We start from the raw sequence: 72,089 nt of genomic DNA on the forward strand, positions 1-72,089 counted from the left end.
AAGCTGTCATCAAGGCAAAGGGTTGCAATTTGAAGAATCTAAAATCTAAAATATATTTTGATTTGTTTAACACTTTTTTGGTTACTACATGATTCCATTGGTGTTATTTCATAGTTTTGATGTCTTCACTAGTATTCTACAATGTAGAAAATAGTAAAAATAAAGAAAAACCCTTGAATGAGTAGGTGTGTCCAAACTTTTGACTGGTACTGTATATCCAGCCATACCATAACCTCATCATAATTCACGCTATAGTCCCTATTATAGTAGAACTCAATAGTAATCTTGAAACAGCCTATTTCAAACATTAATATCTCTAGATTCTATGACGATTGCAGTCTACCACAGAGATTTGCATGTTTTGCACTGGAGAGGCTGATAGTGGTGAACCAATCCCCTCTTGCATTGTTCCTTTGGTAGCTAAACAGAATGTGTCTGGGTTTAGCTACCAAGAACACACTGGGTTCAGTTTTTTATCGGTGAAGGCCAATCTACTGTACGTGTCCGATGAATACACAGCTTGGTATTGTTTCGCGAGTCCTGCTCTGCCTGTCTGTATGCGTCTGTAGTCAGGTCTCTTACTCAGCCCACTGTTGTTGAAACACAGGTCACTGTAGTCTAGTTAGACCTCTGCTCTGATGGAAACGGCTAGTGACTCATGCCCTTTGTGTCCAGTCAGATAAACTGCGGCCGCAACTCAACCACGCAGCCAGATGTGCCTCGTGTTCATTTCAGTTCTCATTTACCTTTTCAGAGTCAGTCAGGCCTGCAAAACACCACATGTTAAGCCTAACTCTCTCTCTCTCTCGTCCTTTTTCTCTGTCATACATTTACATGCATTTCTATTGTACTTTCTCATTGCATCCGTCTCTATTCTTCATTTGCACTTTCTAAAATCATTCTCCTATCTCTCTTTAGGCCCGTGCCTTTTCCCTTTCTCTCTGTAATACGGTTTACATTTCCAATATACTTTTTTAAAGGCTCAGTTTATTTTCTTCTTTGACAATCCTTCTAAACTCCCATTCACTTGCACTCCTTTGTGCTAATTCCATTTTCCCCAACTCCTTTGGTAGTCTGTATTTATCTCCTGCTTGTGCATGCCCCAACCTCCTACAACAGCCCTGTGGTTTTGGGTCCTGTCCAGAATGAGTGTTTGTGGTCAGGCTCTCCTCAGTCAGCCATAGAACAGCAGGAGTCCAGTTTCCTCAACCCTGCAGTAGCAGCTAGTTAATCCTGTCATCACGTTTACACCGACACACATAAGCTGCATGTGGTTAGCAGACCTTAGTCATGGGAAAAGATGAATCATTTGATTGCTGAATAATAAACAGCGTGTTAGAATTGTTAGAATCATTATCACTACTCTCTGGTATCAACTCAAGCTCCCTCCATAAGCTCCAAATGGTTCAAAGCTCTGCAGCCTGACTCACCCACACTAAGTCCTGGCAGCACATCACCCCTATCCTCCGTGAACTCCATTGGCTCCCTGTCTCCCAACGCATTGATTACAATATCTTCCTTCTGACCTACTTGCCTCCCTTACCTCTCAGACCTTCTTCTCCCCTACCAACCCACACACGCACTCCATTCCACCACAGCAGGCCACCTTGTCATCCCCAGGTCGAAGCTCCAGAGCTTATGCGACAGGGCCTTCTCCAGGGTTGCTCCAAGTCTCTGTAACTCCCTTTTTCCAGCCATCCCTCCAGCCATCAGTCCATCACCATCTTTCAGTCACTCCTAAAGCCCGACCTCTTTGACAAGGCCTACCCTTAAGCCCCCACCCCCACAAACACATACAAGCAAAGCAATACACTCTTAGAAAAAAAGTGCTCACTAGAACCAAAAAGGGTTCTTAGGCTGTCACCATAGGAGAACCCTTTGAAGAACCCCTTTTGGTTCCAGGTAAAACCCCTTTGGTTCCAGGTAGAACAGAGGGTTCTACATGGAACCTAAAAGCTTTACCTGGAACCAAAAGGGGTTCTTCAAAGGGTTCTCCTATGGGGACAGCCGCAGAACCCTTTTGGAATGCTTTCTTTGAACACTACAAAGACACTCCTCTCCACCATACTGAGCACCACCTAACCCAAACTCTTACCCTACCCCTTACCCTAAACCGGGTTCATATCCAAACCCCAACCCTACCCTCCCCATACACTGATACATCATTTACATTTTAGCCATTTAGCAGACGCTCTTATCCAGAGCGACTTACAGTCACACTCTTTCCCTTCCTTGAGCCCACCTCCATCTTTGTTCATGTTTTTGTTTAGTCTGATGTTGTTTTGTTTTGATTCCTGTTTTATGTTTCATTTCTACAATTGTAAAGTGACTTTGGATCCTTGAAAAGCGCTATATAAGTCCCATGTATTATTATTATTATTACGTTACATGTTACACATTTTTAATACCGGTATATCGTTTTACCAAACACATTTCACAGAACATGATTTTGTGGTTACATTGTTTCAAAATAAACATTCTGGTTTTGGTAGGCTGGACACGAGAGCAACGAGAATGGCCTTAACCTAGTCTCTTCAAGTCAGACAATTGTTTCTGAAAAACGACCTATACCTACAACTATGTGAAAGACTGGAAATCAAGGCTAGTCATAACCCAGAATGGTGTATATTCTCTCACTGAGAGAGAAGGGTTGGGTTGGGCAGAAGCTCTGCTGCAGAGCCTGCAGGGTCCTGGGATGGTCTAATGTAATATTCAAATGTTGCCTTGGTCTGATGCTGCAGTGCCCTGCTGGCTGTCGTAAACCTGTCCGCTCTCATATCCGTCCATATTGACTCACACATTCTCAGCTCTGCTCGGGGCGTTGTGGAAAAAACGATGAATATGCACGCACATGTGTGTTTGTGTGTGTGTGTACGTTCTGACACATATGTACACAGACACATGAACATATGGATATATACATATACACTGAGTGTACAAAACATTAGGAACACCTGCTCTTTCCATGACAGACTGACCAGGTGAAAGCTATGATCCCTTATTGATGTCACCTGTTAAAGCCACTTCAATCAGTGTAGATGAAGGGGAGGACACAGGTTAAATAATTATGTTTAAGCCTTGAGACAATTGAGACATGGATTGTGTGTGTGCCATTCAGACAGTGAATTGGCAAGACACATTTTTAAGTGCCTTTGAACGGGGTATGGTAGTAGGTGCCAGGCGCACCAGTTTGAGTTTGTCAAGAACTGCAGCCCTCTGGGTTTTTCACACTCAACAGTATCCTGTGTGTATCAAGAATGATCCACCACCAAAAGGACATCCAGCCAACTTGACACAACTGTGGGAAGCATTGGAGTCAACATGGGCCAGCATCCCTGTGGAACGCTTTCAACACCTTGTAGAGTCCATGCCCTGACGAATTGAGGCTGTTCTGAAGGCAAAAGGGGGTGCAACTCAATATTAGGAAGGTGTTCCTAATGTTTTGTACACTCAGTGAATGCGTGTCTGTGTGTGTTCTTGAGATTGTGATAGAGAGAGAGACTTTCTAATTGATGATATCAGAAGCTCATGTTTTCTGAAAAAAATATCCAGAGGAGTGGTAATATACAGCTCATATCAAAACTGACCTTGGAGCAGGCGCGACTGATGTAAGCTGTCTCCCCCTCATACTTGGCCATGAGGATGAAGTCATAACTCCAGCAGATGTTCCTAAGCGAGCCCATCATGACAACAAGGGGGTCAACGAGGCCCTCTAGTGGATATTAGTAAGATTCAACGTCTCAACATCAAGTTGGCTGGAAAACTTTGCGCATAGAGATCGCTGAAAAAAATTATCACTATTTTAATCTCCAAATCTTTGGGGGCAGAAAAAATACACACCCATATATCCCAAGATTTAGAGTGAGAGTCCAATACTTTCAAGTGCCAAATTACATGGAATAGAATGTGATGTGATGTATACAGGGCTACAATAGCGCTCAGCACTTCTTAGCCTACCTCCCGCTTTAAACTTCAAAGTCTAAGCTCCCTCCCTCATCTCTGTAGGTATACCAGATGTGGCCTTATAGCAGAATAGCTGAGTGAGCACACCTCTCACGGTACTGAGGAAAGAGTTATGGGTCGCCCCTGCCACCTTGTCATCCCCAGATAGAAGCTCCAGAGCTTATGCGACAGGGCCTTCTCCAGGGTTGCTCCAACTCTCTGTAACTCCCTCTTCCAGCCATCCCTCCAGCCATCAGTTCATCACCATCGCCCCTGCAGCTAGAGGTCTGCCTGGAGCACTAACTGAACAGAGGAACACCTTGGAAATCAAAAAATTACGGTATCCATATTAGGAACTTCCTCAATTGTCAGACCAAACTCCATCAGTTCTCAGACCAAACTCTCTTAGTACTCAGACCAAATCTCCTTCCTAATATGGATGCTGTACAGGTCTGACTGACAAAACATAGCCATGCTTCAGCAATCACAATGGAATTTATTAAAACGTGAGAAAAGTGCCACAAAAAGGCCTTGCAATATTTCATTTTCAGTCAGGCCTCAAACATCTGAAACTTGTTTGCACAGTTTTGATATACAGCACAATATATGGTCTTCCTCAGCAAATTGAGTCCCCCACTGTTAGGTCCTAGGTTTGAGTTTTTGAGAATGAGCTGTAAATGTATACTTCATTTGATCTCTTGCAAGGTACAGATCTGATGATCATTTAATATTACTACACACTCTATAGCTCATAATATAACTTAACTAGAAAGCTTCAGTCTTTGTTATTCTTTGAGTTCATGCAGAGATGTGAAGAGATGTAAACAGTAGTATAAAGACACTTCTGAAGTCACAGCTGAGAAATGTAGCCTGCTTGTGCAGGTAGTGCCATCTTCAGGTAGAAATATGCAAGTGCACCTATTCACATTGACATTTATTGGATTTAGGAAGGCAGTATTAATAAACCAGTAACAACGATTGGCATTTGAACTGTATTGGATTAGAGAATGCCCTTTTTGGGCCATATTTGAGAAACCACACCACAGTACTTCTCTTAATTTAAATCGCTTAACTTCTTAATCGTGTGCATGATGTGTGGTTGTGAATAAATGTTTGTGTATATGTGTGTCAGAGAGAGAGAGAGAGAGAGAGAGAGAGAGATAGAGAGAGAGCGAGAGAGAGAGAGAGAGAGAGAGAGAGAGAGAGAAGAATAGATGTGTATGAGATTAGAAATGGGGGTGTTGAATAGAGTCTCTAATAGCTGTATAACATGCTGCAGTGAAGGGCAGAGCCAATGGGCGTGAGACACACCTCTCATTCTGCAAACAAATTAATGCCAGAAAGCATTGTCTTGTATAACCTGCATTTCCAGTTACCCAGTCAGTACAGTGCAGTATTTAGATAGCTCTTGCTATAAAGCACAAGGAAACGATAATTTACATTCTTGGTTTCAGTAAAACGAAAAAGGAGGGCTAAACAACATACAGACATTTCCCCAAGCTGTCCCAATTTGTGCTCTGCTGACAGACAATGATCACTCCTCATACACCTTAGCACTAATGCTAACCTAGGCTACCATATTATCATGCAACTCTTTGTTATAATACAGTAGTTTAGCTGCTGGCCCCGAGCCAACATATAATCAGCCACACTGTATATGTATACTGAACAAAAATATAAACGCAACATGCAACAATTTCAACTATTTTACTGAGTTACAGTTCATGTAAGGAAATCAGTCAATTGAAATAAATTCATTAGGCCCTAATCTGGATTTCACAATCCCGAAGGTGAAGAAGCCGGATGTGGATGTCCTTGGCTGGCGTGGTTACACGTGCTTTGCGGTTGTGAGGCTGGTTGGACGTACTGCCAAATTCTCTAAAGCGACATTGGAGGCGGCTTATGGTAGAGAAATGAACATTAAATTCTCTGGCAACAACTCTGGTGGACATTCATGCAGTCAGCATGCCAATTGCACGCTCCCTTGAGACATCTGTGGCATTGTGTTGTGTGGCAAAACTGCACATTTTAGTGGCCTTTTATTGTCCCCAGCACAAGGTTCATCTGTGAAGTAATGATGATCATACTGTTTAATCAGCTTCTTGATATGCCACACATGTCAGGTGGATGGATTATCTTGGAAAAGGAGAAATGCTCAAAATTTGAGATAAATAAGCTTTTTGTACGTATTAACAATTTCTAGGATATTTGATTTCAGCTCATGAAACATGGGACCAACACTTTACATGTTGTGTTTATATTTTTGTTCAGTATACATTAGATAGGCTCTGTGGTCATGGGAAAAATACCAGGCCTCTATTACTCTCTAAGAACAATCTCTGAGAACCTTAATGTGATTTGACCTTTGCAGTTTGGGAAATGATATTCACTGATATGCTAATGTTTATATAACTGAATATAATATAACAGATATAATAGGTTAATGAGGAAATGTATTCTACATTGGAAGAATAACTCTGACTCTTAAGAGCCAATTCTAACTTCCTAAATTAATGTCAATGGGAGACTAAGTGAAAATTCTAAAGTGGAAATTAGGATACATTCCTCTGAAATGCACTGAAGTGTAGACTGTTGTTTGAGCATCTCTACAAATCAAAATTGTTATCGCCACAGTCTATGTTCGTTTCATGCTGTCACAATATTATGGTGACTGACATTCTACTAGACATGTTGTCAGGGCTTGTCAGTGAGCACAGTGCTTACATTAGGAGACAGTGACAATGTGGCATGACATGACAGCATTTGTTTTTCGAATTGAACACAGTCTAAGGGTTCATGATTACTAGGCTGCATGTTGTGGATAGGATGAGACAGTACCAGTCTGCTAGCCTGGTTAAACCAGTTTGAATGCTACGCTCACCATTGTTTAACTTGAGCACAGCGTTCAGTTTGGTTTAACCAGGCTAGCGGTTTGCCAGGGATCTTGTGGTTTGCCACTAATGAAAAGGTCTGTTGACGTAGCCCGGTCAAAATCACACTAGTGCTTAGACGGTAGATGGTATCTAAGCATGATCTCATCAGGCCATGTGGAGGAAATAAAGCAGGCAACACAATGAATACAGTATTGTTGTTATTATTTCATCAGGCTTTACAAAACAGCACACTGTCTACTCAAGGTTACGATTATTATGATTTTTTAGTTGCTGACCTGTTTTCAATGATGTAGGCGTAGGGCACAGGCTATTTGTATGAGTACAGTGTGCATTTATTTGTTTGTGTCGAAGTGTGTGAGTTGTTTGTTTTTTAATGAGTGTGTGAGCATGGTCCTACAGTGCTGTTTAGAATGAATGTTTTCCATATCGAGGCCACATACACCATGGGGGTATACAAACAGTGGCTTTGGTAGCTACAGAAATATGGTCTGAACATAGAGATAGAGGACACTAGAGCCCAAAAGCCTGTTTTAGCATGGGCAGCGCTGCAGGTTGATATAAAGTGTCGTCAACTTTGTTCCAAGGGCAGAAAGAATCTGATTGGTTTAGGGCAAAACAAATCCGATTGGTTTCTAAAAGGTCAATGGGCAGAGTTTAACAGATGCAACTTTTAAAAACATGGCCCGAGGTTTGAACTGAGAATCTTATAAATAAAACTTTGAGTTAAAAGTTGTAACGTTTTGAAATCATTATTGTGTTACAGTAGTCAGACAAATTTGACAATATCTCTAAGATACAACTGGTCTCCTGACTTGAAGCAAAGAGGGAAATGTAGCAAGCTAGCAGCAACATGCTAAGCTAAACAGAGCAAGCTAGCTAAACATTTAGCAACCTCTTAGCTACTTATGTTGAATTATTAGAGCTACCTAGCTAGATAGCTAGCTAGCAAGGTGTCAAATATATAAGTAAGTCAGCTAACATTTGCTTTATTGAAATGTTACGTTTAATAACCCAGGGGGGCAGCAACGTAAAATGCTAAGCTAAACAGGGCTAGTTGCCTAGCAGATAGCTATACTAACGTTGAGTCATAAAATAGAGCTTGAGGACATTCACCATTTTGAAGAAGTCAACTGGGTGGGACTTCCTATGGGTTAATGAAGGATCACATAATTCCATCTAGGTCACCAGGAGGGATCAGCCAATTAATTATACTCGTAAGCAAACATTCCTTAACTGCGGGTGGCAGTAAATCGCCAACCTTGGCTTTATACCTGTTCAAACAACACACTCCAGGTGGCAGTATGCACCCTTTCAGTTTGTTTGCTAACTCATAGAAGTAGTAGTAGTAGAAGAAGAAAATGGACTACTTCAAAATGGAGATGGCCTCAATGGCGCTGCCATCCTCTCACAGACGCCATAATGGGACAGGTACAATGATGCGATGTCTATCTAAGTCTATGGGTCTGAATCATATGGTCTGTCCCACCTGTTTTTCTTCTATTGAAACATGCTGGAAATTACACCCAGTCCCCATCTGCAGGTTGAAGTGCTGCCTGGGTGTAATTGGCTTGTTTTGTTCCACATTATGTGGTTGGAGGAGAAGACATGGTGACCTGTTTACTCCATGAAGAGAGGGGCAAAAAATAGACACTTCAAAGCTATCATGTGACCCCAAAAATGGTTGCACACTAAACTGGCTAAAGTGACAACCCTTAAAAACGATGACTCATTTATAAATGTATATACTCTAATATAAATTGGGTTCAAGTATGATGGCACCTCTTTACTACAAAGCCATGAGTTCTTTGGTTTTGGTAACCTGAAAAGGGAAGGGAATGCTTTCTTTTAGTGAAGTTTGTTTTGCAATTCGTGTGATGTTTGTGACAACATTTTGTTTAGTGGGTTAGGGTTGTAAAACAAGGTTCAAAGGAACAACATTTCATCCGAACAGACATCAAACAATCATATTTTTCTTGGGGTTGGCTTGGTTCCAATGCACATTAGATTTCAGAATTGAGCCCTGAGGCCTTTGGGTTCATGTGCCCTTTCAAACACATGATGTACATATCTGCACTAACCAAGCTGAAAAAAGATAAACCAAACATGTGTTTAACTTAAGCGTCCTGGGTAATTTGGTTCATATCCACGGACCACAACGACATGTCTCTTTTTATTTTCTCAAAGTGTTTGATGTAGTTTGGAGTCATGTTGTAGCAATTTCAGTCCTTGAAGCAAACATTGGCACCATGACCTTAGCCACAATAGAGAGGAGAGAGTAAATGTACACATTTATGTGTACAAATATAGTCCAGACTTGCCAAAATTTTGGCTTCGCTCTCCATGATTGAAATGAGGGCAAACTTAATGGACTTTCCAAACTATGCAAATGAGAGCATCATGCCATGACTGAAGCCACAGCGCGTTGCATAAGGGTCATTCCATTTCATTTCAATCACTTTTTGACCACACCGCTTTTGATTTGAACTAAACTTTCCATATGTATTTGCCCATGGTGAAGTGGTCAGAAAGTGACATTTTGGACCTGAATGCTAAAACATTTAGGGGATGGAGGTGCTCAAAGTTGACCCATTTTGCATACCCCACCCTACCATGAGACATCCATGTCTTCATCACTGGAAAAGATAAACGGTTGAGTTTAATATCAAGCTTACAAACAGTATTGTCAAACTATTTAATAATTTCTTTTTTTTACATTTATGGTAAATTATCTAAAAACGCATCAACTCGATTTTTTAAATGTTCGCATATGTTGTATTTTAGACCCTATTTTACATAATCTGAGGTGTTTGAGTTGTGCCCGCCATCGGTTGAGACACAGCATACTCTTGAATACAGGGTGGGTGTCATTTCAATCATAGAAATATAATTCATAGAATGGACATATCCCTTCAAACCAATGCAATTTAGCTGGTACACCATTGACATTTAAATAACAATTTTAACTCCCAATTACTACCACAAAGATGGTCTCCGGTCCACCCACCATCGTATTTGAACTTAATAAATGAAAATGCATTTTCTGTAATCAATATTTCTATGATTTGAATAGATTCCCAATGGAAGATTGACAGTATAATTTAAAACAACTAATATTCACATTCAAGTCAACAACTCTCTCTGATGTGTGGACCTCCAACCATCTTTGTGCTACCATCTGAAAGTTGAATTTTTAAATGTATTCCTATTGTGATACATTTCTAAGCCAAAACATGACACTCACCCTGAATTTAAGAGCATGCTGTGTCTAAACCTATGGCTGGCACAACACAAACATTTCAGATTATGTAAAATAGGTTTACACATTTTTTGATAATTTACATCTAAGGATAAAAGTTTTATTCAAGAAATTATAAAATAGTTGGACAACCCTGTTTGTAAGCTTTGAAATATCATATCAAACTCAATCGTTTATAATTTCCAGAGATGAAGACATGAATGTCTCATGGGTCAACTTTGACCACCTCTATCTCCTAAATGTTTTGGCATTCGGGTCCAAAAAGTTACTTTCTGAACACTTCTAAAATATGTATAAAACGTTTTCTTCAAATCAAAAGGGGTGCAGTCAAAAAGTGATTGAAATCGAATGGAACGACCCATAAAAGTAAGTTGGGCCATTTATATAACTGTTCATATCCAGACAAATAGATTTCAGATGGGGGAAATCAATTTCAATTAACTTTCTCCTGGCCTTAAAATGTGTATATTGCCTGACTTGTATCGTACGCTTTATCTCAAGCAAATGAGAAAAATCTATTGTGCAATATCGCTTGAAGAAGTCATTTATAAAATAGGCACAGCAAACCTCTGTGTGTGTGTGTATATCTCACTATAATGCTGCACAGAGTGCAAGGGTACATGCACTTGGTTTCCCATGCCAACGTGTGTGCCCAAACCCCAAGGGCATGAAGTGCAGCAACACAGGCATTTGATTGGTATTAATCATTTACATTTTAGTCATTTAGCAGACGCTCTTAGCCAGAGCGACTTACATGAATGCATACATGTATTTTTTGTTTTATTTTGTTTTATTTTTTTCATACTGGCCCCCCGTGGGATACGAACCCACATCCCTTCCGGCCAAATCCTCCCCTACCTTGGACGACGCTGGACCAATTGTGCACGCCCATGGGTCTCCCGGTCGCGGCCGGCTGCGACAGAGCCTGGACTCGAACCAGGATCTCTAGTGGCACAGCTAGCACTGCGATGCAGTGCCTTAGACCACTGGAGTACATCATAACTTATTCATGCAGATATTATCTCTGTGGTAGGCTGCATACAGGTGCTGGCAGGTCAAAATGTTTTGGCTGTACTCGTAAAAAAAAACACAGCCATTTCCATATAACACATATTTGATATTGAAGGGATGGTGAAACGTTTTTGGTTGGACACACACAAAAACACACCTATTTCCATAACACAATTTTGATATTGAATTGAAAATCATTTTAAAGAGAAGACTCCAGTTGGGTATCTTTCAAATCAATGCATTTACAACAATATATTCTCACCCTAGAGGTACATTTTGAATTAGCCCACATTGAAGACTTAAATAACATGGAGTTTATGGCGCAATCAATTCCAACAGATGACAGAAACTAGGCTAGCCATAGCTTTGTTCTGCCCTGCAATGCAGGTAGATCAGCAATAGCAGTGCACGCCCTCAAGTCACCTGAGACAGAATGTGAAGCGCGCGACACAACTGCCCACTAGGCCTACACAGACTATTGAACAGGACTCTTAGCAAAAAGGAACAAATACATTTAGCCATATATGCGAATTTAAAGATACATTTTCCCAAGTCCTCTCACGCACCTCCTCTCCAACAGATGTCACTGTGGTCGAAAATAAAAAGGGCTCCCTCCCAATTCTCCTCCCTCAAACCTGCGCGAAAGGGTCTGCGTTTTGAAGGTTGTATTTATCTCGCTAACATCACACTACAGGAGTACATTTGCGGAGTGATAACATTAGAAGTCACTGTTGGAGAGATGTTGGAGCTAAAAAAGGATTGATGGAGCCACAAACACATCCTCATACTGACTGAGTTCAAAGAAGGTCTTGTCCTGTCGGGACAGGGTACGCCGCATACACGGATGCAAATACATGGAATGGAGTTGAAATATCTCGGATCTCCCACAAATGCAACGTGACAGTTCTAAACGTTTCATTCAAGGTCAATATTGGACTTCGATCAGCTGTAACCGCTGTCATTATCGAGGATATTTCTCTTCTTGTGGAACAGGAATTGTATGAGCAGCATATTTTTACCCGTCGGCCGTGAGCAATGACATCTTTCGCGGAAGAGATTAACCTACGCTGTCAGTATCTGAAACAAGATATCGGACCAAGTTGTCAATTCAAATATGTGGGATTTATTTAGGAGAGGACATGTAACTAGCTAACTAACATAGCACTGTAGCCGTGTCTTGAGCTCTCGATGTCCGGTAGGATAGCTAGCTCGTGCACCTTCGACGTTTCCTACTTTCAATAATGTTGTTAGCCAGCTTGCTACCTGGAACTGCGGCACCCATCTCAAATAGCTAACTAAAGTTGGCTAGCTAGCCAGCCAATTGTCAAAAATTGATATTTTGTATGTCCTTTGGAAAACCAGTTGCTAGTGAGGAAAGTGTGTTTGTTACACGCAAACTTTACACGATTTCAAGCTCACTTTAAGTTATAAAAACGAATTTCAACATGTCTGTTCGGGTAGCTTTACAGTCACCCACTGGCTCCAGAAGTTTTCTGGAGCGGGGACTCCTACTTCTGGTGATATTGATATTTCTGGAGGGCACCGTACTGACGCTTGGAGCTGCCAGTTCACCGGACATCAGCGCTCGGGATAACGCTGGAGGACTCCATGACCACCAAGGGATAGAAGGCAGCTACGACCGTACTAACTACACCTACACAAAAAAGGCCTTCCCTGTCCTGTCTCTAGATTACCATCACATACAGGTGCCTTTCGAGATCTCGTTATGGGTGCTGCTGGCCTCTTTAATGAAATTAGGTGAGTAATACTGTCATATGTTATTTGAGCTAAATTTGGTTTGAGGTTCACTTTGTTTTATTTTCATAGCCTTACCAGTTGATTGAGGTGAGCAAACCATTGATTTCTATTTCAATTCAGTGTTATCAAGAGGATGTCTTGCCTGATACTCAGAGTTCATACCCTTTGAACCCCAATCAAATGTTAAAGTTCTAAGAAAATAGGGTTTGTTCCCTAGCAGGGATTATGAGATGGGAAAATACTACAACATTGACTGGGCAGAGTAATGTCAATAGGTGATTATGGAGTGGTAGTCCATAATGTGACACTCCCTTGTACTCTGCATAAAGATGTTACAGGATTAAGTGACTCAGGTATTGGTTGGACTTGTTTTCCTGTATTCTGTATAGTAAGTGATCTTCCTGGGAATGATGGCCGTACACTTAGGTCATGTTTTGAAGTGGAAGGTGCAATCAGTGCTCCTTGACACTTACCATAATGATGTGATGCATGACTAAGCAAGTTTTATGCTGCACTTTTGAGCATAGGCTAGACTGAAATCATTGCAATTTCTCATCAAGTGGACATCTTTGACCACACTGTTCCTGTTGAAAGCTGTTTTGTTGACACAGGATGTTTGGCAATGGAAACACGAGACACGCACCCACACTTTTCCTCAGCTCACTGGTTGTGGTCCCCTCGCTGCTCTCTGTCTTTCTCCTTGCTGCAATCATTTCATCTTGCACTGCATCTTCAGTTTCCTCAGCTCCTTTACTTGGTTATTGCTCTTCTTACAGTGCTCCTTCCATCTCCACTCCCTCATTCTTATCATGACACTCCTCTTTCCTTCTCGCTCTCCTCTCTCTCACCCTCTCATCTCCCACTCCCTTCCCTCTCTCTGCTTCTCCTTTTCGTGTATGCAGTGTGCTCTCCTCATGCCCCTGCACTGTCCCCTGCTGCCGTTTGCTAAGAGCCAGCAGCCTGCCAGCCTGTGGCCAGGCCAGAGAGGGACTGTCCCACTTACCCACTGTCCTAGCGGAAGATGGGGAGAGCGCCCAGCTGGGTGCAGTGGTTTGGAGGAGAGGGGAGTGAGGATGAGGCAAGGTGAAGGTCAAGAGGGAGAAAGAAGATGGGGTGGAAAATAGGAAATTGTAGATGTGATGGAAGTGCGAGAAAGAGACAGAGGGGAAATAGGTAGAAGGGAGAATGCAGGAGCGCAAAGAAAGGAGGAGGGAGGCAGATGTGAAAGATGAAGTGAGAGAGAGAGAGAGAGAGAGAGAGAGAAACATGAACAGCAGTGGTGACCTTCAGCTTCTGATTATGCTGAAACTCCTGTGTTTATAATCTGCTGTGGCAGCTACACTGCTCAGCCCCAGTGTCCTGCCTGTGTCCTGCTCAGATCTCATTCTTTCTTTTTTTTTAAGCCTAAAGCTGCATCCATTTTCTATTGAAAAGTTATTTTGCTGTCCTGTCAGACTGGCTGTGCTTGCCCTGGTCATTTTCTCCAAGACTTCCTTCATTTGATAAGAAGGCCCTAAAATCAATATGCCTTATTCCCCTAAGAATTGGCTCTTCCTATGTGTCTATAGCCTTGGGATAGATATGATTATTGTAGCAGAGAGTGTGGTGAGAGGGAGATCTTCAGATTATTAAATGTTCTAGCAAGTGTGCCAACACTGATTAGGCCTAAAGAGTGCAGACCATATTGACGGATAGCAATGTATTGGCCTAGCTACACTTAACATTCAAGTGTTGAAAACAAACATTGTTCACATGAGTTGTGGCCCACATTCAGGACTAGCCTGTGCTTTTACCTCAGCAATCTTTACTGTACATCGGAAGACGTGTATTAGACTTGGCCTAGATCTCGCTCGTAAACTCTGTCTAACCATTAACAGTGGGAATGTGTGTTAACAAGCTATTAACCCATTGCTATAAATGACCCTGTTTCACATTTGAATGTGTAATGCATCAAAGCACATGTAGTTTGGCGTTCAGTTCAACTACTAGACGATAGGCACAGAAGGCAATTTATATGCTAGCTAGAACCCTGCGTCTCCGAAGGGTCATGGTGGTAGTAGTATACAACACTAATAAGGATAGGATAGGCTAATCAAAGCCAGGAATGTAGGTTGTTAACATTTACATGCAGTAGGGTTGATATGATTAGGCCTCTATCTGAAGAGTTAGGCTGAAGACTAGACTACATTGGTAGGTCTGCATGGTTTTGCAGCTCAATTAGGTCTACTCCTACAGTATGTTTAGGCAACAGGTGACCAGGTAGGTACAATAACCTCTTTTACAATATGCCTGGCTACGGGGCTGTAGTGGAACAGGTTGAGAGCTTCAAGTTCCTTGGTGTCCACATCACCAACGAACTATCATGGTCCAAACACACCAAGACAGTCGTGAAGAGGGCACGACAAAGCCTATTCCCCCTCAGGAGACTGAAAAGATTTGGCATGGGTCCTCAGATCCTCAAAAAATTATACAGCTGCACCATCGAGAGCATCCTGACTGGTTGCATCACCGCCTGGTATGGCAACTGCTTGGCCTCCGACCGCAAGGCACTACAGAGGGTAGTGCGTACGGCCCAGTACATCACTGGGGCCAAGCTTCCTGCCATCCAGGACCTCTATACCAGGCGGTGTCAGAGGAAGGCCCTCAAAATTGTCAAAGACTCCAGCCACCCTAGTCATAGACTGTTCTCTCTGCTACTGCACGGCAAGCGGTACCGGAGTGCCAAGTCTAGGTCCAAAAGACTTCTCAACAGCTTCTACCCCCAAGCCATAAGACTCCTGAACAGCTAATCATGGCTACCCGGACTATTTGCACTGCCCCCCCACCCCATGCTTTTTACGCTGCTGCTACTCTGTTAATTATTTATGCATAGTCACTTTAACTCTACCCACATGTACATATTACCTCAACTACCTCAACTAGCCGGTGCCCCCGCACATTGACTCTGCAACGGTACCCCCCTGTATATATAGCCTCCCTACTGTTATTTTATTTTACTTCTGCTCTTTTTTTTCTCAACACTTTTTTTGTTGTTGTTTTATTTTTTATTTTTTACTTTTTTTGTTAAAAATAAATGCACTGTTGGTTAAGGGCTGTAAGTAAGCATTTCACTGTAATGTCTGCACCTGTTGTATTCGGCGCATGTGACCAATACAATTTCATTTGATTTGGCGACTCAAGTTTGTCATGCCATGTTTGCATTACAAATGGTGGTAACTTAAACTAAAATGGAATGCGGCAGCGCCCTGTTCTGTTCTCCTGAGAGCCCAAGTCCTACCCACCCACATTATGGGCCGTTGGTCTAATCAGTGGTCAATATTTGTCATGGGGTAAACCAACTGCCACCTGGAGGTGCTTGAATGGAAACTGAAGAAAATAAATGGAGAGAGTCCGTGCTAAGCTCTTTTCCACTTGGCTCACTCTTACAACACTCACTCACAATGCATAAGATTGCATAGTTGTCCCTTCAATGCACCTTTGACTCAATTAGGGCTGACCCCATTTAGTCGACTGGTCGAATGTTTGGAGGATAGGCTGTTGGTCGACCAAGATTTTTTTTTGTAGAGCAGTGGCAAATATATTTAAAAAAAAAATATGGCACACAAGACACGTCTGATTCACTCCTGTCTGAGTGGACTAATCCATTGCGGGGGTTGGCACACAAGTATCACCAGTAGTATATTTACAATGTTTGTTTGGTTACGGTAACTTCTGTTAATGCATTCAATATATTATTATTATTATTACAGTCTTACCATTATCATTGTAGGAGTGATACTATTTCTGGTTGTCTTAACTCACCATCACTGTCGAGCTTCTCAAATATTTGTTTTCTTCGCCTCAAACAGCAAGTAAACAAAGTCTGTTTTTACATCCATTGAGGATGACAATAGTTCCTCAACATAGCCTATTTGAAAAATCTTTCCAGCTCTCTCCATTTCGATAACCAATCAGTGTGAAAGGGAAAAATGTCATGCTCTGATCTGGTGGAAACATTATAAAATAGGCCTACCTGATCACTTCTTATCCCTTGCGCAAAATCTAATCAAATCAAATTTGTCACATGCTCCAAATACAACCGATGTAAACCTTACTGTGAAATGCTTACTTACAAGCCTTTAACCAACAATGCAATTTTAAGAGAAATAAGTGTTAAGAAAATAGCCTACAGCTGTCTCTGTCTGTTTGGAGCTCACTGGCACGGGAAACTCTGAGGACCCAGAATATTTATACCATGTTGCAATTTTTTTTTTCACCGGCCCGGAGAATTTCCAAAAAGCCCTGTTTGTTTCTTTTCAAGAGTTTATACTTTGAGTCCTGTTAGATTTTGTTTCCACCACAAATGGTTCACTGAAAGATCAAGGCACTCCTTAAGAGGCCGTTATCTACAGTAAACATACAACTGAGATGGATGATAACCTGAGAGGGGGACCGCACAACTGTCAGTTGGTGCACTGTTCCACATACTGTAACAGTGCACAATGGAGATATTGTACATTACATTTTAGTCATTTAGCAGACGCTCTTATCCAGAACGACTTACAGTTAGTGAATACATATTATTATTATTTAATTTTTTAATACTGGCACCCCGTGGGAATCGAACCCACAACCCTGGCGTTGCAAACGCCATGCTCTATCAACTGAGCTACATCCCTGCCGGCCATTCCCTCCCCTACCCTGGACGACGCTGGGCCAATTGTGCGCCATGAGTCTCCCGGTCGCGGCCGGCGGCGACACAGCCTGGATTCGAACCAGGATCTCTAGTGGCACAGTTAGCACTGCGATGCAGTGCCTTAGACCACTGCGCCACTCAGGAGTACATCACAAAGCAATATAAAATATTACTACTACAATCGTGGTCTGACTATGGAAACCATAATTAGATTAGGCCTGGGCCTAATCATTTTACAACATCAAACCCAATCACCTTGTTATAGTCACCTTGAGTTGTCAGGAACTGGGAGTGGTCTAAAACTATGGCAAGTAGGCTAAATGGCTCCAGTGGACTCAAATCCCAGGTTTGTAATTTTATCTCAGTTTGCTCAAGGTTGGTTTTCTTGGTGAACATAAGGAGATATATGCCTTACAAATGAGTAGGCTATAATGAGAAACCTGGCCTACATAATCTGTTTATCTAAGCACTGCTTCTAGCATGAGTATTTAAAACTGAATTACAGGACACGACTCCAGTGTACGAAGAGTAAAAGATTTGCGCATTCGGCTCTGCAAACAAGCCTAGCACTGATATGGTTAGGTGGTCTTAGCACATAGCTGAGTAATGTGACAGTGAAGTCAGAAGATGCAACGGTTGCCTGATTTGTCACAGTGGCCTTCAGACCTAATATTTAATGACTGTGTGGAAGTCTGGGAGAGATAACAAGTAGGCCTATATCATTAACTGAAACACCACTCACTTTTCCTGCCAAAGTGTTATGACTTTCAAGGTTTTCCCATTATTTGCTTATATCGCTCTTTTTTTAACTTTTTCATCCCATCGACATAGTAAAAAAACTTAGGCTAGTTATGTGTTACCAGGGTATTCACATAGGTTGATTGTCCATATAAACTAATATCCGAATTGAATAGCGTTCATCGACGTCTTGGGGATACAGACCTACAATTATTGCAGTGAATATTGTGTTGGATAGCCTACGCTTTAGTCTTTGTCTCAGCCTTGGGCTTGACATTGGTTTTGGCTCTTATCTTTTGCAGTCTTCTCATCCCTGTGGCTCACTGTAATCTGTCACCGATAGCATACGGGAAGAAATAGATCCAGCTTAATCTGATGGATTAGGCCATATAGCCACTCCTTACCATACATACAAGGGAACCCCTGTGGGGGACACGCTGATGACTTCACATGTCAACATTTAGCAAGATTTGTCTTCACAGTTTAGTCATGCCTCAGTGACAATCTTCAGAGGGCAATAGGTTAATGCTCAGTTATCTTAAACATCAAAGAAGGTCTGTAAACCTCAGAGTTAGCCTTTAATCTACAAATGTTTAACTTTTTTCTTTTAGGGCTTTGATTAGAGTTCTATTTGACTTGCCTCTTCAGGCCGGATCTCATCAATTGGTTGCAGCATTGGAAGCGACGTGTGTGACAGTCGAAGTTGCAATGTGTCAACAGGGCTAGTATCACAGTCCTGCCAAAAATCATTATGAAAACAAACCTCTGGTGCAGAAATATGTGGAATGAGCATAAGAAGTGTAAAGGACACTATTACTGAACCAGTTCCTTCAGAAAGGACTTCCAGTAAGATGTGTGTTGCATAAGATCCCACTAGTGTTGCACAGTATACTGAAACTCAACTCAAGTACTGTTTTGATACTACAACAAACCCAGATTTGCTGATTTTAAGCCTATAAATGAGTTTGTGCCTTGACCATAGATTCCTATGCCTCTGCATAAAACAAAATGTATTTTATTTTATTTACTCAAACCACAGAGGGCTGTATGTTTGACACCCCTGTTCTAGAGAATGTGTCAGCTGTCTGCAATCTGGTTAGGAGCTTCAGGCACATCAACAGTGCCTCCAATGTTTAGGCCTAACCATTGGCTGAAATGTAAAACAAATGATCATTTTCTCAAAGGAGCTCAACCATATAGTGTAAAACAGTATGTCCTGACGGACAGGAGCCAAGTGAAAGGGCCTTTTTATAACTACATTTATTTCAGCTCTGCTTGCTACCTGTCCTCTCTTGGCTTTGTATTGTCTTAAGCCATTGGGTGTGACCTAGCTAGGAGGCCTAACACAGACCATTGTAGGTGAAAGAGCTCCTTGTCCAGGGGTAATTTAGCATTCCAGTCCTGAATTGACTGTTTGGTCTCTGGCTGTTAGCGGTTGCAGTCGTAATCACTTTAGTCCATCCAATTATTACGTCTGCCCCTTTCCTGCACGTTACATCTTATTTACTCGAATTGATCTGTAATGAAATTCCTCTGAAGACTGGAGTTTTTCCTTGAGATAAGTGCTTTGCTATGTCATTGCAACCGGTTGGAATAGCCTGGCAACAGGAACCTGCTGCTTTTATATTAATGTGTATATACCTGTTTTAGGGCTGTATAATTAATTCATAATAAATGAATTCACATCAAAATCACAATATTGACTTGTGTAATATCCATATCGCAAGTGATGCATATTGCATGCACGATTTTGAAATGTCCGTTTTTATAGTTTACTGTGTTTGTCGTCTCTTTCCCCGTCCTCTGTCGTGAACACCTTGCGGGATACAACTCAGTCCATGGGAGCCCACTGACAATAGCAGAGGGTCCCACCATTTGGCCATGGCCCGTAGGCCTGACGGACACCCGACGCTGCTAGCACTCAGCGTTGGAACGGCCGCATCAACAATAGCCCCACAGGAACGACTTCCATCACAGAAGCCATCATCCCCAATAGGCGTAGGCACTGGTGAAACGCACTGTGACCCAGCAAAAATTTGGCTGAGCAGAGCCGGATCCCGGACACCCTCCGTGGTGGATAGAAAAGTGCAATCGCGAGTAAGTCTAGCTCAAGTCCCAGAAACAGAATGCGCTGAGATGGCGTCAGACAGCTCGTTTTCTGGTTTCTTATGAATAGCTCAAGTCCCAGAAACATAATGCGCTGAGATGGCGTCAGACAGCTCTTTTTCTGGTTTCTTATGAAGCCTAGGGACTGAATACGGGACACTAGCATGGATGTGTGTAATACTGCTTGCCCCCTCGACTCCACCACCACCAGCCAATCGGCTGTAATAACCGGCGGCTCGTGAGCATTCTAAGTTTGTAGACTGAGGTGTTTGCTGAGGGCACGTAGGTCTAGAATGGGACGCAAAGTCCCATCCCTTTCCGGAACCAGGAAATACCATCTATACTAGCCGTTCTGTGTCTTCGACATAGGAAACACTCGGATTGCCTGCTTCTGGAGACTGGAGGATATTTCCCCCCTCTAAACGTACGCTGAGGCCTCGGGAACAGTCAACGTGATGACGCTGCAGAAGCATGGGGGACTCACAACAAATTGTAGCTTGTACCCTGACGTCACTGTTCGCATGATCCAGGGTGACACTGCGCATGCGCTCCATTGGATGGAACAGACATCAAGCCTCCCGTGAAGTGCATCTGAAAGGGGCATTTCCACCACTCTTGACAACCGTGTGTCTGAATGTGGGGAAGGGACGCTTTTCATCAAACTGACATGATTGACACCCGTAAACACTTGGGGTTGAAGAAAAACTGTGTTCATGTGTCAAGGTTTGCCTAAATACCGGCCCACTCTGGGTACAAGGGCTCCGGCAATCAGTGATGTACCCCGATTGGCAGTGCCACCTGGGGGTACTGTTGTCACAACAAGCCTCACTCGGTTTAGGCGGTAAGATGCGTTCCGGTAACCGGCTGCCACCCAGCGCTGGACTGCATGCAATAAAAAAATAGACCCAGGGAGGTTACTCTACCGACCAGTCATGGGTACTGGCGACAAAGCACCTTGTAACCTAGATTCGTAATTTAATCTAATTTCCAGGAATGAAAAGCGCCGAGCTGGAGAAAGACCGCTCATTTCGGGGACAACGAACACAATTGAATTTTGTGTCACTCATTGAGCATTTTTGGGATGCTCTGGATCGACATGTACGACAGCGTGCTCCAGTTCCCGCCAATATCCAGCAACTTTGCACAGCCATTGAAGAGGAGTGGGACAACATTCCACAGGCCACAATCAACAGCCTGATCAGCTCTATGCGAAGGAGCTGTCGCGCTGCATGAGGCAAATGGTGGTCACACCATATACTGACGGGTTTTCTGATCAGATGTGACCAGCACATGTGTATCTGTATTCCCAGTCATGAGAAATACATAGATTAGGGCCTAATTTATTTATTTCAATTGACTGAATTCTTTATATTAACTAACTCAGAAAAATCTTTGAAATTGTTGCATTTTGTGTTTATATATTTTTTTCAGTGTCAATAGACTCTAGGGGGTCAATTCATTGGGGCATGGTCACAAACCTGAACCCGGCTTGTCAGACTTCGTCGTTTCGGTCGTGTTAGCCATCTAATTTATTGCTATAGCCAGGCCAAGTAATTAGAAGAATAACGAATTGTTCGTGACTAGGAAACTGATGAGAACCATACAACCTCCAGGGGGTGAGCACGCTCTGCCACTAAGGGACAGTTTAGTTGGCACAACGTAAGACTGTCTGTCTCGTTTTCCAATTTGTTTGTTTTAGTAGTGTGAATCGTTCCTGTTCAAACTGAGGTGAAGAGCGGAATAATTGAAGGAATTAATCAGAGCCTCACGCTTATCACCTGTGGAAGGTGGGGCTTCCAGCAAGGCACAGATTTCATTTGGCCTTGTCAGGCGTGATTCTAGAGCCTTAAACCGAAGTCGCGAGAGCGTGACTCCCCATAGTATGTTGTACCAAAGTTGACTGACACAATAGACTGAAATAAACAACACATTGAGAAATGTCATGACATAGTGTGACAACATTAGACATCAGAAAATGCATTAAGGAGATGCGGCAGACCGAGTGCTGACAGCTCAGACCTTTCCAAACACACACAGTCACTGACACACATACAAACTTGGTATCCTGTTCCCTGTTGAATCTCTGGAATTTGACCGGTTGCTGCAGCCAGGTTATTTATGGATCGTGATTCAGAAGTTGGGAGTCTGGCAACCTAAAGTCCCTCCGGTTCAGATTCACTTCTCAGAGGAAATAGAAGGCACACAACTCTTAGGGACCAACACTATGTTTTGCAGGCTATGTATCATGGTTGGGGTAAATTCGCTTTTCAATGAGGAAAAATGTGTATAGGAATTTTGTTTATTTTCTGAATTTAAATGGAATTGACTCCAACCCTGCTATGTCTCTACTACTAATAACACCTTTGCGATGAGTAACTAGAGTTTGGGTTCTGCTTACATAAATTAATATTGTTGACAATATTGACAGTGTTGATTCTGAAATGACTAATCTCACGTCACTGAGGACCTTTTAATGTTCCCTTAACACGACAGTGTGGTGAAGAATGCTGAAGAAATGTGGCTTGGCCCCCTAAGACCCTCACAAACTTCTACAAATGCACCATTAAGAACATCTGTTGGGCTGTATCACCGCCTGGTATGGCAATTGCACCGTCCGCAACCGCAGGGCTCTTCAGAGGGTGGTGCGGTCAGTCCAACGCATCATCGGGGGCACACTGCCTGCCCTACAGGACCTCTACAGCACCCAGTGTCACAGGAAGGCCAAGAAGATCATCAAGGACCTCAAGAACTAGGAATGTGCATTTTGCTGCACTTGCCATAACACCTGCTAAATTGTGTACTTGACCAATAAAATGTGATTTAATGATTGTTGACAAGGATTTCTTAAACACTTGCATCGCAATTCTCTGCACTCTTGTTTGTCTTGCTGTGAGGAAATAATAGCCTGGAAGTTACTGAGGCATTCTGACAGCTCCTCAGAAGTAGTTTGGCAGAAATCACTGTTGTTATGGGTGTGGGTTTCCTAGGCAACCTTGTTCTAAGTAATCTATTCTATTGAGTGGGTGGAATAATTAGCATGTCAGAGAAGTACAATTGACCCTTTGCTAAGTCCCCTCCCAGAATTTTGGCCAACCAATCGCAGTGCTCCAATGGATAGAAACTGTCGTCGAGTCCAACACCGTCGGACAATCTCACGTTTAAATCGCATGAAAGCCAGTGAGTTTTCTTCAAATAATGAATTGTTTAAATGGCTTAATAATTGAACAGTGCATCAGGAGCACTTTCTACTGTGATTCCTGAAATGCAGAGCCTGTTGATGGAGGATTTTTCAAATCCAAAATTATACTTTTGTTACATTGCTTGTTAGCTCAGCTGGTTAACTAGCTCTGTCTCATTGACCACCAAACGTTGCTAATGCTAGCTAGCTAGTTAGCCACTTAATATAACTTTTCCCGAAATGTATGTTAGCTAGCTAAGTTATCAATGTTATGAATACAACTCCCATCTGCTGGCGACATCAGGATATGATTTGAGAGCACTAGTTGGCTCCAAAAGTGGTTATAGATGTGACTGCATGATGACAGTAGGCTAATGTCTATCTGTTTTAATTGCAACTTTAATTAAACAGCCAGCACTCTATCAAATCAGTCAGAGATTAATGCGTTTCTCAGATCTCGCTTAAACACAAGTCTCGGAGTAAGAATGGTACACGTCAAGCTCTCAAACGAGTGATGCTCAAATCTAGCCTGAGCCTTTTGTAGTGTCCTCCAAGCAGTCTGTGTTATCTTAACTCTTTTGTTCGCCCACATGGTGAAGATGCTTCCTCTAAATTGTGGAAGGGTGCCAGTCTTCTGACGAAGCCGGTTGAAAGAGAGTGCCCCAAGCACCACATATCTTTATGGGAAGGTAGGCCTCTTTGGGCCGTTCATCACTGGAATTCCTTGGACATTCCTCGGCGCTAGCACTGTAGTACTTTAAAACAGCAGCTGTGTTTGGCAGTTTTTCTGGACTCTATAGAGATGGTCTTGTTTAGCCTGTGAAAGAGTGTGTCCAACACTGAAAGTGTTGCCTTCCAGCTGACTGAGTTGATGAAAAACATCAGATGCCCTGTATACCCAGGAGTTTGCTGAGCGCGTTTAAGCTAGGCGAAGGCATCCTCTGCTCAGACATTCCCAATGTTCATTATTTTATAATTCACAGACTCTACTGTTTCCCACTGTAAATGCTTGCTCTTTTTCACACATCCCTCTCCTGACCCCTTATCCTTGAAAACCTCTGACAGCAATAAGTACCCTGACCATTATGGAACTGTGTGATCTGCTAATGATGACATGCTAATTAACTATGCTCAGTGTGAGTGTTGGAGAAGGGTAGTTTGCCTGCCTGCCTCTCATCTCCTTTCTCTGTCCCAGTGGGATCACACCCTGTGCTAGCCAGACCAGATGGTGCTGTCAATGTGCCACCCCTACCCTCGCTGAATGGCTGCCAACGTGCCATCCCACACTTTAAAATCAGGGATTTTTCTTCTAATGAATTTCTTGGGCAGGGTGCTTAAGCGTCCAAAAAGTAAAACATGAAAATAAAAGAATGTTTGGGCAATTTTTTGTGATGGAAAAACGCTTTCAGTGTAAACTTAAACTACTAAAACCAGATATAAAGGATGTAGAAACGATAATGGACCTACTATATCTGTTTTTCATTATATCATCTTTGTGAACTAAGAATGACCAAAATAAAAGCTAGACAGTCAGGGAGAAAGGAAAATACCCAAAACAATGAATTTAGCAGTATTGATTTTATGTTTGAGCAAAATAACACAGCATTGGCCATGGCAAAATGCATAGAATAGCAGAAAAATGTGCTTTAGAATGCAACATTTTCTCTCCGCTCCATGGAGAAATTTGTAGAAATGCAGGAAATTGACTTATAAATGCAGAAACTTCTCTACACAGCGTCTCTTAACGTTTTCTCTCAAATTCAGATACACCGATGGGCTGACCCTGCCACGCCCACCTAAGCTCATTTTGATCCAGAAAAAAACTTGAATAGAAGGGCTTTAATATTGCAGAGTCATGGTCTGTAAGGTGGGCCTTGACTGGCTGCAATGTAACTCGGTGGCACGATGTCATTTGGAAGGTGACATTACCTCATGCGGCAGCAGTGTAAATATACACTGTGTGGATACTGTGTCAGGGTTTCGTGTCAGACTACAGAAAGGCTTCAGGAGGAATGGGATTTGAAGGGTCACATAGTGTCTGATGCAGTCCATTGACTGACTGGCTAGCCTATCAGAACTAGTCTTTGAACAATTTCCCCCTTTAAAACATTTGTCAGGCAGTTTCCACATAAGGCTTGAAAAGGCATTCATTTAGCAGAGTCTCCCAGGCCCAGTTTTTCAAAGGTTATCTGATCGGATTTCGTCAATCAGATAGGATTAAATGTTAGAATTGGGTTTTTCAAAACCGGATAAGGTTATCCAATCTGACCTTTTTAATCAGGAGGTTTGAATGTTGTTTTTGCGTTTTTCAAAACTCAAAGGTAGTGATTAGGATACACGCTTAGAAAAAAGGGTTCCAAAAGGGTTCTTTGGCTGTACCCATAGGAGAACCCTTTTTGGTTGCAGGGAGAACTCTATGTGGAAAGGGTCCTACCTGGAACCAAAAAGGGTTATTCAAAGGGTTCTCCTATGGGGACAGCCGAGGAACCATTTTAGGATCTAGAAAGCACTTATTTTCCCTAAGAGTGTAGTTTTGATGCTGAAAATCTGGATTATCTCGATCCCACAGGAAGGGTGGATTCACGGTAGATTTAGAAAGGTGAAAGGCCCTACAACCAAGAAAATTAAATGTAACAAAGGTTTAAAAAACATTCTTACATTTGAAAACCAAAGGTTCATTATGTTAAATTGACTGCAGTATATAGTGCCTTCATAAAGTATTCACACCTCTTGACTTTTTCCCCAAAAAAATTCATTCTGATTTAAGATTCAAAGTATTGAAACACTGGGCCCAGGGACTAGGGTAGCCTATCTGAGCCTGCTTTAATTATGTTGCCTTGAGCCATGGCAGCTAATTGCGATAGTTTACTTGAAATGACTCACAAAGAAATGGGATTATGAAATAAACCATCAGAGAAATGACTGTTGGCACATCCTGTATCATTTTCTGTTTACATTTAGGCTTAGTTAACAAGTTGAAGTGTGTTTTGTATGGTGTTAATTCTATACAAGAGCAAGGTAATGTTCATTATGAAGTCTTTACTTCAGCATCACTCTGTAGCATGCAAACAGTTCCATTCAGTGCATAGTATAGTCTAGTATAGTCCCCTGAGTGGCGCAGTGGTCTAAGGCGCTGCATCGCAGTGCTAACTGTGCCACTAGAGATCCTGGTTCGAATCCAGGCTCTGTCGCAGCCGGCCGCGACCGGGAGACTCATGGGCGGCGCACAATTGGCCCAGCGTCGTCCAGGGTAGGGTAGGGGAGGGAATGGCTGGCAGGGATGTAGCTCAGTTGATAGAACATGGCGTTTGCAACGCCAGGGTTGTGGGTTCGATTCCCACGGGGGGCCAGTATAAAAAAAAAATGTATTCACTAACTGTAAGTCGCTCTGGATAAGAGCGTCTGCTAAATGACTAAAATGTAAATGTAAATGTAGTAGGTAATGTCTAACTTGGCTCACTAGTACTACAGTGAGGGAAAAAAGTATTTGATCCCCTGCTGATTTTGTACGTTTGCCCACTGACAAAGAAATGATCCGTCTAAGATTTTAATGGTAGGTTTATTTGAACAGTGAGAGACAGAATAACAACAACAAAATCCAGAAAAACGCATGTCAAAAATGTTATACATTAATTTGCATTTTAATGAGGGAAATAAGTATTTGACCCCCTCTCAATCAGAAATATTTCTGGCTCCCAGGTGTCTTTTATACAGGTAACAAGCTGAGATTAGGAGCACACTCTTAAAGGGAGTGCTCCTAATCTAAGTTTGTTACCTGTATAAAAGACACCTGTCCACAGAAGCAATCAATCAATCAGATTCCACTCTCCACCATGGACAAGACTAAAGAGCTCTCCAATGATGTCAGGGACAAGATTGTAGACCTACACAAGGCTGGAATGGGCTACAAGACCATCGCCAAGCAGCTTGGTGAGAAGGTGACAACAGTTGGTGCAATTATTCGCAAATGGAAGAAACACAAAAGAACTGTCAATCTCCCTCGGCCTGGGGCTCCATGCAAGATCTCACCTCGTGGAGTTGCTATGATCACGAGAACGGTGAGGAATCAGCCCAGAACTACACGGGAGGATCTTGTCAATGATCTCAAGGCAGCTGGGATCATAGTCACCAAGAAAACAATTGGTAACACACTACGCCGTGAAGGACTGAAATCCTGCAGCGCCCGCAAGGTCCCCCTGCTCAAGAAAGCACATATACAGGCCCGTCTGAAGTTTGCCAATTAACATCTGAATGATTCAGAAGAGAACTGGGTGAAAGTGTTGTGGTCAGATGAGACCAAAATCGAGCTCTTTGGCATCAACTCAACTCGCCGTGTTTGGAGGAGGAGGAATGATGCCTATGACCCCAAGAACACCATCCCCACCGTCAAACATGGAGGTGGAAACATTATGCTTTGTGGGTGTTTTTCTGCTAAGGGGACAGGACAACTTCACCGCATCAAAGGGACGATGGACGGGGCCATGTACCGTCAAATCTTGGGTGAGAACCTCCTTCCCTCAGCCAGGGCATTGAAAATGGGTTGTGGATGGGTATTCCAGCATGACAATGACCCAAAACACACGGCCAAGGCAACAAAGGAGTGGCTCAAGAAGAAGCACATTAAGGTCCTGGAGTGGCCTAGCCAGTCTCCAGACCTTAATCCCATAGAAAATCTGTGGAGGGAGCTGAAGGTTCGAGTTGCCAAACGTCAGCCTCGAAACCTTAATGACTTGGAGAAGATCTGCAAAGAGGAGTGGGACAAAATCCCTCCTGAGATGTGTGCAAACCTGGTGGCCAACTACAAGAAACGTCTGACCTCTGATTGCCAACAAGGGTTTTGCCACCAAGTACTAAGTCATGTTTTGCAGAGGGGTCAAATACTTATTTCCCTCATTTAAAATGCAAATCAATTTATAACATTTTTGACATGCGTTTTTCTGGATTTTTTTGTTGTTATTCTGTCTCTCACTGTTCAAATAAACCTACCATTAAAATTATAGACTGATAATTTCTTTGTCAGTAGGCAAACATACAAAATCAGCAGGGGATCAAATACTTTTTTCCCTCACTGTAAATAGTATCACACTCAGATACACATAACAGCAGCGCCATCTGTTGGCGTGGCGACATCTTGTAACATCTTCCTTTACCCAACAAATGAAGATAACTCCTCCTCGACTCATAAACAGGAGAACTGGACATGAGTCGCTGTACCGGAGAACTGTTAACTCCCTCTGTTGGAGCTTTATGACATTCACTGTTGATCCTGTGTCTAGTTCACATTTCATTGAATGGCTGGGGTCATATGTCCTTTCCCATCACGGTTAGCAGACTTGCTATAAAGACTTTTGCTTCCTTTTTGTCCATACCGGTAGCTATCTCATAGTTTTCCCATTTGTGCTTGAAAAAATGTCCAGTTGTTGTATGTGTCGCCCTTCATGTCCATAGGCTCTGGTACTGGAATTACCAGGTAAGCCATTGTCGTTATTCCAATTTTTTGTAGCTGGTTAGCTAGTTGGCACGTCCCTTCCTACTGTGCATTTATCCGTGTGTCGTTTTGATATTTTGATTCCTCAAGGATATACCTATTTGGTTCTGACTTCTGACACCATGTTTTGTATGGTGTTTATTCTATACAAGAGCAAGGTAATGTTGATTTATAAAGTATTTACTTCAGCATCACTCTGTAGCATGCATACATGCATGTGTAACTTGGCTCACTAGTGCTATATAGTATCACACTCAGATACACATAACAGCAGCGCCATCTGTTGGCTTGGTGACATCTCGTAGCAAAGTGAACCTTTTTTCAGTCAAGTTTTCCTCTGTGATGATGTCATATGATCACTATGGGAATGGATGTGGCCGATTGTCTGTGTGTGGTTTCTCTATTAATGGAGTCACAAGATTCATATTGTGAGGAATTTGTTTTGCATAACCATTTCCACTTTTGAGGAAATGCATGTGATTACTGTGGGTGTGTGGTATGTGACATTGCTAAGATGCAGCAGACCCTTCTCGCGTTCTGTTCCTGGTTCTTTGGCCCTTTATTTGTTGTGACTTCCTGTTTTTATGTTCAGGGTTGTTTTGACTTGCAGATTCTGGCCATCTATCAAGTTTGTTTCTTCTGTGCATTCTCACCCACCAGTCATATCTACGAGGCCTAGACATGTTCTGGTCTGTTGAAATGGCATGTTAAATTAGCTCTGAAAAATATCAAAATAATGTGATTCTGTTCCACTTATAAACTAAGCCTATTCTGAATACTGATTACTTTTTTCAGAGGTAATTAAGACTAGTTGATACATTTCATCCATTTGAATTTGGCAGTATCTGGACCTTACTACGCACTATGAATGTGGTGGCTCACTTAGAAATTGAATATGCTTTTGGTGGTGCATTTAACTCAAACTGGTTCAGTGAGTCACTGGTGATTTGTTTTATGGTTCTTATCGTCAATGAAGTTTCAGGTGACTGGTACATTCGAGATGCCGCCTAGAAAGTGGTAACAATGAGAACAATTAATCTAATCCCTCCCTCCCTCCCTTCCTCCCTCAGGGTTCCACCTGATTCCGCGGCTGTCCAGCATCGTGCCCGAGTCCTGTCTGCTCATTGTGGTGGGCCTCCTGGTCGGGGGCCTCATTAAGCTGGCGGGCGAGGAGGTACCCCCCGTGCTGGACTCCAAACTCTTCTTCCTGTGCCTCCTCCCCCCGATCATCCTGGATGCGGGCTACTTCCTGCCAATCCGGCCCTTCATGGAGAACATCGGCACCATCCTGATGTTCGCCGTGGTTGGCACCCTGTGGAATGCCTTCTTCGTAGGGGGTCTCCTCTACGCCGTGTGCCAGATCGAGGGCACCAACCTGAGCCATGTGGAGCTGCTGCCCTGCCTGCTGTTCGGGAGCATCATCTCGGCCGTGGACCCGGTGGCCGTGCTGGCTGTGTTTGAGGAGATCCACATCAACGAGCTGCTGCACATTCTGGTGTTCGGAGAGTCGCTGCTCAATGATGCCGTCACTGTGGTGAGTGAGTGGTCGGTGGGGTGGTAAGCGGTGTTATGCAGGGAAATACAGTACAATGCAATTCTAGACAGTCAATCAATGAATGAATTACAGTACATTCACGTCAGGGTCACCCCCCAAATAAGATAAGGCCATGCACTACAGTACTATACAGTACTATACAGCACTATGTTATGCACTGCAATATAATAAAACAAAACTATATTTTCAGAAGTAGGCTACATTCATCCTCCATATAAAGATGACTCAGTTTTTAGTTGGCCTGTGATTGTGTTCTTATTTCTGTGGACAGGATATTGATTTGGACTGGCACAAGAAATCAGAATAGCTTAATTCCAAATTGGCCCATCTTGCCAGATTCAATTAGGCCTAGTCTTTTAGGAAAATCCCACCATATTTATGTCACTGGATATTGAATTCATACCTTCTAGCTGACGTCACATTTGACTCCTCACAAGTGATTGGTTGGTTAGGTTTTGGAAATGTGTGACCTTCTACAAAAGATGACCCAGTTTAGTGGGCCCCCAGTGCCTTCTCACCACTTCCTTCTCTTTCCTCTGTTGAAACAGTTGTGGGATGGACCATCTCTCTCTTATGGGTTGGTCATTGAAAATATAAAGTAGAAAAAACATTTGGAGTATTTTCTTTTCCTGTTTGCGTCCTGAGGCACAGTGGTTCCTGTTGCTATATTTATGTTCTACTGATTATACCCACACACTGGCTGTCTTGTTTGCTCCATAGTGTTTGATAGGACTAGTTCACTTAAAATAGCCTTGGAGTCATGAGACTTAAATCAATGACAGTTCAGCCGAACCATTTTAATATTGTGGGCCAGACAGGCGAAGTGTGCAGAAATGCAAGCACCTGTGAAATTGTGATTTGTCCAAATGATCAGTGACTAAATCAGGGCCCCGGAACAAAGTTCCTTGTTAGTTGTCGCATCTCACAGTCTGACAGACGCTATGATACCATTTATGTTACGTGTTTCTGTCCACGAGAGATTGAGAACATTTATCTTTTCTGTAGTGACTATACCAAAACGTTAGACCATATAATATCGCTGGTTTATATGCTACTCAGTAGACCCTTTTATCCACAGTACAGGGGAAGTGTGCATTTTATTGTGGCCCCAGCGGGTATCAAACCCATGACCCTGGCAGGCTAGCACCATGCTTTTACCAACGGAATCCAAACAGGTTGTTTATTTTCAATTGTAGGCTCTAAAGTGTCAAACCCCCTCCAATCTCTCTAGGTCTTATACCATCTGTTTGAGGAGTACTCTGGCGCAGGTGAGGTAACGCCAATGGACGTGGTCCTTGGGGTCATCTGCTTCCTGATTGTATCGCTGGGCGGCATCGCCGTTGGCGCCATCTACGGTATCCTGGCGGCCTTCACCTCCCGGTTCACCTCGCACACCCGCGTCATCGAGCCCCTCTTCGTGTTCGTCTACAGCTACATGGCCTACCTGTCGGCTGAGATGTTCCACCTGTCTGGAATTATGGCGTAAGTAGGGGGTGGGGGGTACGCACACGCTCACAGACAGACAGACAGACAGACGCGTGCGCACACTCACACACAATCTTCCTAGTGGCCAAGGTTTTTTGAGTTTCTCTCTGTCATGAATCCTAGACATTGTTGACAATAAAAAACTGTTTCTGTGAGAGTAATTGTTAGGCTAAGTGGAGGTTTAGTGTTTCTAATGCATTGACAGAGTGGCTGTGATACATGATCCTCTGTCAGGCTGGTCCAGCAACACCATTGATTCTATGTTTAGCTAAAGGAAAAGTATGACTATGTCTAATTCCTGCATTATCTTCTACATTTCCTTGGGAAAAGATCTCACTCATAAGTGTACGCTGAATTAGATTCATAGCTTCTTGGCAATATTGATGATTAAATGGTCAAATAAATACAATGTAACCGGGTCTGACCCAGCCAAGGAGATCCATATGAATTATATCACAGCGGCAATAACTCACCTACATGTCATGACAGGCCATCTGATGTACAACCCAGAGCAGGGATACAACGCTCAATTTACATCCCCCTGTCATGCCTCTGGCCCTAGCAAAGTACTCCTGTGATACATATCACAGGGTGGCAGGTAGCTTAGTGGGTAAGAGCATTGTGCCAGTAACCAAAAGGTCGCTGGTTCTAATCCCCGAGCCGACTAGGTGAAAAATCTGTCGACAAGAGCGTCTGCTAAATGACAAAAATGTAAATATTATTCTCGTCTCCCTTCCTCTCCTCTCCTCCGCTTTCGTCTCCTCTTTTTATAAAAGGTGGCGAGTTATGAAATATGCATCATAAACATAGGTGCTGTTGATGAATTAAGTTTCCTGTTGACAGGAGCAATGGTAGGACTGTAGGACAGTCTGTTCCGAGGCTTATTGTGTGCTCCGTCCGTGCCGTCCATCGTAAAGATGATTTTAGATTAGTATATAGTGCTTTTTGTCCAGTGCTTGTATATGGGCCTATATATACAATGGGAAAAGGCTCACCTCTCCCCAAGCCTTTTATCTTTTATTGTTTTTTATATTAGCTGAACGCCAGAGATCTCGCCCCCGGAGTGAAATTGGACGGAATGATGGACAACTGCAGTGTGTTATCTAAGGGAATGACGTAGCAAGCAGCCCTTACAGTCACTGAGGAGGGTTGCCTCACGCTAGACACTAGGAATAGAGAGGTGTTGCCATGCTGTACAGGGGAGGGGATGTGGACATCTTAACTCGGATTCCGTAAGTCCAATCACAGTGAGTCATTGGTTCTCTCGTGGAACAAGCTGAGGAAATGGAGCCCTTGTTTCATAAGCTCTTACAACACAGTTTCCAAAACAAACTGTATCCTTGTTGCTATGGCTCTACTGTCCTTGAAGGACTTGTTCTCTTAGCATGGAAATACATATACTGTATTGTTTTTAAACCAGTTTAATTGACTGCTTTCTATGACATGTCAATGAAGTACTAGGCTATAACTTAGTCATTAGCTTTAACTTGAATGTAATGTAGCCTATATTTACACTGTAGGTAGTTGGATTCATGTAGGAACCTGGGGCGTAATTATTAAAGTGCGTGCGCACAAAAAATACTAAACCTTTTGTGCGCCAGTTTTCCCGCAAAGGTTGATGGGAAAGTGTGCGTAAATGTAGTTAATTTTTTTTGTGGATGAAATGGAAGTGTTTGATGCACAGGAATTATAATAATGTTAGGCTAATAACATTGAAAACGTAGGCCTAATGATAAAACGGATTCATTTGCCGTTGGTAAGGAGATCACATAGCAGCGTGTAGTCTTAACGGTTTCTTTTTACCTTTATTATATAGGCCTAAATCATAATCCTATTGCAGGACATGTCTCTCCTTCTCCTTTTCTGACCTGACTGGTTTATTCCCGTTACACAACAAATAGTAGACTACCATTTACCAACTGCTCATTCAATAGTCAAGCGTGTTCGAAAGTAAATAGACCGGTAGCCTATTTAACATATTTGACAGGATGTGTAGGCTACAGTGCTGTGCGATAGGAGCGCGACATCAAAGCCTATATAATCTGAGCCTATACCAAGGCAGGAGATAGAAACACAATCATGTATTGATAAACAATATATTGAACAACAATTCATCTTTTGCATACAAGTGTAGGCTATAGCATTTAGGCTACTTTTTAAGTAGTTTGAAAGGACAATCAATCTTGGAGAATGTGTGGCCAGTGTTTGGCACTCGCTATAGGCGGTATGCATTTTTTGTTTGAAAAAGTCACTGCAAAAGATTCAAACATTCTGCCCACACTTCTACAGAAATGTGATCAAATTTGCCCTTGCGCTTTCTTTTAGAAACGATCATGGCCCAGTTCCAACATTTCCAAATCATACAGCAAATTATGGTGTTTTTGTTACCATAAAAGGTGGGGTTGTAGGGCTCGTTCACGAGCGCACAAATATAATATGGCTCTGATTGATCAATAATAACGTGTATATATGTTGCCCCTGGTATATTTATGGTAAGTATTCTATTTACCAATAGATGGCAGGATTAAGTTACAATTCAATTCTAAAACGTACTTACATGTCTGGAGTGTTCGATCTAAGATACTACAATTCAGAATAGACATTAAATGATGGAACATTGTCAGACAAGAAAAAGTTTTATTTCTCAGAGAACTCATTTATAATCACCCCATGTCTCGCTCTCAATCCAGGCTGATTGCGTGCGGCGCGGTGATGCGGCCCTACGTGGAGGCCAACGTATCCCATAAGTCCCACACCACCATCAAGTACTTCCTGAAGATGTGGAGCAGCGTGAGTGAGACGCTCATCTTCATCTTCCTGGGCGTGGCCACGGTGGCCGGGCCGCATGCCTGGAACTGGACCTTCGTCTCCGTCACCGTCATCCTCTGTCTGGTGTCACGTGTCATCGGTGAGTCAGACATGGATACCTTCTTCACAGTACTGAACAAGTCTCTACATCATATGACTCCAAAAGATAGTGAGAGAAATTACATGACAGACCCAACTTTCTCATAGTTTGTCATCATTTGGTCAAGTTGTTTCAGTAGATGATGTGATACAGATTTTTTTAGGGATAGTTATTCTTGAAGCCAGACTGAAATACCAGTCACTACATTTCAGTTAGGTAATGAGGCAACTGTTAGAGGAAGTGCCCCTTGTGATTTCCACATGGTCCTCACATCGAGGAAGCCCAGATCTCAACAGACTCGTCAGATACACGTCCCTAAAAAAGGAGGCATAAATATTTTAAGTATTATGTCATTTCCGCAGTTATAGATAGACCCAAAGCAGACCTCCATCTGACTTTGGTTGCTAGTTTGAAACCTAGTGACTTGACATTGCACTTTATCACCATTGACCATTCTCTATTCTCACCAAACATCCTATAGTTTCTGCTAGTTTCACAATCTGTGTGCTCTCTGTCTCTCTCTCTCTCAAGCTTTTGATCAATTTGGAAAGTGGATGCTTAAACTTTCTTAGGTTGTAAAGAGGCTGGTATTGGCTGTGTGTCAGGCGGGAGCAGACATGGACTCAATCAGGTTGATTCTCTTCTGCGCTCTCTCTCTCTCTCTCCCAGGCGTGGTGGGCCTTACCTTTATCATCAACAAGTTCCGCATCGTCAAGCTGACCACCAAGGACCAGTTCATTGTGGCCTACGGTGGCCTACGAGGGGCGATCGCCTTCTCCCTGGGCTACCTGTTAGACGAGGACCACTTCCCCATGAGGACCATGTTCCTCACCGCCATCATCACCGAAATCTTCTTCACAGTGTTTGTACAGGTGGGTACTGGGCCAGTCCTCTAGCCTGGTCCCAGATCTGATTCGTGCCGTCTCGTCACACCAATGACCACAGGGGTCACGCCAATGACCACTGTGGTCCTCTGTAGCTCAGCTGGTAGAGCACGGCGCTTGTAACGCCAAGGTAGTGGGTTCGATCCCCGGGACCACCCATACACAAAAATGTATGCACGCATGACTGTAAGTCGCTTTGGATAAAAGCGTCTGCTAAATGGCATATTATTATTATTATTATGATCACGCCAGCCATAGTAGTCACGCCAATGACCATAGGAGTTGGCAAGACGGCACAAAAACATCTGGTACCTGGCTAGCAACCCTCTACTTCTGTTTATGTCTTCAGATTTATAATTAAATCGAAAGCACTCTTCAAATTAAGTTAAAAAGACTATCAAATTAAATTTGTCACTGAGTGAACACTAAGGACAGCATTTTTATTTATTCCGAATTTAGTAGGAAGTTGACTATATTACAGAGTGCTTTTGTGTCAAAATAGATTGCTTTGCTGCTCAATTGTGCTGTTGCTCTCTTGTCCTTAGTATATTTTAAGGCCTAAAGTGGTCAGTGGTTTTCATGGTTTGTTTGAGCCCAATGCTATGCTGGTGTGACAAAATGTCACTGCAGCTACTACTTTGAAGCACACACGGTCCGTTTTGAAGCTTCTTGCGTCAAATATTCCCCAGTCCTGCTGAGCAAACTCGTCTTACAGTGAAACTGTTGATGCATGTTGACGTTCTAGGACACGCGTCATCTGGCAGAGTATCCCCAAAATGGCAGCTACTAAAAGAAAGCCTTCTATAAGCCTTTTATGAAATGAATGTCTTCAGGAAATGACTCCTTCATTTTTTTAACTCAGTGCTGGCAGTCTGGGATGTTCTTAGCTATAGACTAGGTGGGGGTTTCACCTACAGTGGTGCGACTGCTGCAGTAGGAATGTGTGTGTGGTATTAGCCTTTTAGAATGTGTAAGTGCATGCATGTGTGTGTGTTTGAATTGTGTGTGTGCGCTATCGTCCATAAGTGTTTATATGCATGTGTTTTGATTGGGAGTGTGTGCGTGGTACTGACAGGGGTGTTATTTAAGGGCCAGAATATGTTGTTATCTACTTCGGGTGTAATAGTTAACCAGATAGACTTAATCTCCTTATGAGAGAGAATGATACGCTAAAGCCTACGGACACACGGACACACGGACAGACAGACACACTGGAACAGGATAAAAGAATATGCCAAGTTGTATATTAACCAGCACTGATCAAACCTTTTCCCAGCACGACTCAGCCATAGATGGAACGGCCTTATGCACGGACCACCAACCACCTGCGCATAACTTCATTTAAATGCAAATGTTGCTTGACTGCTACATACACAAAATGGATACAGAATACAGTAGCTTTGAAAATAAATGATATGAAAGTCACCCCTCATCCGAGGTATTCCTTTTGATTTGTGTGTGTTTTATGGAAGGACATTGGATGTATTTTATTTCCACCTGAGTTGCTGCTTCTAGTCAAGAGTAAAGGTTTTTAGCAACTCCTCACACACCATAAGAGAAAAAAGGGTCGGGGGGAGGGGCCTGACGTGTGTGTGTGTGTGTGTGTGTGTGTGCGGCATGTTTTAGTTTGGGTAAGGCCTAGTCAATATGCGTTAGTTTACAAATCACCTCATAGTGTGAATGTGTGCATCTGTCCATAGCCAGTGCTTCTCTGTGCAGTAAGTAAACACCATGCACACGAATGAAAGGTGTTGTAATGGACATTACAGGCTTCTCTTGGGTCGCTGATGTCGTGTAGTATTTAAAGATGGACATTTATCATTTGTTCTTCAGGATCTCAAATGTTACCTTAGTAACCTCTCCCTTCTCTCTCTCTCTTCACCTCCCCCTCTCAGGGCATGACTATCAAACCCCTGGTGGACCTGTTAGCCGTGAAGAAGAAGCAGGAGGCCAAGCGCTCCATCAATGAGGAGATCCACACCCAGGTAACCTTTAACCCCATCAACCCCCTCACTTCCTGGCCCCTCCTACTCTTCCCCTCCTCTGTAGCCAGACCACCCATCAGACAAGTCAGTTAATTTCCTTATGTTTCTCCTGGGATATACGAGCTCTGGGCCCGTATTCATAAAGCGTCTCATAGTAAGAGTGCTGATATTGTATGATCTAAATGGCAAAACTGATCCTAGATTTGCACTGCTACTCTGAAACACTTTATAAATACAGGCCCTGGTCATGTTATGACATTTGCAGCACAAGAACAAGAAACGCACTGAAGCTACACTGCAAGGCTGATCTTGTTCACTCTAATTATCTAACCAGCTTGCCCTTTAAAATGGGCTATTGCATTAGTGGCTGTGGTTCAATTAGTGATTTGGTTATTTCCACCTGAGGGATGTCCATTTGACTTTCAAATTCAGTGTCTGTCCAGATGTACAGTACTGTCATTACATGTTGAGTGCCAAACATTGCTCTGCGCTTCCCCCCTACTGGCCATTTTAATAGAATGATCTTCTGCTAATGAATTTTGTCTTGCTGACATTGCCTTGCTGGGGGTTTAATAATGGAAAGCCAATGGAAAGCTGTATTCCCCTGCTTCCTCTTAACACAGACTAATTAAGCTTCATACATTTCTCCATGGCTCCCAATGGACCGTCCTCATTCTCCACTGCCTCCACTGACACATCGATCCGGGTTGCCAGATTGGCGAGTAATATCCACCTGCTTAGGCCTGGCTTCCTCTGGTGCTACTGATCATTCTCTCTCTCTGCCCTTGAGTGACCACTGAGCAGAATGGCACACCGTCTCTCAGTAGCTCCTGTTGCTAATAATAGCCACAGAATAGTGGCGTGACACGTACTTTACACACAATGTCTCTCTGCGGGGCTCTGTTGGCTCTCTGGTGCACAGAGGAGCGATGAGTCACCGGCGCTCTAGGCTAGAGGGCCCAGTCACCAGCTTTATCGTTTCTTCTCCACTGTAAATGGCAGTGATTCAAGTAAACAGAGCTGTAGTAGGACTCCTGGAGTGCACCAGGAGTGGATAAAGGTGTTTAAGAGCCTAGTGGGTTTTAGGATTTTAGAGTCCCTCAGGGTTTTAATGTCGGGACCATTGTGTTTGTGGTCTCACAGATTGGTCAGTAGGTTGTTTGATGAATGGATATTTGAAGCTCTTGACTAATTGGCACCTGGGGCTGACTTTGACATACTGTGTGTCACCTTGCTTGAGGCTTTCATTATAAAGTACCATTTATTGTGACAAATGTAAAGTTTTCTTCTACCAGAGATAGAACTGATGCAGAAACTACTGTAAATAAAAAATCCCTTCACTGCCTGAAAATATTGCTATGCAATAAATTCAGTGGCACGACCAAACTGCTTGTTCCCATAGCAACTCTGCAAACTGTCCCTGTGCAGAACTGTCACAGCAGTTGCCATAATCAAAGTACAGGAACAAAATTGACCACCGACTGAACATAATCTGTCAGTGCCTATTTCTCTGCTTCAATCTGTGAATGTGATGGACATCATCTAGGCCTAATGCTCTCTCTATTGGCCAGATTCTGGGAGAATCTCCGTGGAGAAAAGGCTACTTAAGGGATCATCCAAAAATGACAAAATGGTGGCCTGTATGACGTGAAAATATACTTTACTGGACTATTTTACATGTAATAGAAACAAAAAAAGGAGGAACAGATTAGGCTTGGTTACACTTTTACTTCCCATTGTAAAAGCATTTCAAATATCTGTTCCTCTTGTTGGTTAGCGTAGATACAATATTTAAACATTGTTTTCTCCCCCTAGTTCCTGGACCATCTGCTGACTGGCATCGAGGACATCTGTGGACACTACGGCCATCACCACTGGAAAGACAAGTACGTAGCAGAGGCGGGGCTAAAATGGTCATGATGACAAGTGCTGTATATTTTTGTTCACTGTATAAAAACATTTGAATACCTCTTATTCAAGTTTTACGATCATTAAGGCAACAACTTTCTAGTACCCAGTCCAGTAATCTGTTTGTTAGTTGTCCTGTGTTGTCTATAGTTGTTTATTGTCTATTTCCTTCTGTTTGAATTGTGTTCCAAGTTAGAACTTTTAGCCTTAGCATCTTTGTTAACACGGTTAACTCAAACGTGGTGGTGAAGCTGTGATCCCTCAGGCATTGTTAGTAACAGCTAGCGCCTTAAGTTGATTATCTTTCAGAACAGATGTTTTTCCTACAATGAAATCTTATTGAATCCAATAATGTAATGGTAATCATAAAGCATTGCCATTCATAACCAAGTGAACCTGAATCATTTTGTAAGTTTTCTTTCCCTATGCAGTATTTACCCACAACAGTATTGCGTTTGAACAGCCTTGGGCGTTATATGTGGCAGTTATCCTCTGAAGATAACCATGTATAAGATTTGTTCAGACAGCTCTGTAAGCCGATTTATCACCTGACAGTTGTCATATTTCACCTTCAGATCCAGTTCCATACAGACTTTAGAGCAGCGGGATAAAACAATGTTTGTAACTGTATTGATTTCTGGATTTAGAGCATTATGATAAACTCTGGGCTCATCCTATAGTGGTCGGTTTTCACAGTGTGTGTTCCTGCCAGTGACCACACTGTCTCCAATGTAGTGTGTGTGCTCTACGCCTATTCAAGAGCTTTTCATCAATTTGGAAAGTGTTCTTAACCTTTTTCTAATGTTTTAATGAGGCTGGTAATGGCTGTGTGATGGGAAGGTTGACTTGTTTTCTTCTTTCTCTCTCCTCTCTCTCTCCTCTCTCTGTTTTCTCTCTCTCTTCCCCACCCTGCAGGCTGAACCGCTTCAACAAGAAGTACATAAAGAAGTGCCTGATAGCGGGCGAGCGCTACAAGGAGCCGCAGCTCATCGCCTTCTACCACAAGATGGAGTTCAAGCAGGCCATCGAGCTGGTGGAGAGCGGCGGGGGCGTCAAGCTGCCCTCCGCCATGCCCTCGCAGGTCTCCATGCAGTGAGTGCTCCACCCTCTTCCCTCCTCCACCTCCTTTTAGCTCACCACCACCAGCTCTACACTTAATAGCCATTTCCACATTGTTGTGTTAGCCTATATCTGCACAAGCCTGTGCGTGCGAGCGCCAGAGAGGTTTGAAAGTCAAGAGGCTGAACTAGCAATTACTTCCTGTAAATAACTGGTATGGGAGAATGTGCCTGAATCTTTCTCGCGGGTGTTACAGGAAGTAATTGCTAAGTGAGTTAGAGCTTGGTAATGGCCAAAAACAACCATAGAACCACAGTCAAAAAAAGAATGGCGCCGACAGACATGGCAGCTCTGCTTCTAGCTCCTTGAATTGTTAGATAGAATTGTTAGATACTCTTGCACTGTTGGAGCTAGGAACACAAGCATTTCGCTACATCCGAAATAACATCTGCTAAATATTTGTATGTGACCAATAAAATTTGATTTGATTTGAACATGTATCTTGTTTTTCTCTGTCCTCTCTCCCAGGAACATCCAGCCCAAGAAGCTGCCTCCTCCTGTAGCAGAGCGGGCCCTGCCTCAGTTCACCAAGGGCCGTGAGGAGGAGATCAGGAAGATCCTCAGGAGTAACCTGCAGAAGACCCGCCAGAGGGTGAGCACTGATCCAGGATCAGATTTACCCTCAGCTTATCTGAGGGGTAACATTAGGAGGGCAACTGCAAAGCTGATCTCAGATCCGTTTTTAGCGATTAGGGGCTTGCTCTCAGCTAGTAATGTAGGAATTCAGATGCTCACTCTGTTTGTAAAGAGATTACAATTGTACATAATATAATAATATAATATATGCTTTTTATCCACAGCGACTTAGTCATGCTTTCATCTATTTTACGTTCATCACATTGCTTCGCAGTTTGTAATTTCTTCATTAGTATTGTCAAACGTCAAATCTCTTAAGATTATAGTACTAAAGTAGTCATGAGCCTGTATCATTATGGATACAAGTGTGCATTGTTGCTGTGTGGTCCTAGCCTAGACCTCCCTGTCTCGTGGTGAGTTGAATGAATGTGTTTTGTCTCTGCGCTCCTACAACAGATGCACTCTGGTGCCTGAAAAGTGTAGTATTATTATTATTATTATTGTGTGATCCTAGCTCTATAACATTGCTGTCCCATAGTGTGAGCTGAGTGTGTGTTCTCTCTCCCTCCAGCTGCGCTCATACAACAGACACACTCTGGTGGCTGATCCTTTCGAGGATGGATGGAACGACTTCATCCTGAAGAAGCAGAGGATGATCGAGCTAGAGAAGAAGGTAAGACTACCAGAATCACCTAGCCTGGTTAAACCAGATTGAACGCTGCGCTCTCCATTGTTGTGCTCACTTAGTCTGGAACGCCACTAATTCAATTCAATAGAACTTTATTTATCCCCTCATGGCCAAATGACACACAAATAGACGGGTACGTGGAATCCTCACAAAAATAACCGGTCCAAACAGCCTATTCTCTGAAAGAGGGGATTTAGGATAGAAGCCCACGTGGCCAAACGCTGCTCTTTGGATCTGGTCAAAACATCGGTTCTTCTGGGTGAAACAATGAAATTTAGCAAAATAATTTTTGGAAGCCATGCTAAGACTCCCCCAGACATAGAGAGAACTTCAACAGACAACCAGACACAAAGTTATCTCACTGCTCACAGTAGTAAACTTTCTTTAAAACCATTGCATTAATTTAGTCTAACTATGATGGATTTAGTCATTAAAGTTTTCCATAAATTGTCTCTCCCCCCTCCACTCAAATAATTTGCCTGACACAATCAGTTCCTGATTTATTTATGCAGCCTTGTGGCCCGACGGCCAACTTGCATTTAATCAGTCTCTAATTATGTAATGAAAATGGAACTAACATCTTGATTAAATAGAACTGTTTGATTAAAAAGGACACTGTAGACCTGAGAGATCTGCAGATACTAGCAGAATTGTTTATTTTGGAAATTAACATTTTGATTTAATATAACTTTTAAAAGTGGAGGAAAATGCTGATCCCAACAGACCAGTAAACACAATTTACTGACCTGTCAAACTTTTTAATAGTACTTTAAACAGCGGTGTCTTCAAGAAGTGTCTTGGTTGGCCTTTATGATATTGGCAGCCATATTGTGTTGTATTGATTTGGTGTAGGCTTATCTAGTGTTTGAATGTATTGCTGACCTCACTAAAAGTATTTCCATTAAAATGGACAATAAAGTATCCTATTGTATCGTAAATAATATGGCTGTATGGCTATATGCTTTCAACTAAAGTGACTGGCAGTCGACGACAATCCATATACAGTATTCACTATGTGTGTCTGATGCGGGAATTGAACCCACAGCTCTTGTATATTGAAAGGGTTGCTTGTGTGTGTGTGTGTGTGCCTGTGAACAGATGACAGAGATGAGTAACTATCTCACGGTCCCTGCCGCCCCTCCTGACTCCCCCACCATGTGCAGAGCCAGACTGGCCTCAGGTGAGTCCATCCTACACCCACGTCACACTCTGAAGCTCCCATTTTACACTACCGTGCCAACCCCTACCTTACCGCACTGTGCTGGCGCTGATATTTATTTTACAATTGTCCTTTCCAGCATGGTTCCAGTAACTATGGGGATGTGTAACCAGGCTAGCTTGGCTTAGTAGTGTGAATCAACACTTATTGTAAGGTTGCTTATGAAGCAATAGGAAAGATGATGGAAACAGACTTGTTCCATTGCAGACCTTTTGGACACCATGCACCTTTGCACTTTATCACTTTTGATGGAGTTTTGAGTCGGAAGGAACCCATTTGCTTCATATTTAGTATACTTAGTTTGGCAAGATTGTTAACGTTTATGAAGTTTAATGGCTGCCAATGATGCTATCTACAGAATGCACTATTATGTCACTCTGTTATACAGTAGGCTACTCCACTTTTATTACATTTCTACTGGAAATATGTTTGCATGTGTAAGTTGGCATGTAAAGCGGTATTGCACTTGGTTCTATTTTAGGCAGTGATTTCAAAGCTGAAAAGGGAGGGGCCAAAGTAATTCCAGGTATGTAGTACAGTTCTAGTGAGTGTAGACAAGTGATGGGCTGTGGCGACCAATGGCCTCGGCTACAAACTTACTGTATATGCATGTCATATTTTAACTGTTGCTTGCTTCCATTTGTAAATGCAATATGCATGATTCTAGCATAAATTGTTAATGTGATTGACAGGATCAGGTTACGGAATGATGCAGCACCACAGTTGTGGTGTAAGTGTCTGTTCATGATTGTGTATTTAAAAATGTGTAATGTGGGTGCTTTGTGATTTTTTTAATTTGTATTGTATATCTGGTTTTTGTTCGGTAACAGTTTAAGTATTTGTTCTAGTCAGGGTTGGCCAACCCTAGTTGTGGAGAGGCACAATGTGTGAGCTGTTGTTCTAGGCCATCTCTGCACTAGCACACATGCTTCTACTAAACAAGGGCTGGAACAAAATCCCTGCACACATTGTGGCTCATCACCACTACCAGGGCTACGTTCAGCCGGCCATGACGTTGTGGAACGTTCAGAAATAAAGATATTATATGGAACAAACATACACTTGACGTGTAGAATAGGAATCAAGTAAGCTCTATTCATGACATTTCTATCTCCAACGTTACACAACGTTTGCCTACTCAACGTGCCCTTTGGTTGGCCTCCCCTGTTTGGAGTAATGTACCGTACGTTAACCCTTTCCTTGCCTGTCCCACGCAGACCCCAACGCCTTCTACAACATCAAGGCGTCTTCAGACGGCATCCCCACCATCCAGGTGGATCTAGCCTCCCCCAAGTCCCCGGACTCTGTCAACATGCTGGACGAGTTCTCCAAGCGGGGTGCCACGGGCCAGGGCCTGGGTCAGAGGGAGGGGGCCGACCGGGATGAGGACCAGGGCCTGATGATGAAGCCGTCCTCGGCGGGGAAAGGGGAGAAGGGAGAGGAAGAGGGGGGCAACAAGAACCCAGGGCTGATGAGGTGTCTGAGTGACCCGGGCCCTAGTAATGAGGATGAGGAGGATGAACCATTTCTTCCCTAAAAAACAACAACTAGCTCCTCCCATTGTGAGTAATAGGGAGGGGCCTGGTTGCAGCAGCTCCTCCCCCTGAGCGGGGCACTACTGGGGAAAGGTCCACCTCCTCTCACTCCACCACCACCTCATTTGAGTTCGCTATCCCATTGGTTGAGGAACCGATAAAGCCAAAACTGTTAAGAAAGGACTTAGGACAACTTGTTTTATGAACCAAAAGAGAAAATGAGACTAAATAGCCATCTTTTCTTCAATAGTCGTCATTGCTCTTTTTTTCTTTTTTTAAGTGATGGGAAGGCAGTCGCCTTCTTGGGTGATCTTGGGTTTTGGGGGAATTAGCCTGAGAGACGAGGGAACATAATTATGCGTTACCAAAGGGTTGGACTGTTTTAGTCACAGACAATGTTCCACATTTGTTTTCATAACGTTTACAATCGTTCTTCTACTTTCAAGAAAAGTTAGCCTTATTTTTGAGTCAGACACTTGGAGTAAACCTCTTTTCACTAGGTGCATTTTATCACACAATTAACCTCTTAACTGCTTGATTTTAATTTCAGGGTTAATATGAGATTGTTGTTTATGTGGTTGTCTTTTGTCATCATTTGTCATTCTAGTTGGTGTACTCGGTGCTGTACAATCGATGTACTTCACGCTGGATGTAATGTTTTCACTGTGCTAAACTCGATGAACCGCTTTCTTTACCACCTCGCCCTAAGGCTAAGGAATGTGTCAAGCGCAGACTTGAAAATGTTGAGACGCAAACCTGGCATCACCGCTTCAAGCATCGTCTCTCTATTTTAATCAAACATACAAAATTGGCAGCATCGCTGAGATGTTTATACTGTACAGTATATGCTCATCATTTACATATGGGGAGGTTTGTGATGCAACCAACACAAAGAGATTTGTTGATCTTGAACGGACTAAACTCCCCTATATAAGCCAAACCCTAAAATGTCATAAAATACTGTTATCCTCCTGAGACCCAGCAAAAAAAGGTTTTAGAATGTTATTTTTTTTTGTACTTCACTTAAGTGTTTTGGATTAAATTAATTTACAAAGACACATTTGAAGAAAAGAAAAAAAAAAGTTTATTGTAGTGGACACAAGGAAACGGTTGATAGTGAATATGGAAAATTAACATTACATCAAATGGGTACAGTAGGTAAAAAAACATAGTAGGCGCATCCTGATGTCCACTACAGAGGACATTTATAAACAAGCTCTTATTTAATGTGAAAAAATGATTACACTACTCTGAAAACTCAAACAGTTTCTAAGATATTTACTTACTAGAAGCAATTTGAATATCAAACTCACAAAAATGATAATTACACAATTACACACACTTACCTTCTTACCACATGTGCTAATTGTGTTGGCAGCCATTTTGAAAATCCAGGAAGAGAAAGTTATCCAGGTCACACCACCACACATGTGATATCATTGAAAAGCCCAGAATGTCCTCTCAGGTACAACAGGACTTAACACAGTGGCATGTATGGCCTCAAAGAGAGTTGACAAAAAAATGAATTGCTGGGTCTCAGGAGGATATGTTTGTTACAAGTTCCCTTTAAGAAAACGCTCTAGTATGGGCCATTTCAGAACCATTTTGTGGTGTTTTTTCCCCCCATATTCTCTTGTCGGTAGTCGCATCTTACAATTCATCTTATGGGCCTGATCTATTGTTCTTTACTCTCTTGCACCTTATTCACATCAAGTGTTTTGACATTTTTAAAAGACCTTGTCGCCAGTTTAACATTCCCCATTGGTTTTTAGCACTCCCCTTTTGAAAATCTAGTGTTCCATAGGCATTTGGGGTTTTAGGCATCACTGTATAGGATATGAGGTGTGGGGCTCTTTATCGTCTAACCACTTCAATGGCCAAGAATATATAATTAATTTAACCTTTATTTATCCAGGTGAGTCAATTAAAAAACAAATTCTTACACGCTGACCACCGGCCGTACGTGCGTCCACCATGTTGATATTGTCCATCCACACCAGACACGATCATGACAAGCAGGTTCAAATATCTAAACCAACTATATTTATTTGGGGGCAGGTTGAAACATTCATGGACATTTAGCTAGCTAGTTTGTCCTAGGAGATGAACATTGGGTCGTTATTTTACCTGACATGCATATGGTCCTCTTATTACCTGGTTCTTTGTAGAATTTTGACCCGAAGTCATACAAATCGTGTGTTTCACTACGCCAACGATTAATCCACAGATAAAAAGGGAAAATTAGTTCGTTTTTAGTTCGTTATCTGTAATTAATCTCGCCTCGTTTTATCTTTCAAACATCCGCTTGGGTTGTATCTTCCTGATATCCAATAAGGAGGGGACTTGCAATGCGACTAATAGAACCAAGTTCTATTTTAGCGCTTGGCAACGCAGACGCTTGGTCACACGGGCAAGCACCACATGGCCGGTGAGGTTTGCATGTTATTTATAATGATGACCTGGAGATACAGGCATGACGACATGGGCAAATCTAGCAATTCAATGCAGTACATTGGTGTAAAATGTGTATAGCGATTTATTAATTATAACCATTTAATTGAACGATGCCCTTTAAAGCAAAAGCCATGCTGTAATGTTGTCAATGCCAACGAAGAGGTCATCGCTCCTCTGCTAACATTGAGGTCCATAACCATCATGGGCAGTATGCTAGCTAGTTGTAAGCTAATTCACGTCCGAAAGCAAGAGCCAACACCTATTCTGCTAGCACAACAGCGTAAGCCTAGTCTAGGGTTTGTATAAGACTATGAAAACCTTGATATGTACAGTATATGGTTGTATAGGTATTATGTATACAGTACATTGCTTTTCTTTTCTCCACAAAGCCTTAGGATCAATAGGAATAATTGATTTAGGTTTTGATTTGATTTGAAAAGGCTGTTAGCTATATTGTCAATGTGATTACAGTTGCTCATCGATCTGAACATCTCAACGGGACATTCAACCACTTTTAGGTGCAAACTACATTGCACCTAACATTGATTCAATAGCATAGCAACCCCTCAACCCACCTACTGTATAACCATCTTAGATTTGTAGCATGAATGACAGCTTTAGCTGGAGTCTGTAACTGTCTCAACTAGAGAAGCCTAAGATTTATTTTATTTATTTTATTTTTTTATTTCACCTTTATTTAACCAGGTAAACCAGTTGAGAACAAGTTCTCATTTACAACTGCGACCTGGCCAAGATAAAGCAAAGCAGTGCGATAAAAAAACAACAACACAGAGTTACATATGGGGTAAAACAAAACAAAGTCAAAAATCAAAAATACAGAAACAGAAATACATATATATACAGTGTGTGCAAATTTAGCAAGTTATGGAGGTAAGGCAATAAAATAGGCTATAGTGCAAAATAATTACAATTTAGTATTAACACTGGAATGATGTGCAAGAGATGATGTGCAAATAGAGATACTGGGGTACAAATGAGCAAAATAAATAACAATATAGGGATGAGGTAGTTGGGCGGGCTAATTTCAGATGGGCTGTGTACAGGTGCAGTGATCGGTAAGGTGCTCTGACAACTGATGCTTAAAGTTAGTGAGGGAGATAAGTGTCTCCAGCTTCAGAGATTTTTGCAATTTGTTCCAGTCATTGGCAGCAGAGAACTGGAAGGAATTTCGGCCAAAGGAGGTGTTGGCTTTGGGGATGACCAGTGAGATATACCCGCTGGAGCGCAGACTACGGGTGGGTGTTGCTATGGTGACCAATGAGCTAAGATAAGGCGGGGATTTGCCTAGCAGTGATTTATAGATGGCCTGGAGCCAGTGGGTTTGGCGACGAATATGTAGTGAGGACCAGCCAACAAGAGCGTACAGGTCACAGTGGTGGGTATTATATGGGGCTTTGGAGACAAAACGGATGGCACTGTGATAGACAACATCCAATTTGCTGAGTAGAGTGTTGGAGGCTATTTTGTAAATGACATCGCCGAAGTCAAGGATCGGTAGGATAGTCAGTTTTACGAGGGCATGTTTGGCAGCATGAGTGAAGGAGGCTTTGTTGCGAAATAGGAAACCGATTCTAGATTTAACTTTGGATTGGAGATTCTTAATGTGAGTCTGGAAGGAGAGTTTACAGTCTAACCAGACACCTAGATATTTGTAGTTGTCCACATACTCTAGGTCAGACCCGTCTAGAGTAGTGATTCTAGTCGGGTGGGCGGGTGCAAGCAGCGTTCGGTTGAAGAGCATGCATTTAGTTTTACTAGTGTTTAAGAGCAGTTGGAGGCTACTGAAGGAGTGTTGTATGGAATTGAAGCTCGTTGTCCAAGACCGTGGCCTAGTTGTCACCTTGGTGTTAGAATGACCCTTGTCCCTCTCTGACCTCTATGTGCTATCACTTTACGCCCAGAGAGAGCGAGAGAGAGGGTCTCATTACAGCTTAGGAGAGGAGGGAGGAGAGCGAGGGGTCTCGTTACAATTTAGGGGAGGAGTGAGGGTGAGGAAGAAGTGCGTAGTGTGTTTGTTTACTCTCATCTCCTGTTTTCTCAGCACCCTGTCAGCACGTGGTTACTGAGGTTACAGTAGAGACGGGAACATGAGAACGGGGTGACGATGTAATGGCGTGGTACTTAGAAACCATGGCCACGCGTGCACACACACAGTACTACACTGTGTGTGTGTGTGTGAGAGAAATGTTCTCCTTTCCAGCAGGTCACCCCTTGTCATGTCCCCATTCCCTCACATGGGCATTGCAGTGGAGGGTAGTTGTAGGTTGAGTCCAGGAAGGTGAAATAGATAAAGCATCTCACCTCCTTCACTAAACCAAATTGAATTAGGTGTTGAAATGTCAGAGCTTGTTGTAAAGGACAGGCTGCTTCAGATGTGAGAGTAGACGAGGACAAGGTCTTATTGGTCAGATAGGGGTTTAAAATGAAGCTTTACGGAAAGATTGACATTTGATACTTCCCTGGCTGATTTTCTCTCCATTGTATCGTTATATAAAGGACACAGAAATGTATTATAGTATAAACATGACATTTACACGGTTTCAGAAACAGGTTATGTAAGGGCAGCCATAGAAAGTCAACTTTAGCTTGGAAACTAGCCCTGGAAACTGTTTCTAAGCCCCTTTTTTTTATATGAGCCTTGTACTGTAGCGCTAACGGAAGAGCAGTTTACTTCGAAGCTTTCCCATCGCTCTTTTATTTGGCCAGCACTTTAAGACCATCAATGATTTGCTGCTGGAAAGGAGGAACAACTGTTATCGTTAGTGTTCAGACGACCGATCTTTGAATGTATACTGAACAAAAATATAAACGCGACATGCAACAATTTCAAAGATTTTACTGAGTTACAGTTCATATGAGGAAATCAGTCAATTGAAATAATTCATTAGGCCCTAATCTATGGATTTCACATGACTGGGAATACAGATATACATCTGTTGGTCAGAGATAGCTTTTTAAAAAATGGGCCTCACAATGGGCCTCAGGATCTATTTTTGTGCATTCAAATTGTCTACGATAAAATGCAATTGTGTTCTTTATCCGTAGCTAATGCTTGACCATATCATAACCCCACCGCCACCATGGGGTGCTCTGTTCACAACGTTGACATCAGCAAACCGTTCGCCCACACGACGCCATACACATGGCTTGCTGTTGTGAGGCCAGTTGGACGTACTGCCAAATTCTCTAAAATGACGTTGGAGGCGGCTTATGGTAGAGAAATGAACATTTAAATTATCTGGCAATAGCTCTGGTGGACATTCCTGCAGTCAGCATGCCAATTGCACACACCCTCAAAACTTGTGGCATTGTGTTGTGTGACAAAACTGCACATTTTAGTGGCCTTTTATTGTCCCCAGCACAAGGGAACATGTGTAATGATTATGCTGTTTAATCAGCTTCTTATAATATAATAATAAATAAAGCTTCTTGATATGCCACACCTGTCAGGTGGATGACTGTAAGTCGCTTTGGATAAAAGCGTCTGCTAAATGGCATATTATATTATTTATTATCTTGGCAAAGGAGAAATGCTCACTAACAGGGATGTAAACAAATTTGTGCTCAAAATTTGAGAGAAATAAGCTTTATTTGTGTATGGAAAATTTCTGGGATCTTTTATTTCAGCTCATAAAAAATGGGACCAACACTTGACATCTTGCGTTTTATATTTTTGTTCAGTGTAGTTGCCTAGTACTTGTAGGCTATCTTAAATTCAAATTCAGGGTGTTTCTCAGCAACCATACTGTGATTTGTCCATCCCAACAGATGTTTTCGTGTCGAAGCAACCCCTGGTTGGTATGTATGAAAAATCATGCAGTGTGTTTATAACACTCTCGGCATCGTTGTGTTATCGTTCCTTAGACATCTAAATCTCAAGCCGTACAATCTGTCTAGGGACATTAATATTAATTTGTGTATGACAATGCTATGTCTGTCACGTTGCAGCAGCCTTTGTTCAATATTTCATGTAGGGAAGGAAATGTCCTGCTCAACTCAGCAAAAGGTGAACATTTTAAGTGGCTTGCATTACTCATTTTCTTCATTGGTCAAATGCAAATTAATGTTTGTTTCCTTTCTCAATCAAAAGTTTCCACGCTGAATTATTTTTCACCGTAATGGGTTGTTGAAGCTATGTCTGTGTAAATTCTCTGGCCTCATTTGGAAGTGTGTTTATGGAATCGTAAGGAGCAGGAGTGTTTGTTATACCGAATTAAGTTTGGCCACACTTTTGGTTCTGTCTGGTTTATGCGAGCTTTACATTGGGTTTATTTGTGTTTATAATTATTGCTACATATGATTTTTTTCATTTGGTTCACATGGGTTCATTTGCTTTATATTGCTTCAAGTACTTTTTATATTCGGTTCACATGCTTTATTTGGGTTCATATGCTTTATTTGTGTAATTTGCTTTATATTGCTTCATGTGCTCTACATGGGTACATGTGCTCTACATGGGTACATGTGCTTTTATAGTTACTCCATCTTATGGTTGGTTACCTTACTGGAAACGAAACAGACTGCCATTAGAGACCAAACACTTCATTCATCCAAACTAGTGTTGTTACAAAATTATTGTTCTGCTTACTTGGATTGGTTGGAGCAGTAGATCATGGGTATAAAAACAACTTTGATAGGACTGTATGATGGTTGACAATCTGTCAGAAGGTAATGTTTATTATGGCCTGACCCATTACTGTCTGTACTTTAAAAGAGCTTTCATGTTTACTTTTTTCTCCTGGACACGATTTTCCTCTTCACCTCTCACCCCACCCTCTAGACTTCCTTTCCCTACCTCTGAGACTGTAACAATTTGCCACACCATATTGATAAAGCACTTTAAACAATACCTTTAAGCGATACCTTTAACTCAAAACACTCACGTTAAAGCAAGAGCAATAAGCACGTGTATTTTGGTCACACTGGCTTTGCATGGCTAGTGTGACACAGGGGATGCATGTGTGGCATAATGGTTTAAGGTAAGGTCAGGTGCGAATTTGGATCTGTCAATGCCACATGCAAGACAGAGAAGCAGGGATGCAGTCTAACTTTGACTTAAATCAGACTAGGATGAATGCTTTTCTTCATGAATTCCCTTATTCCACTACAGATGCGTCCACAGCATGGCTATTGTATCGCCCACCAGCCACTCATCTGTTGTATTTGTATGTATTTCTCTTTTTTTCTGTTTTAATATGTCGGCAAATTGATCTCCAGTGATTTGCAAATGTATACTTTGCAATAATAAAACCATTTTATTTTCTATACAAGTAAATTCAAATATATAAGTTAATATAAAATATATAATGTTACTGTACAAACATCAAACTGTATGAAAAATGACACTATTGACAACTGTGCACTGTATTGTTGGTTAGCCTAGCTTAAGCATTCCATCCTTGTATTTCGAAAAAACTAACTAATGCAGTAATGTTGAAATGAAACAATATACCAAATTAAAGTTGTAATTTATAAAATAAATGTTTCTGTGACACAATTACTATTGATTCTCCAGTAAAAGCAGGCCCAATTTGCTTCAAAGGTCCGCTATAAAGAACAAGGCCTGGATTCAATGCAAGAGGTGTTATTGCGTGGCGCACTATACAGCCGACAATGGCCTTTTAAAGACATTTCCATAACGTTTGCGGAGTTCACATTTATGGTAAACGCTGCCCATGTCCCCTCAAGCGTATATTGTGGACTAACGCTTCGAACACACCGACTAGATGATCCTAGATGATGCTGCATACTATTTTGCATAATGATGCATCATCTAGATATGTGTGCAACAAAAGTTCAACATTCACTTTCTACTACCATTTCTGTCAACCCGTTAACACATACAGTTTGATGCATACGTTCGATAAATCCAACGTATGCACTACACAGAACGTACTACAACTGCCTCTGCAACACAATGCTGTAAGGCAAACGCAGCGTTCCATTGAAAAGTAATGTACTTCTGGTGTGTCAAACCGCAAAAACACAGTCGGTGTGTTCGAAGCGTAACGTTGTTATAGTCCGCAGGGCCATGACGCGCCTTGCATTGAATCCCGGCCAAAGTATAGTACAGCTATATACTTCTGTATGCTTTCCCAGTACATTATTTAACATGTAATTCTTAATATTTGCAGATGGGGGAGTGATATAACATCATATTACAGCAACCCTGTACAATAACTTTAGACAAAGTAAACATTGCACTTTGATGCATTTTCTCTCTAGGGTTTTGACGTTTTTGGGAATAATTTCTAACATTTGGAACACAATACAGCACTGTGGATGCTTGGCCTACTCTAATTTGATGTGCTCTATATATTTTGTTTTTGACCCACATATAATGAATTGACTGCCCTGCCAAGATGTAACTTCGCCTACATTCTCTGGCGCAGCAGCGAATTCGCATGCATCGAGACTGCTAAATATGCAAGACTAGCAACACATTTTGCTCTGTCGATTTGTCCTATTCTCTAATTATACCGCAGTTATGTCGCTGTGACTCGTTTGCTTGCCAAACGGCTTGCGTGAGGACCCACAATGATCTCTGTAATATGGTGGGACAAGATAAATTTGCTCTATTACCATGAAAACACCCTGGTTATTTTCTCTTGATAACCTTTTAATGTTGGGAGTAGGTGGAATAATACATGTGACATTTTAAGTCATATATTTGATTATTTTTACATTCAGCACAAGAGCCAGGGAAAATAGTTTTAAGGGCAGGGTTTATCTGTCCTGCCCGAGAGACATAGGCAGGAACAGCCAGAAGATGGTGCTGTGCAACCAAAAATGGACATGGGTTTTGCTGATGGGTGAGCCCTATCCTAGTATCATAGAGCAGGCTTTCCATTTTAGATTGTATCCCATTGATAGTTATTTTGTTTTTATAACTACCTAGCAAACACAGACATTTAATCACTGCAGTTGATAGGGAATAAGGGTTACAGTGTTCAAATTCCATCGGCTTAATGGTCTGTTTATTGCATGCTATGCTAATTTCCATGGTCCATAATGCCTGCTGTAAAGTATGGCTAATTGTTGTTTTAGCCATTAAAAAGCCATTGCTTTAATGTTCCTATCAAGAGAGTGTTTTGGAATTGAGCAAACCAAACGGGCTCTAGAGGTCTACTAAAGGGGTGTGTGGGTAAAATGCCTCTTCTCCATCCATTATGAGAGGATTATTTCCTCAGTTATCTTATTCCAACGCATGAGGACTTCACATTAGAAAAGGCTGAGAGAAACCTGTGGGTGGGACTGTTAGCCCCTGGTTGATAACCATCACTCAGCCAAAATGATCGCCTTGCATCTGTCCTTGGTCGGTTGTGCATCCAAAATGAAGACCGGAAGCAAAGAAACCGGGCACTAAACTGACGCCTACAACAAAGCAGCATCATGGAGTTAGCCAGCTAATTTGCCTGAATATTCTGAAATAACTTTTTAGTTTTCAGAACCATATGCTTGAAATGGGCATGGTCTATTGATTCATCAACCAAAAACAAATATCTATGTTTAACTTTTGTAATTAACCAGAAAATCAACAGTTTTTCTGGTTGTTTATCAAATTTAGCTGACTAACTCATTGATCCTGCTTTATAGTATATCCCTCTGGTTTCAACAATAACCCTAATTATATTGGACTGGGGTGGACACCAATGTCAATGGTGGATTATTGATTTGCTGTGGATTACATTTACAAGCATGCAATTATCACACACAAACCACACAGCTAAACAATGGGATTCAGAATCCCCCAACTGCCCCTGCTAAATAGATTTCTTGCCAGAAGGTTTACCATCCCTTTGGAAAGCTCAACATTCTTAATTGAAATAGAAATGGATTCCATTGAAAAAGAAGAGCTGGATAATCCGCTAATGGAAAAGTGGACTGAGACTCATGTCAGTCGGTCGTTGTTCTGGGGTAGTTTTTCATATCCGTCTTGAAGCACCATGACAAAGAGAGTAGGCAACAGACACATGCTTTACCAGTTCTGGTCCTTAAGAAGTTAGTGATTATCAGTAGAAACCATGAGAGTTCAAGGATCACAGGAGTAACAACCCTTCACTCATCACCAACGCACAGAAGACAGACGGCACCAGTCGAGGGCAGCTACAGCAGCCCCAGCACGCCACCCCCGAGGCAACCTTTGGATGGAAATAGATGGGCGGATTCTCACTGGGGTAAATAAGATCTAAATAAACAGGCTCCGCCCAGTGAACCATTGGATGCTCTTTGTATCTAATTGGCTGTTCGTGGGGGAAAAGTTGGTCAGTATCACAGCACAGTAATTACCAGTGGTTAAAACACATCAGGGATCGATCATGATGCAACTTGGAAATTCCATCCCCCGAAGTCAGAAGTCAAAGCTGCCAATCTGGCTCTTCGAGGATCAAAGCACGACAACTGCCAGGATGAAAAACAAACAATTGACAGTGAAGCATTTTAGTGACTAGTTACAAGTTATAGCAACATAGGAGTCTATTGAAGTCTCCAGGGAAAAATGCAATATCATTTGCTTTTGATCTTACCAAATACTACATGATGAGCAAAGAAAATCATTAGAGACATTATTTTGTTTTCCTTCCATTAATGAGAACTCGCCACTGTCGGATCTTCTGTTGAAAGGCTCTGAGGGACATTAGCTACTCCACATCAAACCAGCTGAAGATAACTCTTCCTGAAGCATCAAATACAGCAAATATAACATGGACGCACCGACCCCTGGGTCACAACTAGCCTCTCCTCTGTAAAGGGTTAAAAGAGCAGAGTGTTGACCAGTAGGAAATACAATGAGCCCTAGTGTGTAAACCACTACCCCTGGAGCAGATGAAAATAAGGGCCAGCCATTAACTGGCTGCTGGTCCTCTTCAGCCTATCAGACATGCCTGCCACACAGACAGGCCTGCCGCTACACAGCTCTGGACAGATGGCAGCACGACATGCTGGGAGGAACTATCTGGGGCTACCTATAGCATGATGGAGAACGTTCAACCCTATGGCGTTGCCTACACTTGCTTCAAGAAGGAGGGACAATACATTTATTAAAGGATTGTGTTTCTGGGATGCCATGTCAAGGAGTGTATTTCTTATGGAATTACACAATACAGATTGTGGCTATAACCCAAGTTGGGTTGTTTTTAACCGTGCAGAGGGAGGGGTAAAAGAGAGAGAGAGAGGGGTGATATATGATGTGATAGTGGTCACTCATAGTAACCTTTGAGGAACTTTTATTTTTGAGTTTGGAAAAGTCCAATAAAGTTACTACTTTTGGAACAAACAGTGCATGCTTAACTTACTCTAATTTGATGTGCCCTATATTTGTTTTTGACACTCAGAATTAAACCCAGATTGAGTTGGCTGCCCTGCCAAAATGTTACTGGCATCCTGGCATAGCACAGCCAATTCACATCGGGAGTGTGAAATGGGTCGTTCCAGCAATTCGGTGCCTTTTTGAGAAGTGTAACAAGGTAAAATATATATATATTATAATTTTATTTCACATTTTAACATTCTGTGATAAAGAGCTCATGTTCAACTTCATAAAAAAATTGTTTTACCATCTCAAGAGGTTAAATAAAAAACGGCTATAGTAAGTGCCAAATAAAGCAACAGAGTTGACTGTAACAGGGTTGGAGATTTCATCTTAAATCAGCCAGAGGGAATGTGACAGAGGGAATGGAAGATGTTGTGTGCAACAGGGAGGGGCAATTGAATGCAAACCAAAAAGTTGAAATTGTTAAAACATTTCTAGCCTGTCTATCTATGGGTGAAAGGTTTGACGTGTTATGCTCGTCCCACTCAGTTATCCACCAGAAAATGGCAAAAAAGAGTATAACCAGCTCACATGCTTTTACACTATGATTTGACTATTAGATGTTCAATGTTTCTTTTGAAAAAAATATTTTAAAAGCAATAGTTTCACCATATTAAAACGAGAGTTCAGTTCACATAACAAGGTTGACTTTAAAATGAGGGCCAGATGTAAATAAATCACTAATCACAAATTAATAATAGTCTTCAGAAATGACTGTGAAAGCAACAAAATAACTAGGGCTTTACAATTATGGTGAAATTTGGAGACATTTTGGGGATAAGTGGATTCAAATCTTAATAGAATTCATAGATGATGCACGGAGAGACATGTCAAACTGCTGAATTTTTGTAAGTCTTTATTCATATTGAAAATCGGATGTATTGAATTCTCCTTGTGGTCTATATTAAAGGGCACTTAATTTAATATAACAGGCTTTTAAAATTCAATATTAGTACACAATTTCTACTTAAAATATCAAAGGGAGGCAAAAGTCACTAAGTTCGTAGAATGACCCAAATATGCGTAAGGGGCCTAGACCGAAAGCAGCGACACATTTAGGCTCCATCAATCTGTTTATTCATATTATGCCGCAGTTAAGTCGCCGTGACTCATTTGCTTGTCAAATGGCTTGCGGTGAGGACCCACAATGCTCTCTAATATGGTGGGACAAGATAAATGTGCACTATTTGCATGAATACTCCTGTTTATTTTTTCTTGATCGCCTTTTAATGTTAGGAGTAGGTGTCCTTCATGTGGAATAATACCTTAGACTGTTGAAGTCATTTTTATTTCCCATTATTTCCAAATATAGCTGAAGGAGATGGAGGAAAAATAATTTTGAGGGTATTATTTGTCGTTCCTGGAGTACCCCTGTGGGTGCTACTTTGGAACCAGTTAAGTTTTATAGTACTTTTGGACATAAAAACAAATAAACTTTTTGTAGGGCAGTCGGGGGCAGAGCAAGCACATTCTCTGAATGATACACATTGATGTGCAGTGAGGTTGCAAGGTCAATACAGTGATGTCCAATGACATACAGTGCTATGAAAAAGTATTTGCCCCCTTTCTAATTTTCTCTACTTTTGCATATTTGTGATACTGAATGTTATCAGATCTTCAACCAAAACCTAATATTAGATAAAGGGAACATAAGTGAACAAATAACACAACAATTACATATTTATTTCATAAACAAAGTTATGCAACACCCAATTGCCCCCTTACACTCAATAACTGGTTGTGCCACCTTTAGCTGCAATGACTCCAACCAAATGCTTCCTGTAGTTTTTGATCAGTTTCTCACGTCGCTGTGGAGGAATTTTGGCCCACTCTTCCATGCAGAACTGCTTTAATTCAGTGACGTGTGGGTTTTCAAGCATGAACTGCTCGTTTCAAGTCCTGCCACAACATCTCAATTGGGATTAGGTCTGGACTTTGACTAGACCATTCCAAAACTTCCAATTTGTTGCTTTTTAGCAATTTTCATGTAGACTTGATTGTGTGTTTTGGATCATTGGCTTGCTGCATGACCCAGCTGCGCTTCAGCTTCAGCTTCAGCTTCAGCTCACAGACGGATGGTCTGACATTCTCCTGTAGAATTCTCTGATACAGAGCAGAATTCATGGTTCCTTCTATTAAGGCAAGTCGTCCAGGTCCATTACTGGAACCATGTCGTCCAAAAAGTTATACTTTTGAATCATCTGTCCATAGAACGTTCTTCCAAGAGTCTTGATGATCATCCAGGTGCTTTTTGGCAAACTTGAGTCAACTTTTTGGACGAGATGGGTCCCATTATGCCTGGCGAAAACCAAACACTGCATTCCACAGTAAGAACATCATACCAAATATGTAATTGTTGTGTTATTTGTTCACTTATGTTCCCTTTATCTAATATTAGGCTTTGGTTGAAGATCTGATAACATTCAGTATAACAAATATGCAAAAGCAGAGAAAATTAGAAAGGGGGCAAATACTTTTTCATAGCACTGTAGTATTCATCCAAACAGGCTCAATGCCATGGAGCAAGAGACCACATTTCCTAAAGACATAGGCAAGAGCAGCCAGAAGATGGTGCTGTGCCCTATCCTAGTATCACAGAGCAGCCTTTTAAAAATATATTCTATTGCAGGGGTATTCAACTCTTACCCTACGAGGTCCGGAGCCTGCTGGTTTTCTGTTCTACCTGATAATTAATTGCACACACCTGGTGTCACAGGTCTAAATCAGTCCCTGATTAGAGGGGAACAATGAAAAAATGCAGTGGCGCTGGCTTCGGATCTATTGTATTCCACTGGTTTGTTTGATTAAGAACTGACTGGCTAGCAGGTAAGGACATTTAATCGCTGCAGTTAAGAAGGAATAAGGTTCATTCTATCTGCTTAATGGTCTGTTGGCAATAGCATTTGTGGTTTGCGATTGCATTTGTGCATTTCTAAATTCCATTGTCCATATACCTGCTGTAATGTTTGGCTGGCTAATGGTTGTTTAGGTAATAAAAATAGTAAGCCATTGTTTTAATGTTCCCCTCAAACTAATGTTTTGAAATGAATTTGAGCAAGTTAAACAGGCACTGGACTTCAGCTGGGTTCCCAGCTTCTCAGTTCTCTAATAGTCCAGCATGTATCAACATGGATCAATAGGCCTGCAGACTAACATCTATTTGCTATTCGTTGTCCACTTAGGAAAATCCTGCCTAACAGATTATTTTTATATCAGTGTGTTGGGACTTGCACATGGTCATGAATGATCAGCATATACTGTGCAGTAGGCCTACAAACTCCTAACTTAAGACCTGGCCTTGGAAGATCTAGACACATAACCGTTAGATGTCTGTGCAGCCACAGTCATGTTATGAGTCGCACAATGTTGGAGATATTAAGGACTTTCAGACTCTCTCACAACATCTGCATTAGGAGGTCAGTTTATCCTACACCAACCATCTCCTTTAGTTCACCCTCTATAGTTGTCCTGACATGCAGCCCTTGCTGGCTTCTCTCACACGTTGAGACCGTGCAGTCAGCACTGCTATCTCCAACTGTCTGTCCCCTGTGAAACAAGTCAAATTGGCCTCTTTACTCCCCACAGGATTGATGGGCGTAGTTGAGCTGCAAACATCAGATGTGTGCTATATCCATTAGTTCCAGTGTCAGGGTTCATGTTGCCTGGGTGCTTAAAAAAATAAATAGCAGCAACTGTGATATTATTAATCCAGACAACACTGGCACAGGCCAATACGTCTCCACAACAACACTGTTTGATGTATTGGAATGAACAGGACACAGAAATTGACTTTTTCATTTGTGCCTTGCTCGAACAATGAATAAAACATTGCATCATTGGTAAGGAAGGATACATGTTTGAATACGAGACAAGGCGTATGTCTTCTAGTCAAACAGAAGAGTTTATGGATCACAGAACAGCCTGACTCTGTGATCAAACTGAGCCCAAATGAATGGGAGGATAGACGTATTGACTGATCATTACATAAGCCTCAATTGTATCGTGATGTCCGCATGCCAAATCATAGATCTACATGTAGATGAACAGGAAAATGAAGGTTAACAAGCAGCAGACTCAACTCTTCTATATCATAGAGAGGTGTCTTTCATGATGAAGTTAATATAATTGTTTACCCACTGGGCACAGACGTCAATTCAACGTCTATTCCATGTTGGTTCAAAGTAATTTCATTGAAATGACATGGAAACAACGTTGATTCAACCATTGTGTGACCAGTGGGTAATGATTATAGAGGACAATATGATTCCCTTCCAAAGTGAGGAATGTAATGTATGTCCAGTATGTATTCTCCACACACCAGTGATCCAGTGTGTTCCTTATTGAGCCAATAACACTGTTTTCTATATATGTGTCAAGGCTGGTTTGTGGATCACCAACATTCACTATGTATGACATGATATCCATGCAGTGAACCCATCCACTCAGAACTGTACTGTTTCAACAATGAGAGAAAGCAAAGCACAAAGAAATGTACATTCAAGGACACACTGAATAATACATCTGCTTGCAATGAAAAGTGTACGAGTGTTGAGTTGACCTCTTTCATTGAGAGAGCTGGGAGTGTATTATGTATCTCGTTTATCCTCATGATAAACTAGCCTGTCACTGACCTACAGATCTTCATGCCAACTCAACTGCAACTTGTACCATTGAAACACATTGATTGGTAACAATTTACTTGACACCCAGTGTCATAACATGTTATGATATGGTAATAACCATGTCAGACTATGTCATAGCAGCTGACATAACTTGTCATAACCTGTCATAATATGGTCATAACACTGTCATGACCAGTGGCGGCTCCTGAAAAAATTCTCAGGAGGGGCAATTTTTCTGATGATTTAGGTGACCTACACACATTTTAAAAAAGATATGTCCAGCAACAACATGAAGACAGGGGCAGCATATAAGTCAATACCAGAAGCATTTATTGACTGATCTGGGGAGATGGATTCCAGTTTCTGTGACAGATTATAAATAATCTCTGATGCCTTTGTTATATTAGCTTTTGGTTGAATGTACTGTCGTAGTAAATATATAATGTTATAGCTTGGTCTGACTAAAATCTTGTGCATGACCCATTTTGTGTTGGGCGTTTGTTTTCAATCAATGCTGTTCCTATCCTATAACAATGGACAAAAGAGTCCTATCTTGTCAGCCTTGTCAGCAGGTGGCCAAGGACAACACCCACGCCATAGGTCTCTCAGTTCTTCCAACTCACGAGTTCTTGCTCTGAGGACACACACACACACACACACACACACATCATCACTGATAACACACACACACACACACATCATCACTGTTAAACACACACACACACACACACAAAAATCCCCTCTCTTTAGGCTGAACATTTGAAGACAGAGAACCCGACTCAGAGCCAATGCAACAGTGGAGGGGACCTCGCCCAACTCATCAGGACCAATCAGAAGATCAGAACTACTAGATTCAACCTACATCATTTATTGTATAAAATGTCTGCACACAATGTTTTCGGGGCTCTCTTCAGATAGCTCCCTAAGAGTTTGACGAACGAGTCCGTGCACGCGATTCCAGATATCTTTACCTCTGAATAAACTGCCTTTATTATACCATATCCACCCTGTCCAAAGTCTCTACTTGGTCTCAGTTCTCCAGTAAACTTGTGATTATCAACAGTACACAACGGTAACAAACAATTGGGGGAACTCACGGGGCAGATAGTAAGGTCGCAGTGACACAGAAAGCAGTTCAATGTCGGGGGTACAGAGTCGCTCTCTTACCAGGATCGCGGTCCGCTCTGACCAGGGTGAAGCCGGCCGGCTCCACTTCTCTGTCCGGGACTCTGTCATCCAGCCAAGTCTCCCAGCTGTATTGGATTCCGCTGCCAGCAGCGTTTTCATTATTTAGTCCGTTCGTAGCGGGTATGTACACGATCAACAAGATCAGTCCAAAACCCACCACTGGAAATCCATGGTTGGCAGAATGTTTGTAAACTAAGTCTACAAATTAAAAACATAAAATAACGCCACTAAGTGTACAAATTAAAAACATAAGATAACGCCACACTGCAGGTCGCAACAGAGACGCTGCTAGCCGCTATTTTCTTAGTTACGTTCATGGTTACGTCACGTATGACGAAAGCGCGTAAGTGCAAGCCCACAGACACCCATAGAGATTGTATTGAAAGCTTTGAAATTTGAAAAAAATAGATTTTACATGACAGGCTATGAGAGACTTCTGGGCGATTTTCAACCTGACTGAAATCGCCCCAAAAACGGGCGGGGCCATTTGAAGCACGACTTTAGCCTGATTTGACATTTAGTGGCAGTCAGATCAGATTAGAACACTGATAACTACTAATTGATATAATTGATTAGAAAAAAAATCCCTTCCTTTTCCCGTTTGGCAGTGCGTCGCCCATATCGCCCTATTGAACAGGCCGTCCCTGGTCATGACCCATATATTTACATCTGTTGTGACATATATTGTGTTATTTTTGGGCCGGTTATGACACCTACATAAGAGTAAATGTGTGCCGGAAGTTGCACAGAATTTTCACAATGTTCAAGTTTGCGCTCAGCAGACCTGAAATCTGCTCAGTGCCGAAAATAAATTGAGAGAACATTGATTATGACCATCCTGTGTCACTTTACTTGGACTAAGAAAATACACTTTATGATACTGTCAAGAAGCATTGTGACCATCCTGTGTCACTTTACTTGGACTAAGAAAGTACACTTTATGAAACTGTCAAGAAGCATTATGACCATCATAATCATTTAAGCCAGATAGGCCTGTCACGTACAGTACATGCCCTTATATCAGTCATCAGTCAAAAAAGTAAGAAAGAGTCTTGTGCTGCTCCTGAAATCTGCTCCTGCATTCATCCCAGTCATCAGCAACAGAGCATTGGGGTAGGTGCATGTCTGACATCAATGTGTGCGCAATTACAATGATAATTTCATATGGTCAATCAAAAAAAATATATATACAGTACCAGTCAAAAGTTTGGACACACCTACTCATTCAAGGGTTTTTCTTTATTTTACTATTTTCTACATTGTAGAATAAAAGTGAAGACATCAAAACTATGAAATAACACATATGGAATCATGTAGTAACCAATAAAGTGATAAACAAATCAAAATATATGTTATATTTGAGACTGTTCAAAGTAGCCACCCTTTGCCTTGATGACAGCTTTGCACACTCTTGGCATTCTTTCAACCAGCTTCACCTTTAATTATTTTCCAACAGTCTTGAAGGAGTTCCCACATATGCTGAGCACTTGTTGGCTGCTTTTTCCTCACTGCGGTCCAACTCATCCCAAACCATCTCAATTGGGTTGAGGTCGGGTGATTGTGGAGGTCATCTGATGCAGCACTCCATCACTCTCCTTCTTGGTCAAATAGCCCTTACACAGCCTGGAGGTGTGTTTTGGGTCATTATCCTGTTGAAAAACAATAGTCCCACTAAGCGCAAACCAGATGGGATGGCGTATCGCTGCAGAATGCTGTGGTAGCCATGCTGGTTAAGTGTGCCTTGAATTCTAAATAAATCACAGACAGTGTCACCAGCAAACACCCCCACACCATCACACCTCCTCCTCCATGCTTCACGGTGGGAACAACACATGCGGAGATCATCCGTTCACCTACTCTGCATCTCACAAAGACATGGCGGTTGGAACCAAAAATCTCAAATCATCAGACCAAAGGACAGATTTCCACCGGTCTAATGTCCATTGCGCGTGTTTCTTGGCCCAAGCAAGTCTCTTCTTCTTATTGGTGTCCTTTAGTAGTGGTTTCTTTGCAGCAATTTGACCATGAAGGCCTGATTCACGCAGTCTCCTCTGAACAGTTGATGTTGGGATGTGTCTGTTACTTGAACTCTGTGAAGCAATTATTTGGGCTGCAATTTCTGAAGCTGATAACTCTAATGAACTTATCCTCTGCAGCAGAGGTAACTCTGGGTCTTCCTTTCTTGAGGCGGTCCTCATGAGAGCCAGTTTCATCATAGCACTTGATGGTTTTTGCGACTGCACTTGAAGAAACTTCAAAGTTCTCGAAATTTTCCGGATTGACTGACCTTCATGTCTTAAAGAAATGATGGACTGTCATTTCTCTTTGCTTATTTGAGCTGTTCTTGCCATAATATGGACTTGGTCTTTTACCAAATAGGGCTATCTTCTGTATTCCACCCCTACCTTGTCACAACTGATTGGCTCAAATGCAAATGAACTTTTAACAAGGCACACCTGTTAATTGAAACGCATTCCAGGTGACTACCTCATGAAGCTGGTTGAGAGAATGCCAAGAGTGTGCAAAGCTGTCATCAAGGCAAAGGGTGGCAACTTTGAAGAATCTCAAATATAAAATACATTTTGATTTGTTTAACACTTTTTTGGTTACTACATGATTCCATATGTGTTATTTCATAGTTTTGATGTCTTCACTATTATTCTACAATGTAGAAAATACTAAAAATAAGGAAACGCCCTTGAATGAGTAGGTTTTTCCAAACTTTTGACCTGTACTGTATAAAACAAACATACTGTTGATATGTAGGGTATGGTGGAATGCAATGTTTTACCCTGTGTGGTAGGTTTGTGGGTATTTACGCTCTTACGTAGGTGTCATAACAAGCCACAAAATAATTACCGTGGTAGGTTTTGTGGGGTTTTACACTCTTATGTCGGTGTCATAACCAGCCATATAATAACGCAATATATGTCACAACAGGTCCAAATATATGTGTCAAGACAGTGTTATTACCATGTTATAACAGGTTATGACAAGTTATGTCAGCTGTTATGACATATTATTTACATTTTACATTTTAGTCATTTAGCAGACGCTCTTATCCAGAGCGACTTACAGTTAGTTAGTGCATACATTATTTATTTATTTTTCATACTGGCCCCCCGTGGGAATTGAACCCACAACCCTGGCGTTGCAAACGCCATGCTCTACCAACTGAGCTACATCCCTGCCGGCCATTCCCTCCCCTACCCTGAACGACGCTGGGCCAATTGTGCGCCGCCCCATGGCTCTCCCGGTCGCGGCCGTCTATGACAGAGCCTGGATTATGACATGGTTATGACTGTGTCATAACGTGTTATGACGCTGGGTGTCAAGTAAAGTGTTACCCATTGATTTGATGACTGCATTTAGTTGGTGGTTTAAGAAGAGAAGAACGGTTGTTTTTCTTTAATGATAGAAGATAAGGCAATTAGTATTCTTGTAAGTGACCCATTATCCATATGTTCTGCATAGTCTATCTATATCCATTGTATTCCGGCATTTCAGCACAGATTGTGCTGTTACAAAGATGGCATTTCTAAAACTGTTTCTCTGTGTTACTTACAAGACTGACAAAACCCTCATGGTGTCTAAGGAAATGCATGCCAAAGAGCAGACTGGTCTCATAGACTATATGTAACATAGTAAACTCAAATTAGTATGATATGTTACGTTTGGTATTGTTACATAAGACAGAAGATAACGTAAGGCAAAAACAAAAGTGGAGTGGGTGGATGGGTAGGTATATAATGTTAATGTCTGGCAACCCAAAGGTTGTGTGTTCGAATCTCATCATGAACAACTTTAGCATTTTGGCTAATTAGCAACTTTGCAACTACTTACTATTTTTAAGCTACTTTGCAACTACTTAGTATGTTAGCTAACCATTCCCCTAACATTAACCCTTTTAGCTAACCCTTCCCCTAACTCTAACCCTTCCCCTAACCCTAACCTTAACCCTTTAAACTAACTCCTAACCTTAACCCCTAGAGCTAGCTACTGTTAGCGTTTGCCACCTAGCTAACGTTAGCAACAACTAATTGGAATTTGTAATATATCATACGTTTTTGCAAAATGTTGTAACATATTGTACATTTTGAAAATTCGTAACATATCTTACGAATTGCAATTTGTAAAATATTGTACGAATTGCAATTCGTAACATATCATACGAATTGTAATTCGTAACATATCATATGAAATCGATGATGAGATCCACAAATTAATACCATACGAAACGTAACATATCATACTAAATGGAGTGTGTCGGATTTACGTACAGAATAAGAAGAAATGCTCTGAGACCATGTTGCAAAGAAATACATGGGGTCATTTAACAGTTCATTCTCCTCTTTTGCTTGCCTCGCTGCAAATTACAAGCAGCTAGTCTGATTGAATTACATCTACAGCGGGATATGTGTTGACAGTCAGACTCCGGGGTCAAATTGAGCGTGAGAATTACATAAACAACTGCTCAACACACATTTTAACATTATTCTGAGCCCAATGTCACTTTGAGCAGATGTACCCAAGATTCCCCAAACTAAGGAGAGAGAGAGAGAGAGAGAGAGAGAGAGAGAGAGAGAGAGAGAGAGAGAGAGAGAGAGAGAGAGAGAGAGAATAGCTATTTTTGTTCCTCATGCATTATAGGTGTCCTGTAAACTCTCTGATGGTGCCCACCACACCCTCCCCATCTACCAGTTGGTTTGATACTGCTGTGCATAGCTTTAGTTAATGGCTACCACCATGTTAATTGGGACCATTTATCTTATTTTGTCTCTGGACAACAGCATGTCTGCAATTTATCATCGGCTCTCCCCTCTCTTCTTATATGCAGAGGTAGAACTTTCCGAACTTTTGGCATGTGATCAGCATACTGTTCTAGGCAATGGAAGCCTACAATTATTCATTACACATCCAATGTTTAATCTGATCCATTTTATTACCTTCCATATTAGATGTTGTCTTATAATGTCTATAGACATAAACATCATTTTGGTAGTTTATTCATCATAAATACTATTTTGGCTACTTTGAGTTTTTTTTTTTTTTTTTTTTTTTTTTTTCACCTTTATTTAACCAGGTAAGAGTTGTTAATGTATGGAGTGATGACAGCTGCCAGGGATTATTATGTCCCTAAATACATTTAAAAAAGGCACAAAAAACAACAACTAAATGGCTAAAAATAGCTTTATATTTGTAATATTTTCGATATATATGCTCACCCAATCGGTAGGCTAAAACTAGATTATTCAATACTGCACTTTTGGGAATAGGACCCACAACCCCATTGGTTCATAACTGACCGCTCAGAGAGCCCGATAAACCCCCTGCTGCGAGTCCTCCCTTTGACTGTGGGTTCGTATACCTTTAACATGTTTTGACAAGCCGCGGTGGGTATCCATCAAGAGAGCCCGATCAACCCACTCGGTTTAACAACAGTATTCGTTTCACTCTAGCCTATATTTTATTTATTCTTTCTCCCCCTCTGCGCTGGTGGCGAGCAAGCGGGCGAACACGGTACAGCAAGGGTGCGCACGAGAAGACAAACCGTAGACGGCGGGTGGAAGACACGGTGTTTTGACGGGATTGAACTGCAAGCTACACTATATCTCTTAGATGGTTGTATCTTAGCCTCCATTCTACGGATTTTTGGAAGCTAAAACAAATTCGTGCGTGTATGGGACAGGGTCTTCGTTCACCTTCGCTGTGTGGGTTGTGTGCTGCGTATTGAGATATGATGAGAGGCTGAAGAGCGTGCAGATTTCTAACGGACGGTGGCGGCATTAATAAATATACGTTTTCATACAGAAGCAGCATCCGCCTACCTTACAGGAAACAAACCCAGATGCTTGTGCTTGTGATTCTTCGCTTTTACAGATCATTCTGTGACCTGCAACGGGGACCGCTATGAACGGATTTGCTGATAAAGACGCTCTATGCATTCTTTTACCATCTGTTGATGTATTTTCGATGATTGGCACACCTTGGAATAATGAAGATAAGATCAACTTTACTTTGGTTTTGTGATGGGTGCATTTTATGATCAATAGGCTACGTAAAGTAACGAAACATCTGTGTCATTATAGAGTAGATTCCGCATATTCCGTTATTTTACATCCATAGATTTAGTGCGGATTACGCAAACACAGTGGCATTAATTATAAACCTGTCTTTTTCTTTGTGAATGTGAGATATTGAAAAAGAGGAAAAACATAAAATGCATGTGCTATGACTGTCATAACCTGTACATGCTAATGTAAGGTACACATTATTGATCTCATTGCCAAACGTGATTGCTAAAGGTAACCTTTGCCTATGCAGGTTCAATCGATTGCACGATAAGGAGAGTTCTGGCAATCAGTTTGTCACAGGGGTGTGTTTTTCAGCCCCTCATATCAACTTTTACACATGCAACAAGACACATAGAAAAGCTTTCCAGCAGAGAGGGTGTGAGAGTGGAGTGTTGTCTAACCATTGTAGCCTAGAGCCTACTGCTGAATAAGTTTAGGCAATCATAAAGAACACATTTTTCAATGGTTTTCCGAAAGTTGCCCGGTGTGTCGGCATCGGGCATGGGTCTTCGCCTATCCCAGAAATTCGTGTTTCTACTTTTTCTCTCGGGCTTGGTAACTCTGTGTTTCGGGGCCTTATTCTTCTTACCTGACTCTGTCCGTTTGAAACGTATTTTTCTCTCAAAGACGGAGAGCCAGCCAGTAACCGTAGAGTCTGAGAATGATGTAAGGGAGCATCTTAAGAAGGGAGCGAAGGACCCAGAACATCTCCGGGGCATCACCTCGGCCAAAGGGGAGACAAGCACAAAACTCAAAGCCTTGAGCCGCAAGCCCTCTGTCACCAATGAGGCTAAAACGGATAAGAAAGTCGCTGGCGGGGAAGCGTTGGAGGACATGATGCTGTCGAGGTCTAAAACGGATTCGGCTTCTAAGGATGAGAAAGTGACCTCGTCTTCTAACCAGGGTGCCAACACGGATACTTCTTTCGATTACAACAAGTTTAAAAAATGTCTGCTAAAGCCGCCCTTGGGGATCGAACATGGCAAGCCGAGCGACCCTCAGACCCTTCAGCGTCGGGAGAAAGTCAAGGAGGTAAGATGACAAGCAGTCACAGTGTAATACAGTTATTTACACAACAGCTCGGGGATCCATGTCCTAAGCTGTCAAAGCATTGTAGCCAAATTGTCTCAATAGGATATGCCACTGCAATGTAATATACAAGTAATCAACATGTGCGTAATTACACATCAAGCTGCCGACGAAAATTGAGGTTTTGATGTGGCCACTGGCCAGGAGTTCTCTTCCCAATAATATGGAAAAGATGGTCCAAACATGCACTCTGTGATCTCTGATAAGGTTTTAGGCTAGACATCTTACAGTCACACAGATTGTTAGTGACTATGCAAAATGATATGCATCATTGTTAGTGCATAACACAATGCTTATAGATATGAGGCATTGAGGATAATGAAGGTGATTTTATGGACACACACACACAGCACTGTCTACACACCAACTATTATTATGTTTGCATCACTTGCTATGGGCAGACTGCTACAGGACTACCTGCAGGGGTATGGCAGCAGCCTGCTGTTGTTCAGCTCTGTGAAGTTCAGTAATGCCTGAGAGTGAGAGCGTATGTCTGTACTGTATCACACATCCTCATCCACTCAGGGCAGAGGAGGCAGGGGAGAGAGCAGAGGAGGCAGGGGATAGTGTTGGGACAAACAGGCAGTGTCCAGCGTGCGTGGATGGCTTTGGGACATTGCATGTGACAGGAATGTGGCATGTTGTCATTTCCACTTACTCTGTTGTCACCTTCTCACTGTCCTCACATGCCTCCCTTCTATCTGGAGGTCATGTTGTTACGTGATAACCAACAGTCCCACACCATGGTCAGTAACATTTGGCCAAGTATTGAATCAGCGGAATGTCCTGACTTATTTCTACAGCTTTGATAACACTCTTTGAAAGTGAATGTCAATGTGAGATTTTACATTTATATTTTGCTGATCTAAGCAAGGTTTCTGTCTGGAGGTCATTGAGTATATACCTACTAACCTGGAAGAAAGTTATTTCCACTGTATCCTCCCAAACATTTGTGTCCACTCCAGTCTAGTGTATGTTTCAGTTGCACTGCCTTGAATGAAGCACTGAATGAAGCACTCCCCCCCCCAAAAACACATTGCTTTAGAAAAGCATAGAGGTTAACAACTAGCTGGCTGGCTCTAGTGGCTGGCTATCTATAGGTTAGTGCATGGGTCCCCAATTACATTCAGCCGTGGGCCGATTTTTCCTTGAGCGGATGGTCGTTGGGCTGGAACATAGTTATCAATAATTTGTACACTGCAAATTGACTGCAAGAATCCCAAACAGATCATTTAAAACCTTGATTACACTGGGATACGATCACATATGCCTCTCTATTTATGCGTGGGAATACTTAGGAACAGATTTCCTAAATTAAAATCACTTTGAAATGATTTTCAGGGGATTTTACAGTCTTTTATGTCTAACAGCGGGCCGCCTATTGGGGAACCCTGGACTGGTATCTGTTCTTGCTGTTTCCCATTGTTACGTGAGATTCCACAGTTTCAGGCCATTTGTCAGAGTTCCAGAACCATCATCTCTATTCCTGGTGCTTCACATTCACAATGCCAATCCCATGGCTGTGTCCCAAATGGCACCATATTCCCTACATAGTGCACTACTTTTGACCAGAGACCTATGGGCCCTGGTCAAAAGTAGTCCACTATATAGGGAATAGGGTGCCATTTCAGATGCAGGTCATGCCTGTGGTGGCCACATTACAAGCCTGTGGTTTGTCTGGGTTCATAGTCATAGCGATTTAAGAACAAACACAAAAACAACATGCATCCAAACCCTTTTTATGTCGGGCATTTATGAAGTATGATGAAGAATGAGCAGTAGTAAATTACCCCCACGTTCTTTATTGAGTTGCTGTCTGACTGTGCTGTGGCAGACATTGCAACAGCAGGGCTACAAACACTTGATATTTGATGGGAAAATAACTAGCGAAGGCAGCGAGAGTGTTGCCTTGTGATCTTATGGTCAGCCCAAAGCAATGGCCTAATGTGCCCGCTGAGCTCATGTCCTACCAAATATAAATGGGCTTCAGTTTCTCAACAAACTGCCAAGGCGGTAAGTGGCACCTCCGTGTGTGCCAACTGCCAAGAGAGGGTGGCAAAGGATGGCACAGGAGACAATGGCAGGTAAATGTTTGAGGGCTTTTTCCTGGCCAAAACTGACATGATGCCTCTAAACAAAGCCAATTGTTCAGGTGTGTGTGTGCTTGCGTGCATGTTTGTGTTTGAACAGTCCTCCTTTGCTAGTCCTCATCAGGAGGAAATGTCCTCAAAACTCCTCCCTCTTTATTCTTCTAACTATCTGATCTTCTGTCTCATTGAGTTCCTGCATGGTTTTGGTGCTGCCTAATTGGGTTCCTGCATGGTTTTGGTGCTGCCTAATTGGGTTCCTGCATGGTTTTGGTGCTGACTAATTGGGTTCCTGTATGGTTTTGGTGCAGCCTCATTGGGTTCTTGCATGGTTTT

General features: G+C 42.1%; 2 protein-coding genes across 2 annotated transcripts in view; both read left to right on the forward strand.

The window, feature by feature from the left end:
• Positions 1-11,738: 11,738 nt before the first annotated feature.
• On the forward strand, positions 11,739-45,972 carry LOC311127072 (Na(+)/H(+) exchanger beta-like). The gene is made up of 12 exons (XM_084158821.1): positions 11,739-12,861; positions 30,117-30,580; positions 31,833-32,083; positions 34,777-34,994; positions 35,664-35,866; positions 37,774-37,863; positions 39,679-39,749; positions 40,687-40,863; positions 41,359-41,482; positions 42,038-42,139; positions 43,253-43,334; positions 44,591-45,972. Exons 1-12 carry the CDS (start codon positions 12,549-12,551, stop codon positions 44,908-44,910), a joined length of 2,415 nt encoding a protein of 804 aa, XP_084014947.1. The 5' UTR covers positions 11,739-12,548; the 3' UTR covers positions 44,911-45,972.
• Positions 45,973-67,896: 21,924 nt separating this feature from the next.
• LOC311108575 (mannosyl-oligosaccharide 1,2-alpha-mannosidase IC-like) overlaps positions 67,897-72,089 on the forward strand; it is a 130,505-nt gene continuing 126,312 nt past the window's right edge. Inside the window, exon 1 of the mRNA XM_084151229.1 lies at positions 67,897-69,609. Coding sequence (XP_084007355.1) covers positions 69,040-69,609 — 570 coding nt within the window. The 5' untranslated portion in view covers positions 67,897-69,039. The remainder of the gene's footprint in view (positions 69,610-72,089) is intronic.

Source organism: Coregonus lavaretus (genome assembly GCF_964263955.1).
Source record: "Coregonus lavaretus genome assembly, chromosome: 3".
NCBI lineage: Eukaryota > Metazoa > Chordata > Actinopteri > Salmoniformes > Salmonidae > Coregonus > Coregonus lavaretus.

Coding starts and splice junctions, on each gene's coding strand:
- LOC311127072 (XM_084158821.1), top strand. CDS start 12,549: ATGTCTGTTCGGGTAGCTTTACAGTCACCCACTGGCTCCAGAAGTTTT. Junction 35,867..37,773: donor TCTTCACAGTGTTTGTACAG/GTGGGTACTGGG, acceptor TCCCCCTCTCAG/GGCATGACTATCAAACCCCT. Junction 41,483..42,037: donor TGCAGAAGACCCGCCAGAGG/GTGAGCACTGAT, acceptor CTCTCCCTCCAG/CTGCGCTCATACAACAGACA.